At 40.1% G+C, this 72,089-nt stretch overlaps 1 protein-coding gene and 2 pseudogenes across 9 annotated transcripts in view; all 3 read left to right on the forward strand.

Annotated features, from left to right (window-relative positions):
• Window positions 1-8,227: 8,227 nt before the first annotated feature.
• LOC121321969 lies at window positions 8,228-12,842 on the forward strand (annotated as a pseudogene).
• Window positions 12,843-13,102: 260 nt separating this feature from the next.
• Window positions 13,103-38,807, forward strand: LOC121321970 (annotated as a pseudogene).
• Window positions 38,808-44,901: 6,094 nt separating this feature from the next.
• Window positions 44,902-72,089, forward strand: part of LOC121322444 (homeobox protein GBX-2-like) — a 32,530-nt gene continuing 5,342 nt past the window's right edge. For 3 of the 9 annotated variants that reach the window (XM_041262430.1, XM_041262432.1, XM_041262431.1), the window contains exons 1-7: window positions 44,902-44,990; window positions 45,752-45,982; window positions 53,643-53,826; window positions 59,086-59,353; window positions 61,386-61,890; window positions 62,412-62,525; window positions 63,664-63,715. In XM_041262430.1, the coding sequence (XP_041118364.1) occupies window positions 45,848-45,982; window positions 53,643-53,826; window positions 59,086-59,353; window positions 61,386-61,890; window positions 62,412-62,525; window positions 63,664-63,675 (1,218 nt within the window). In that variant the 5' untranslated portion in view covers window positions 44,902-44,990; window positions 45,752-45,847 and the 3' untranslated portion in view covers window positions 63,676-63,715. Of the gene's footprint in view, window positions 44,991-45,751; window positions 45,983-53,446; window positions 53,827-56,059; window positions 56,463-59,085; window positions 59,354-61,385; window positions 61,891-62,411; window positions 62,526-63,103; window positions 64,483-72,089 lie in introns of those variants that run through there. The other 6 variants (XM_041262426.1, XM_041262429.1, XM_041262427.1 and 3 more) reach the window with 6 other exon arrangements.

A 72,089-nucleotide genomic window follows, 5' to 3' on the forward strand; every position in this document is an offset into this window, starting at 1 on the left:
CTCCGACAAAACGCGATATATAGATATATATAATATATATATATATATGATATATCTATATATATATACATATATATATATACATATATATATATATATATATATATATATATATATATATATATAATATAATATATATTATATATATATATATATACACGCACGTGAGAATAAAAGCAATTATAAACTGTTCTTTTCTAAGATTTGGAGTTCTTGATTTTTAGTTCTTCATGGTTTTAAAGTTTCTGTTTTGGTTGTTTTTGTTTTTTTTTTCTACACCATGGACATTTTTCTTTCAGCCTTATAAACTAACCACAAACTGCTTATTCCAAAATCTAAAATAAAATGGCATTAAAACACAGCTTAATCAAATGACAACACAGTCAGAGATAGCAGATTATAATGAGTCTGACACTAGCTCCTGTGGGGCAGTTTTACTCACGGGCACAAGCTCTGTGATCAAATGTCTAATGGCAAAGATATTGACGCTTAAGAGATGCTGTGCAAACTACTTTACTTGTATCTACTGATATGTTAGATATACAAAATCAATTTCCTAGGGACAAAATAATGCATTGGCATTTTTAGTAGATTCATGATGCTTTCTCAAATGCACAATTGGGACATTTTTTTCCTGCTTTTTTCACTACAGTGGTGCTCAGTAAAAAAGATAAAGAATTGTTTCTAGCTGAAGCTGGCTGTAGTCTAGATTCATACCGTCCCAAACAAAAAGCGGTTAAGAAAATGTCAACATAATTCCAGGTAAGTGACGGTAATAGAGCTGACTGTCAATCTGTTCTGCACTGACCAGCTCAAATGTAACAATACCGTATGCAAAAGCCGACATTTACAAAAAAAAAACTATCATGAAAACTGTAGGGTATTTATTGATGCCTATTTGGATTGGAATGAATGAGGCTTCTCTAAATTATAGCTTTTTCAGGGACATTTTCTCTCCCTGCAATTTTAGTCACTTTCAGTAAGAAGACTGGATTACTTAATGTGGGAAAAAATCTCTACAGACAAGACATGTTATTAAAAATACCAATGCACCCTTTTTTCACAAGAAATGTTATATCAGATTGCACATTCTGGCACACAGCCAGACAGCACCAGTACTGTGAAATCATGCATGGGTGTGTATCGATATATGCTTGAAAACTAATAAGCAAAGAAAGTCTGGTGACATAGTCTGACAGGCATGAGAAAGAACATGCCTGCTGAACCTGTAGAGAGGCTATGACTGGCAAGAATTGATACATATCAGACAATTGATATATAGTCTATATCACAGCAGTGTTGCTGTCAGTGAGTATATTTGATATATAGTCTATACCACAGCAGTGTTGCTGTCAGTGAGTATATTTGATATAAAGACTATACCACAGCAGTGTTGCTGTCAGTGAGTATATTTGATATAAAGACTATACCACAGCAGTGTTGCTGTCAGTGAGTATATTTGATATATAGTCTATACCACAGCAGTGTTGCTGTCAGTGAGTATATTTGATATAAAGACTATACCACAGCAGTGTTGCTGTCAGTGAGTATATTTGATATAAAGACTATACCACAGCAGTGTTGCTGTCAGTGAGTATTTTTGATATACAGTCTATACCACAGCAGTGTTGCTGTCAGTGAGTATATTTGATATATAGTCTATACCACAGCAGTGTTGCTGTCAGTGAGTATATTTGATATAAAGACTATATCACAGCAGTGTTGCTGTCAGTGAGTATAAGGAAAACCTCTAAAATAAATTTGGGGGAAATGAAAAGTTCATGCTAATAAAGAGACAGTGAATACATATTTATTAACTTTTTCCTAACTTTGCAGAGAGATTGCCTGTGGATAAGTAATTACACTGTCTCAGTGTCCTATCCTGCAAATACATTAACATTGGCATAGATAAACATATAAGTTTTATATTTGTGTTATATTGTTGGTCTGCATTTTTGAGTGGAGTTAACGTCATGAAACTTCACTAGACTGGTGTTGGTCTCTTTAATACTAGTATAAATTAGTTACATACTGTAGTTAAGAAAAAAAGTCAGCATCAGTTTCTGCATCAAAACATCAAGAGAAAGGACGCCAACATTCCTCCTTGTCAGTGGATTGCTAGTGCCACTGTCTGCCACCAGGGGTCTCCCGTATTAACAATGACTTGTTTAGGGTTGATGCCTTTAATAAGTCTTAAAATTGCCCTGTTATTTGTTCATTTGAAGATATTGATGTAGGACAGATCCCCTGGTATTCAGCGTCTCGTTTACAGGGACTGGGGAATTGAAGCCTTGCTTTTGAGAATTAGCTAACCATTAATTTACAAAAGCCTCCATACTGTCCCACAAACACTACTTATTACACAATCTGATTTTCTATGTAGGTCTTGCATCCAAGTATTGAGCAGAATCAACATTGCTTAACTTCTTGATCAAGGATGCATGGGGGCAGATTGCTAATGGCCAGGGTCAAGAATATATGCATACATTTTTTCTCACTAATAACGTGTTCATTTAATTCATATACATATCACTACCTTATTGTTTTCCACCAGTTAAATACATTGCTATTAGGAATGCAAAATTGATGAATTTGATTAAAAAAACAAAATAAATGTTTCTGATTACACCAAAATGCAATCGAAAGGGTGTACAGGAATGTTGGAGTCTAGGATAAAAGATCTATGACAATGCAAGGCAGTTTGACAGAGAAACAGATAGATGGATGCAGAACGAGAGCCCACATTTTGAATAAGGACCTTAATAACAGAGGGGGGGTGGCCTGGGGGACGGCTGGGTGTGAATTAACAATGGTTTATCATTATGATTTGCACATGTGCTCCATGTTTATTGAGAGGAAATGAATAGTTCAGCATTACACCAGCTGGTAGACTGGCCCTGCAGATGATCAACACTTCTAATGAAGCTGAGAAGACACCTTGCAAATTATTGTATCATTGAAGTCAAGACTGCTCTACAAGCATGTGCTGTAGCCCTCTCTATTGCTTGTAACTGTTTGCCATTTCAAACCAATTCTGTGTGATTAGCCATCCTTCATGTATTGATTTCTAGACTCATGGTGGTTTTCAGATATTGTCTAGAGGCAAAGACAAACACACGCTGTCCTCCGAAGTGTGTGCCATCAGCCGACCACTTCTTTTCACAGTGCAGACTCACCATGTAGCCAGCTAGTGCACACTGAGTCGAGGACACAATGACACCCTGGCTGACCTAATGCCCCCCACCCCACCCCCCCGGCTTATTTTTTTTGTAGGCTTCATCTATGTGCTCCGAACAGGTCAAATTGATTGCATATCGATATACATTGCTGCCACCTTCTTTGTATCCTGCTTGCTGGTATTGCAATGCAATATGTTGGTAGAGGTTCATGTTGTTCAGGGCAGGATTCAGGTGCACTACCCTTATGAAAGTTTACAACAGCGTTTATACAGTTTTACCATGCTTTTACCATGGTTATATTATGCATTTCATATAGATTACCCTGGTTTTGCCATGTTTAATAATATGCTTTACCATGCCTTGTTATTCTTTACAATGCTTGCCTGTTCTTTACCATGCTTTCATTGTGCTTCATTACACTTTGCTGTGCTTTTACTATGGGAAATGTTTAAAGGTACTGGGGGTTTGTGGGAAAGATTTGGAACATCTGCACACACCAGGCTGCTTCTAATTATGATCCAAATATTGTGCTGCTTAGAAAAACAAAAGTTGGCATGCTCTAGGATCCCTCTGTTTTTATTTGCCCATATGGATGCATCCTGTAAGAATAAACACAAATATTTCAAACGACACGCAGGCATTGTCCTAATGATGGTGTTCACCTGCCTCCAAGTTTCTCAGCTGTGCTTCTATATTTAAGAGAATAGTAAAGCATCTTGCTGATTTTGGACCGAGTCCAATGCTGCATTGTTATTTAAGTTTATCAGAGGCTGTGTCGGTAGAATGAGCTGATGAGAGCACCTGTTATTATACTACAGTGCTTCCCCTTTCTAATGCTTTAGTGAGGAGCCATAGTTACAAGACTGTGCTATTTGTGTTCTGCCTTAACGAATATAGAAGTGCTACTTTACTGGTATTATGGGGCAAATGGGAGCCAAGAGAATGCTGCCTTATAATCGATATAAAAAGACCCTTATAAAGTGGTAGCGCTGTACTGACTATACCCCCATAGCCACAAATTTAACCCCTTAACAGCTTACAATGTTTGGAACATTTGTATGCCCAGAATCAAATTATAACACCTCCTGCATTGACACAATATGTACCATTTTTAATATAGATTAATGTTAGAATGCATTCATTCTGGTTGTTTATAAAAGGACCTTTATGCAATATCAGGCCCAGATATTTTTCCTGATGCAAGCATATATTTCGTAGAAGAAAAGGTGATTAAGAACTATACAAACTAATCTGCCACTTTGATTTTAAACAATGTATTATTTGTTTTAGAGGCATTGTTTTTCCAATGATAAGATTCTTGACAGACCAGAATTTTGCCGATAAAAACCAAAGCTTTCACGGCCCATGAGGCCAAACACTTGATTGAAACCTTTTTCTCTTTACCCACAGTTTTGTTGATATGCACCCTTTTGGGCTGTGTGGGCAGAAATGGCCTCCCACGGCTCCAGTGGTAGTTAAAGTTGAGCGAGCACAGACTCCATCTCTGTGGAACTATCAGCCAGAGACAAGGACCGGCACAGAGAGGCCTTGCACATTGACAGAACAGTGTTCTCATCTGACATAGGCATGTTGCAGTAACGGAAGTAAGGGCTGCTTTTAAAGTCATTTAAAATTAAAACACTCAGTCATTGTGCATTTGTAAAACGAAGCGAAGCAAACAAGGAGAAACACTGAGCGGTGTTTTGCAGATCTGTCTTCTCCAGTGTTGTTATAAATACACATTGCTTGACAAATGTTTAGTATAAAATGCTAGCAAACCCTGAAAACATTTTTGCAAAAGCAACAGTAATAAGCCACAGTAATAAATTCAGTTCTTTTGGTGACTGGTTAATCCAGGTCTAATCTATGTCTGTTTGAGAATCCAAATATAGATTGAGCCTTCACGACCATGGGAATCTCTAGCATCCTGACCTAGCAAAATTCTCACCAAATAAAATAATAATACATTATTGTTACACAGAGAGAAGAGGTTTCTATTGTCCTTTACATATCAGGAACCTGCAAATGGATTTCACATAAAACACACTTGTTTCTTACAGCTATTGCCAATTATTTTTATTATTTTTTGTGTGCTTTAATTGGGAAAGCTCTATCATGCCAAAAGCCTTGAAATGCACACCATCGCTGTGAAACAGGGAGCAGCAGGTGCTGGAACAATAAAACTGCATCTCCTGCACATCTGGGGAAAACAACAGGTCAAAACCATACAGGGGGAGGAAATCCACAAAACATCCTGCGTCAACATCTGATAACCAGCATTTCCTTCATAAACTTTCCCACATTATAGTGGGGGGTGGGGGGTGGTACAATCACACGCACATTAGATTTCATATTGCATCCTCTGGTACAGTGACTTCTCAGAATCACACCTCAGTTTACTGTTATTTTCTGAATAAAGTGATCTAGACTGTTTAATATAAATACATGCATAATATAATAAAAAAGTATATATATATATATATATATATATATATATATATATATATATATATATATATATATATTACAGTGCCTATAGGAAGTATTCACCCCCCTTGGACGTTTTCACAGTTTGTTGTGTTACAATCTCATTGTTGCCCATTCTTCTTGGCAAAATTGTTCAAGCTCTGTTGGATGGGGATTGTTGGTGGACAGCAATTTTCAATTCTTACCACAGACTCTCAATCAGATTCAAGTCCAAGCTTTGACTGGGCCACTCTAGGACATTCACTTTCTTGTTTTTAAGCCACTCCAGCGTCGCTTTGGCTGTGTGCTTGGGGTCATTGTCCTGCTGAAAGGTGAATCTCCGTCCCAGTCTTAGGTCTTTTTCAGACTGAAGCAGGTTTTCCTCAAGTATTTGCCTGTATTTAGCTCCATTAATTTTGCCCTCTATCTTGACAAGCTTCCCAGTCCCTGCTGATGAAAAGCATCCCCATAGCATGATGCTGCCACCACCATGCTTTACAGTAGGGATGGTGTTACCTGGGTGATGTGCTGTGTTGGGTTTGTGCCAGACATAACGCTTTGCATTTAGGCCAAATAGTTCAATTTTTGTTTCATCGGCCACAGAATCTTTTGCCACATCTTTTCAGAGTCTCCCACATGCCTTTTGCAAATTCCAAGTAGGATTTTACATGGGCTTTTTTCAGAAATGACTTCCTTCTTGCCACTCTTCCATACAGGCCAGATTTGTGGAGTAGCTCAGCTATTGTTGACACATGGACAGTTTCTCCCATCTCAGCCATGGAACGCTGGAGCTCTTTCAGAGTTGTTATTGGCCTCTTGGTGGCTTCTCAGACCAATGCCCTTCTTACCCGGCTGCTCAGTTTGGGAGGACGGCCTGCTCTAAGCAGATTCTGGGTGGTGCCGTATACCTTCCACTTCTTAATGATCATCTTGACTGTGCTCCAAGGGATATTCAATGCCTTTGAAATCTTTTTCTACCTCTCCCCTGATCTGTGCCTTTCCACAACTTTATCCCTGAGTTATTTCGAAAGCTCCTTGGTCTTCATTGCAGTATCTTTGCTTTGAATGCACTACCCAACTGTGGGACCTTACAGAGACAGGTGTATTTAATCTGAAATCATGTGACCAACTTACACTGCACACAGATGGACTCCATTTAACTTATTGTGTGGATTCTGAAGGCAACTGGTTGCACCTGAGCTTATTTAGGAGTGTCACAGCAAAGGGGGTGAACACTTATCTAATAACGTGAAAGTGTGGAGTAGGTTGTGAAAATCAAAAGGAAAAATCCAATTTAAATGCATCAAGATTTCAGGTTGTAACACAACAAACTGTGAAAATGTCCAAGGGGGGTGAAAACTTCCTATAGGCAAGTTGATTTGAACCCACTCAAGGTTAGGGTCCAGTAAGTACACTGGTGTCAAAGCTTCAGCCTGTATATGATGTTAAAGATAGATAGATAGATAGATAGATAGATAGATAGATAGATAGATAGATAGATAGATAGATAGATAGATAGAAACAAATAGCAATCATGTGTGTAAACTATGAGCTGTGTGGGTTGGGAGAAATAGTTGCAGAAGTATTTAACCTTGTGGAAGCTGCTGCCTTTTGTTTATGTCTGCAACTCATTTCTGTAGTTGCTTCTTTTTGTAAAACAAAGATCTTTAAAGTGAACCTGCAAACACACAGTGTTGTAATACAATACTGCTTTGGAATCAAATGTCAGAATGCCTTCTGGTCCCACATCATAACACTGAACAAGATGGCCTTCACTTTACATTCAGTTACTTTGTATTTCATAAGGGCAGGTCATAAAACAATGTAAGCAATGTCAAGTGACCTTCAGAGTGACTCTCCATCAAGTCAGTCTACACCTCCTTGTTCAGTAACACAAACAGTTTCATCTACAGTAAGCTAGATTTTAGCATTGTGTTGCTGTATTGTCCAGCAGTAATCACTGATTCAGCAATAAGTGTAACATACAATGTGTATATATATATGTGTGTGTGTGTGTGTGTGTGTGTGTGTGTGTGTGTATATATATATGTGTGTGTGTGTGTGTATATATATATATATATATATGTGTGTGTGTGTGTGTGTGTGTGTGTGTGTGTGTGTGTGTGTGTGTGTGTATATATATATATATATGTGTGTGTGTGTATATATATATATATATATATATATATATATATATATATATGTGTGTGTATATATATATATATATATATATATATATATATATATATATATATATATATATGTGTGTGTGTGTGTGTGTGTATATATATATATATATATATATATATATATATATATATATATATATATATATATATAATATATATATCTATATACCAATCTACTACAGGCTGCTGTGGTTAGATAGGTAAGGTAAGAGAGCTAAGAGTAGTAATGTATTTGCAGATTGTACCAGTTAACACATGCTTCTGGATCAAATGATATGATGATATGGTACTAATGTTTCACAGAGTGTTTTGTGGGGGTGGAATATCAGCTGAATACACTTTATATATCAAAAAACATGAAATTCATTTAAGAGTGAAAAAACAGCAAACGGCATGAGCCTGGATTGTAAAAATCCACTTTACCAGAAAGATTATAAAGAAAACCTGGAAGAGAAAAGGTAATCATTAAGTGTAGACTCATCAAACAGTAATTATGAGTGGATTAGCGAGAGAAAGGGAAAAAAGAAAAGGCGGTTTGTAAAATGAAGCGCAGAAAATGGTCGCATTGATCTGGGTTCGCTTTGATGATGAAAGACGTTTGTACCGAGCCAACACAGACTAGCATGAAACAAAAGACGCCGTTCAACAAGGCATGAAGCAGAGCTTAATATGTCAGGTAGACCATCACACATATGAATGGAGACGAGTTACCTTATTAACACGAGAGCACACACACACACACACACACACACACACACACACACACACACACACACACACACACACACACACACACACACAGACAGACAGACAGACACACACACAGACACAGACACAGACACAGACACAGACACAGACACACACACACACACACACACACACACACACACACACACACACACACACACACACACACACACACACACACACACACACACATTCGCGGCCAAAGAAAATATATCTCCATAGCCGCGATACGCAGTCGGTATCTCCAGGGGAACAAGCGTCGGCAGAAGGAGGCGGACACAGTACACGGACGAACGACCTTGGCCCTATAGCGCGAAGATATATGCGGTCCAATGGTTAAAGAAACGGGGTTGTAACCAGGAGGTCCCCGGTTCAAACAGGCGTGGCGTCCGGTTGCTATACGCTGAGCGAGATTGCAAACACTGGAGTCTCAATAAGGTAAAACAAAAACATGCAGTTTTCTATTATCTGTAATTATATTGCAGATGTAAGCTGTTTAAGAACAGGAGCGCTAGAAAGCGTTTCACCTTGGAGTTAAACCCCATTTTCAGGTGCGGAGTTTATAGCAGAAACTTTTATTTGTAAAGTAAAACTTTATTTAGACATGCTTGTCAATTCTGATGTTCCTTTTTGATTATTTTATTTGTTGTGTAGTCGCATTGTAGATCAAATCAAATACATATGATATTTTATGATATATCGACGATATATCGACGTTTACTGCTAGCGAGGGGGTTAAATAGAACTTTGAATTAGAACGCCGATGGATACGTGCAGAACATTGGAAAACCCGTGTAATACAATCGAATCAGATACACTGTAACCATGGGCATTGTGGGCAGCACAGAATTAATGAATCGCGAGAGAATGAGTGCTGACTGTTTTACATTGTGAAAATAAAATAATTGTTTTCCTGGCTTTACAAGTGTACTCAACATTGTGTCTGATGTGACCAAGTGGTCTGTGTCCATATGTAAAAATAATAGATTGTACTGGAAAAACATCTGACAAAAAAACAGAAAAAAAACACTGTGACGATCTGGAAAGCCCAGACAAGGAAAAAACAAATTCCTCCAGATATTTTCCAAGTCTGTTTGTAGTTTGGGCTTGTTTTCTTTGTAAGTGCAGTGCAGTGTTTTTATACCATTCTAATGAATGCCATATTCTTACATACTTCAATGTGAAGTGAACTATGATCCAAATGCAGCTGCCGAAGTAAGATTCCTCCAGAATATTACATGTCTAAAATCTATTTTGTGTATACATTTAATGGCTGAACTACAAAGATCAATTGATTTATATCAGAGTATACAGAGTATACATAGAGTTCTCCCATGACAGACCACTGAGAGCTAATGTCTTCTCATTAGCACAGCCAGTCATTGTAAAAGTGTTATTGTTGTTTTTACTTGTATAACATTGACCTTGGAAATAATTACCCATAGTCTAAACATAATAACACTTAATTAGTTGTAGGATTTATGAAATGGCTAAATTAGCACTACACTAACCCAGTACTGTAGTTTGTCAAGGAGACTGTCTGGTGGCCAAATATTATAGCCTTGGGGTCTTCCTGTAAAAGTATCTGGACATCTATTCGTTATCCTGGTAAAACAAACTTTAAGTAAATGAACCCAGAATATAGTGGAGCATAGAATAGCACATATTGTCTATTTTTGTTTGTGTTTTGTTTAGGATCCCCAATTTTGAGTTATGCAGACTATCTTTGCAAGTTAATGCTGGCATTGCAGAAGAAGAAACCACACCTGATAACAGCACTGAAACCATGTCACACAGGTAATAGCATTATTACCAATGTCTGGTTTCCTTATTTAGGTAATGGAAAAGCAGTCAGAAGAAAAAAATAACCTTCTGTAGACTGTTGAGATTAGGGACACTATTCAGATCAAAGAGAAACGGTCTGTAGCCTAAGGCAATAGTAAGGTATCTTGGTATTTTTAATCATCAAGCAGAGGGCAATGAGATTCTAGGACAGCAATCTTAATACTGATCAGAATTGCAAGTGTTACTTGTTGGTTTGTGGAAAAGAAAACCTCTGAGGATTATTAAAGAGTTATCTAGTGAAAGAGAAAAAAACAGATACATCAAAGTAAAGATATTTCAAAAAGTAAAGCTATTTTTGACTAAATGCATATTCAAGATTTTCAAAATAAAGTATACGTGGATTTCACAATGTTCAGTTTTTTTCTTAGTTAGGTTATGATGTGTTAAATTACATTTACACTCAAATATTTTCCAGATTTACTCAAGAAGACTGAATGTATGTCTGACCCTTGACACAGCAGGCACCTGTTAAAGCCTATAGCCTTCTATCCCAGTTGCACAGAAGGCTATCCACTGCACTGTGATAATACACTCTCTGTGTAAAGCAAACAGCTGCATTTACATGAGGGAGAGCGAGCCCTGGGAAAACAGTAGTCTATTTTGCTTAGGCTGAAATGCTTCTCTTTTTTAAATTGCTTTTTGTTAGCTCTCCTGGAGAGGGAGAGGGTATGTATACTCCTTTAACTGGGTTTAAACAGAGCCCTGTGAGGGATCAAGTACTCGTTGCATAGTGGAGTGGTTTCTGTAGCAACAACTAAGCAAAGTATACCAAGGCTGAGTCACTACCACGACCGCCATGCAAACACTGAACAGCAACACATTGCAGGCTGTTTGAACCCAGTGATCACCGGGGAGAAAAACAAACAGGGCTTTCTGTGTTGAGTTCTCTGAGTTCCACTACTACAATGATATCCTGCAGGACCTCAAAGTGACCCCAATGAGTGTGCCCACTGAACTAACTTTAAAGAAACAGTGCTCTGCTTTGAGGCAAATTTTCTGAAAAGACCCAAGCAAGGACCCTACACCTCAGCTTTAATTACCAAGTTGTTTTTACAGTTCTATTTTGTTCCTTTCATAAAATCTGCTTTTGCATTTACTTCAAAATTGGACCCTTGATGTCTTCAATTCACGTTTTTGTACCTCTCCTCCTTTATATTTGTATTCCTATTATTAATATAAATTGAAAACAGTTTAAATCTTTGAGCTCATTACCAGAACTGCAGATGGGACTTCTGTTCATTACCTAGCATTCTCCTGCCACTACAGCATCTGTAATGATCAGTGACCTCTGCTCACTGGAGCCCCAGGCATCACCTTCAAGTCTTATAATAATCACAGACATCCTGTTAATTCCTTTTCTCCCTGTGCTGTGTCTATATCCCAGGAGGACGTAGAGATCCCAATTCCCAGGTATTTTGTGAGCTAGAAGATCCGGGTGGTGAAGGACAGGGAGAGGGTTCTTGCCCAGATCCTGGCCCAAGCAGGACCACAGAAGCTGGAGACGGTCAGTGCTGCTCCTCTACACCCCTGCCAAGGAATGTTGCCCTTATAAAGTAAAACCAAGTGTAATCTAGCATAGTGAATATATTGTAAAGCATAGGTAAACATTGCAAAGCCCAGAGAAATGTAGTAAAGCATAACCCTTGTTTTGTGTTGAAGATCCTTGTTTTTTATATTTAATGTGTGATATGCTGAATCAACATTACAGTTCAATTACAGTCCACCCCCACTGGCTTAGGGAGAAATCTAGGGCTAGTTCACCTCGATATGCTTCAGCGACAAGGTTTCCAGGAGTAGACTATACAGGCTGGGCCTCGCCTTCAGGGTTCAGAAGCTCAGAGGCCTTGTGTGAAGTGATTACCTTGTCAGTGGGAACAGAGGTCGTCTGTTGACCTTCCATTCCCTGGGTTATAGCGTTTAGGTGAAATTAAAATAGGGGTTTTTTAATTGTGAAGGCGCTCTCTAACATGTTTTTTAAAGTTGGTTAGTATCTCTGCTGGGTTTCTCTGTTTGACGCTGACGACTTGTTCCTTCAGAAGGTGAATGTGAAGCTGTTGTCCCTGGATGAAGCGGTGCGACTCATCCAGATTTCGAAGCGGGCTTGGCAGGGCTGCCTCAGAGCCAAGTTCCTGAAGGAGATCCTGCAGGAGGAGGAGAAGGAGCAGCAGGCCAAGATAAGAGGGGTCACCACCCTGGATCCAGACGAGGCAGCCACTCGCATCCAGAAGGTAATAAATACGAAGGAACACTGTGGGCTGGTGGTAACAGCCAAAGAATCAGCTCTTAACTCAACCACAGCTCTAGCTGAAAACGTGATTGGAAGATACTTACTAGTGCTGCACAAACCAATTATTTGATTGTTTGGATCGAGCTCTCCATGTGAGGGTCATTGGTGTTGATTTGGCTAATTTATTAATCCATGTAAAAAAGTAAAAAAAAAAAAAAAAAAAACAAAAAAAAAAACAGCTGTTTGGATTTGTGTGGACTGCTGTTCTCCACAGTCTAAGAATCTTGTTTTCAGCTCTTAAACAGTTGCAGATTTCAAGTTAGCTGTAACATTTTTATAAGTAACTTGAACTGTAACTGTTTAAGAACTGAAAACAATTAAAAATGTCTAATTAAGCAAAACATCATCTCAATTAATGGTATAGTTAAGTAATTGAGAGCTCAGTTGGAATGAAACCAGAAGACACAGGGGTCAGGGTTTGAGAGCCCCTGAGCTAGAACCTACATGTTCTGAGATGTGATTAGCTTGTATGAATATTCAGCCCCTATCACAATGAGATTTATTCAGGATACCTTCATTCCATGCAATCCACGGAATAGGCAGGACCTCAGTTTAGAGCCTTAAATTAAGGTCTTCATCAATAGCAATAGGCCTCTACTGAATTATCAAGATACTCCAGTACTGTCTAGGCCAAACTAACCATTCTTACTTCTAACTACTTGCAAAGGCCAACATTTTTGGTGATCTGTGTTTTGAGATAGACCCATCACCACAAAAATATTGGTCTTGCCATTAGTCTGCTATCAGTGATTTGTCAGTGTAATAATCCTACCATTTTCACGGAATTACTTTTGTATACAAGCGTTTGGTAAACACACTATTGATTTTATAGTCTCTTTTTTTGTTTGCTGATCACGTATGGAGAGGCGACAGCCAGAGGAAGAAGACTAAGAAAGAGCATCTGGAGGAGATGATATTCCTAGGGATGGTGAGTTTGAGATTTTAAAAAAAATTATAAGGTAGCCCTTACAAAAAACGAAATCATGCAGACAAGCATGTCATAGTACACTGATGACGGCACTAGCCAAAAAAATTGTCTACTTTTAAGTTTTACCTGATGTTTTTATTAAATATTTTTGTATTATTATTTAGAGCTTAATTTCCATTATGTGTTCCAGAAAGACAAGTCCTTTCCAGCCTTCGAAGATTTGATTTTTGTCAATAATACATCCTTGTTATCTATTCATAGAGGAGACAGACTGTATGTTGTGTTTGCTGTAATGATATGAAATAGACCTTGGAACAATAAAAAAAGATATAATTTGGCACACCACCTCTTCTTCATGCAATAAAATCATAAATACAAGTTACAGTGAAAGAGACACTACACGTACACAGAACAGCTGTAACCATGTGGGGAATGATTTGACAATCATTGCTCTACAAGGATAGTATCCCTTCCCTGTCTGTGCGGTTTTCAGGGTTGTGTATACCAATTATAATTATAAACAGTTCATTATAACTGTTTCCTGGTGACTTTAGGTGTTAGTGTTCCTTGTAATTAATGACTAATAAACAAAATGGCCATTTATAGTGCTTGAGTGAAGAATTTCCATTTTTGGTTAATTATACTTATTACTCATGTATCAGCATCTTGGCAAAATACGTCATAAATGTAGAGCGATTGTAGACAATTGTTTTCTTCTGCGTGAAGCAAAGAGATACACTGGTATGCTGCAACAATACCACTATTTAAAAATCTTTACATTCTTGAAAGAGAATGAAAATAGTATTTGAATTGCATTGGCATAAAAAGATCAGGTTTATAATTCAGAAAGCCGTAAATAGTACCTTTTTCTCCCTCTTCACTCTCTTGGTCTTATTCACTCCATTTTACAGATATTGCAGTACAGTGAAAACAAGAACTAAATTATATTGAATAGGGCCTTTTAATAACATAATAGCAATTAGTACAATGTTACAATAAGAATAAAATGATTAGAGGTGAGCATGACATATATCTGAACTTATTTGTAGAATACTAGTAGAGTAATGAAATAACCTGCCAGGCGGTACAGTCTGGTTATAGTTGATAGGAGAACTAGAGATGTGATCCAAGCAGTGGTATTTTGTAAAACTGGTACACAAACACTGCAGCTTTTAAAGCAAGCCTGAACATTCAGCCTGAATGCACAAGCGCTTAGCCTTGGAACCCTGTTTCTGAGTTGCCAGGGCAACTGAAGTGTAAAGTTCTGAAAAAGACCACATGCCTTCACGTTTAATAGAGAGGGGACTCGGCACCAGATAAACATTTACTTCCAGAGATAAACGAAATGTGGACATTGTTTATTCTTTAATTATCAAAATATTTATAAAAGAATCTCCATGGAGTGCTTAGGGATGTCTTGTTGGCAGGTGCTGTAATAGTGGCAAAACAGTTAAAAAGAAAACCAAAGACAAATTGCACTATTCTGTGAAATTGAGTGGAAGGTTTTTCTTAATAGCTGGGTAATCCAGATGCCAGAAATATAATTGACAGTATAACACAGTTTAACTTTATAAAAAGAAAAACAACAACAACTATGGAGCATACTCCATATTGCAATCAAGCATCCCATTCTAAAAGCAAATATGCCTTATTGGGCAGAATTTGATCATTGAGGTTGCTAGTGCAAAGGACTTCAGGGTAGTTGGGTAGTTTATTTGCATTCAGCAAGTTTTCCAAGGACAAAAGAAGACATATTTGTCACCTTGAATTTTCTGAGTAGATAACCATTTTGATTTATATATGCCAGTTTGTTTTTTTTGTTAGTTTTTTTTGTTTTTTATCAGATTTGAATGTAATTCAGGTCTTATTATATCTTTATTTTATAATTTTTTAATAATCAATGGAAACCCCTGTCAGCTGTCCAAGTTTCCTGTGTTTTCCAGCTGCCCGCTCTGCAGCAGCAGCAGAGGAGCACAGCCTGGCTCCACGCCCAGCAGGTTGAGAGCACTCGACACGTGGTGCAGGAGGAGTATGAGGTGGAGTTCAGGTGTGCCCTGGTCAGCATCAAAGAGACGACCCACAGCCTGGAGGGGCCCAACATCAAGGAGAGCCTGCAGGAGCAGATCCGCCAGTGGTTCATCGAGTGCCAGTAAGTCTGGGTTATGGGTCGATTGTATTGATTTTTTTTTTTTTATTACAATCCAAGAATGTTACTGCCGCAGTAAGTTGGCCCATTGGTCTGCCCCGGATACAGAAAATTCTACTGAGTTCTGAACAATAAGAATAATATGTTGGTTTAGATAATTCTGCTGTTTCATATCCATACTAAGTTTATTATACCTTTTAGAATTTAAGAAAACTTCAGTAATATTTTGAAATAAAAAGCTTAGCCATATGTATACAAAGCACTTCAAACACTGGAAGGGTGTAATTTAGTCTTATAATTATAGTCCAAATTGTTACTGTTGGTGACAACCAATATACTTACACCCTGCTGCATGGAAATGAGCTCTGAATCTGTGCCTGGAAATCTGTGCTCTGGAGACAAGGCCTGGAAAGAATGGCCTAGATTGCAATCTGCCTGTAAGACAAAGCAGAGGAAAGCATTGGCATGGAAACGGGCTGGTAGGAATTACTTATCAACACCTTCCTGGCTGCACCATGTATTTGTTGCCACTATGTGCTATTGGTGGCTAAATGGATAGAGAACGAGCACCGGTCATGGCAGTTTGGTGTTGCTGGAGTGACGACGTCAGGGGTTCAGCTAAGGCACAGGTAAGGCTGGCCGTCTCCCATTCATTTCCTCCAGAGGCTTACTCAGTAAACTTATGAACCTACTGACGATAGCACAGTAGCAGGCTTGATGGATTTGAGGTCAGGTTGGTGAGAGTCTCTCAATTCACATATTTCCCAGGGCTGGTGACAGACAGGGAATTTGAGTCCGGAATGTTGAAATTGTGAGGCTTGCCTGGTCCAAAGCAGCTTCTGTGTTGCTCTCCCTTGGGAGATATTCGTTATTTGGCAGCCTCCTGCCTGCCAGGTTAGATTTTCTTATTGTTACCTGGCGGAACTGTGAACTGGCAAAACATAACAGGCCTGCTTTTTATTATAAATGATATGGATTTAAAGCTAAGAGGAGAAAGTCAAATAATGAGTGAAATACAGCAATTGCTTAAATCCTCAGGCATTCTGGGGGGAAAGGTCAGACTTTCCTGACCCCTCCCTGACAAGTGGAATTTATATACAGAACTAGTGGATACCTTGTAACCTTCATAATACAGGTATATTAATGATGTTGCAGCACCACTGCCCCCACGTTTTTGTTACATTATTTCATACATGTCTTACAATAGAATAATATGATCAGAAACTGTGTTGCAGCATCTTGATTCACTGAGCGGTGTCCAACGTTCTATTAGCTTTATAATTTGTGTGAATGTGCAGAGTTCCTTTCTAAGAATGACAGAATTGTGTACCAAGTGCATATAGTAAAAATCAGTAAATGGTAAGTGCAATCTAACAGCATGTAGTTAATGATATATATATATAGAGAGAGAGAGAGAGATATATATATATATATATATATATATATATATATATATATATATATATATATATATATATATATATATATATATATAAATGGGGTGCACCGAGGTAGCCTGTCAGCATGGCACCGATATAAAGAAAAAAACACAATCGGTTAGCGGCAGTTTTTGTTATTTTAGCCAATAACGTACACAGATATTCATGCTTGAATTTCTCCCAGCACAGAAATGTAATTTTGGTCAGGCACGCTTGCTAATGACGCAAGAACATGAGACAGTCATTTGCCTTGCAGTGCTGTGTAACGTGCAATCAATCTGCAGTAAATATGTCTCAAAAATACGGAAGCGTCCTAGTGCCAATTAAAAAAATATATAAGATATAAAGTCAATCACTCAATCGGTCAATCAATCTTTATTTTATGTAGCGCCTTTCATAGTGGACCACCATCAGAAATCACTTTACAAGATGCAGTAACAACAAGAAAATCCATAATACTTTAAATACAGAGAAATGCATAATACATGATATACAGAAAAAAAAATCCGCCCAGAAAACGGTGCATCCCTAATATGGGGTTTATATATTTTAAACGATTATTATTTTACCCTTAAATCTGAACTCTGTACAAGGCTTTTAAAGATAAATTACATTTTAATTTCAGAAATCAGAATCAATCACTGCATATTGAAGTACCAATAATGAAACGATAATACTAAACAAATATCATTATAGAGAATCCTGAAGGGAGGAGCATTTGAGACTGTGTCCCGTTCAAAGGGACGAGGCGAGTTTGTCCATGCAAATGTGGGTCTAACAAACAGGTGGAGTCTTGAGAGGCCAGCCAGTTTTACCAAGCAATTCCAAATAACCAATGGATCTCCAGAGCAGGAAATTGGTATATTACTATCTTTATTATAAAGCTTCAACCAGCAAGTTTCTAGACTACCCTGATGAAGAGGATGGGGGATCTGCTGTCATATTTTCTGAGAAGATACCTGAGCAGGTAACTATATTATTATTTTAACAGATTTCAAAGCTATAAATACTTCCAGTAACAGAGACTCCATTTGCACAAGTAAGGCTAACCTGCATGCCAATTGTACCAGGATGTGGAAAGTAACTAATGCTGTCATTTTAATGGTTATTAATATAAAAAGGTAATACAATCGAATGAAGTATTGAATAGTTTTTGTTTTGGTCTTTTAATCTTTTTGGCCACAGCTGTACTACTCATTGCTCCTGGTTAGTAAGTGTGAGGGGGGGAATACAGTGGGAGGGCTGGAGAGAACAATAAACCCCCGGAAAACGGCTTTCGGCCTGCAGCTGCTGTCTGGAAGTGTCCGTTGGGAATTCAGGGTTATTTCTTAAAAGAATGAAGAGGTTGTTTAAGGTAACCCTTCAACGCAGTATAATAACTAAAGCCATTTCCCAGAATGTGCATTCTTGTTAAAAGAGCCTGGCTTTTACATATGTGTTGAAGTGAGTGTGGACACAGTATTGCTCTACAGGGCATCTGCAGTTCTGACAAGATCAGTCAGTGCTGCAAGTGTAAGAGAAAAGTTGAGTCTCCGTGTGTAGTATATAAGACAAAGAGCAGCTATTCTGGTAGGTGCCCAAACAGGTCAGAGCACGTGTTTCCCAGACTGCAGCTGCAACCTGGAAATGGAGGACCACTGTGTCAGGTATCTTTAAGGAATAACATTACTACTGGTCCGTCTAATATTCTCAACAGAAGAATGGAACAAATCCGCCTGACACGGGGTGTTTTCATTGTGAGCCACTAACACCTCTTCATGCACAGCTTCATCAGAGGTACTGAACTTGAAGTCTTCCATCCAAGCACTGGCAATGCCCGACCCTAGGTCTGGCTGCAGCACGTTGCCAGAGTAAACATGCAGGTTATTTTGTTTGGTTTCTGTAATGTTTTGGTTTTATCTTTCAGGTAGTGGCAGAGCTGGCAGCCAAAGAGGAGGAGGAGGAGGAGGAGAAGAAGAAAAGCAAAGGGAAGAAGGACAAGAAGTCTGGAAAGAAAGAGAAAAAGAAAGACAAGAAGGGCAAAGGGAAAGGGAAAAAGGGCAAAGGTGACAAGGAGGTATGCTGCTCTACATTCTCTCCAGTGACTGATATCACATTTAGAGTTCTTTTTGTTTTATTTCATAGCTACTGTAGGAAAGCCCTTCGAGACCTGTTATAGCAAGTAGGCTTCCAACACAGCAACATTCATTCCAGTTTCAATGGCTTTGTGCAAGACACTTTTTTCCATTGCATTTCTCATCATGCTTAGTTTTAATCAACTGAATTGGGATGTATTATGACAAAAAAATGCCTCTGTTATGTCTTCTTTACTAAGAAAAGCCACTATCTTTTATATTGCCATGATGCAGGTTTGTACTGTATTGTGTGTCTTGTGAGCCAGGCTTTGGAAGAAGGTGGGGGGGGCCCTTTATAAAAACAGTTATTTTTATGAATGGCCCAGTCCTCATTTCCTGCCAAAGCTGTGTACTGTTTACTCTTTCGATGACTCTGAATATGATTTAGTTCTGGATAAATTCAGGACAGAACAGAAAGACCTTAACATCTTACCCAACACAGCCTCCTCCAGCAATATATACATTGGGACCAAACAGTGTTCTCACAACTCATCATTTCTAACATAAACTGCATCTGTGTGGGTCTGGGCTTCAACCACACAGACTTTTCATTCTACAGCTGTGTGAATTCAGCATTTTTGTTCATTTGTTGACAACATGTAGACATTTACTGTACCTATTAACGTGATTACAACAATCAACTCAAAATTGTGAGGTGGCTCCATTCAACCACGCAACCCTTCTTTCAGTTAATAACAGCCAGGTGCCATTTGCTTTGGAAGCTTTTGTTAACTCAGCTTGAAAAAGACTCACACAGGACTTCTCCAAGGAGGCACAAAAACACACACTCCATTAAAACACTGTCACTGTTACTGTAAGTTGGTTTTGATCACTCACGTTCTCCTTAATGGTATAAATTACTTAAGTGTAGTAACATTCTATGGGACCCAATTGGGCATAAAAGAATGGAACCATTATTCCTATTAACCCTGGTCCTGGGTAGCTAATCGCTTCCTTTTTAATAAATTGAGTTACAGGAGACTTGCTGCCAGTGGCCCTGTACTTCCTTGTAGCGTTTCCTCAACCTAATTTGTACATTTTTCTCATTCATCAGTTCTCCTTGTCATATGTTTTTAGTTTTTTTTCTTACTAAAAGTTTGGAACCATTTTCATTCAGTATGGGGAGCAGAAACAGTTTCCATTATACACCACCCACTAGACCCCCACAACTCCCACAGAAGAAAGAAAATGGTTTGCATTATGCTAACAGAACCACATTTTACTTTATCTTCATAATTCAATCTACTCTATTAAAAGAAAAATTTAATAATAATTTAAACAGACAAGACCTAAAGGGAGGCCTCTATATAGCGTTGCATTACTGACATTATTGGAAAATAGAACATAATAATATGAAAGCCAGATAAATTCTCCTTAAATTGCCAATTTAAAATCTCACTTCATATCATTCTCCTCAGGCCAGCCTGCTTCTGTCTGCACCTACTGTATATGGCAGGTGTGGGAATGTGGTCTATCTATGCTGCTAAATATGTTTACAGAGTTTACGGTAAGCTCAGCCTTGGGAAACAAAAAACATGAAGGAACATGGGAGGCTAATTTTAAAGTGGGGAACACACAGGATTGCAGATGCATGGATTTACTGGAAGAGGGACCAGTGGCACATCCTCTGTAAGTGAATTACCTACGCAGCTCGGATCATCGTTGGAAAACCCCTTCTGCCTTCATCGTCATTAGTTTCCTCCTAGGAAATCAAAATAACAGTGTTTCATAAAGGATGCCTGTGATGAAGATGTGTTGTGAAACTGGTGTGATGTGTCAGGATGGAGCAGTGAATCAGGATAGGGTCAGGCTGTTTTCTTCTTGTAGGTTTAAATTTTGGTGAAATCATTTTTCCAGAATTTTGTTCGTAAAATTTAACAGCCATGGAAAATGGAGGTGTCTTCATTTTGGGAGGGATAATCACAACCGCAGTCAGGTGTAACACCTTTGAGCAGTAAAATAATTTTCCTTGAGTGGGAACAGTATTAGAAATCAAGAGTGTTGCACGGTAGCCATTGTGATTTAATGATCAGACTAGTAATACTTTTGAGACTGAGGGTGTTTTGTGCGTGCGTGCGTGAGTGCGTGTGCGTGTGTTACTATCAATGTGCAGGCACAATTTGAGAAAATGCCTCCACAAAAACAGCAACTACTGAAAAAATGACATTGTACGGACGTCCCCACTTTGGAAAACACGTTTTTAAGAACTAAATATGCCTTGCAATAAAAAAAGAAGTGCCAAAATATTTAGTTTTTTGTCGATTTTCACCCTGTGTGGAGTTTTGTCTGACTGGAGTTAGAAATAGTAAATAAAAATATAGTGAGAGTCAATGAGAAGTCCCCAAAAATATAGGAATGCAAACCTCCGTGTGTGTGTGTGTGTGTGTGTGTGTGTGTGTGTGGATATTCTGCCCCATACCTGCCCTACTGAATGGGTTTAGCCAATCAGATTAGCCATTATCCATTTACTAACAGGTTTTACCAATACACAGCACTGACAAAACTTCACCAATTAATGGTTACATATTGGGATAAGATTTAGAGTGTGTTCTTCAATCTGAAATTTGAGTTTGAATTATAGTGTTTTGTAACACTTACCTAACAACAACTGAGTGTGTCCAGTAAATGGTTAAAAAGCCTCTATTGTTGCGTATTTCCTCAAATAAAGCCTTTAGATTAGACTGCGAGGAAAGAGTAGCAATAAACTGGTGTCTTATCTTTTATAGCTGTTTTACTACTGGAAAAACAGATCTTTAAAAAAGAATAAAGATACCTTGTCAGCTAAGAGAAATTCAAGGGAGAAGGGAAATTCAAACAATCTGGTACACTGGAACTTATGTTGACATTTATATATTTCACTGCCGCCTTCAGGGCAGAATATAATTGTTTCCTGAATGATGCCAGTATTACTTTATAATATGTGTTTCATCTGTTCTTTTTGGTAGAGAAAAGTGGAATGGCTTTAAAAATGGCTCTGAATTAATGGCTTTAACCTATTTTTTAATAGCAAATGCCAACTGATATGCATCATTTGTAATATCTACAGCTTGTGTAATCTGTCTACTGAAAGATAAATAAAAACAAATTGCTTAAATAAAACCTTAACTTCCCATGTATATGGAAAATCAGCATTTAGCAAAGCAAGCAAAAAAAAAAACAATAGACAAATAAGTAAAGAAAAATGTAAATAAACAGTAATTCAGGCTTGTTGCTACTCATCATTAATGTCTGGATTTATTGCTGCATTTCTGACACCTCAAACAGAATCTGCTATAATACACAAGGTTCAATTCTCTCTTTGCTGGAGATTCTGCCACTGTCAACTTTGATAAAAGCATTGCCGTTCAATCAGACAGCTGTGTCTGAAACAGCACCTCTAAAGAGTTAAATGTCTGAATGAATATGCCTCGAACTTTGTCTTGCAGGAGGAAGAGCAAGGATGGAAAATGGCCCCCAGCAACTTCCTCCCTACAGTGGTAGAATGAAGCAAGTCATCCAAAGGTCAGCATTAAAAGACAAGTCAATAGACAACGGAGTTCATTATTTACAGCAGCACATGTTTCTGGAGCAACCTCCATATGTGTGCTAATTCATACACCTAAGAGGTGACAGGGAGTGAGAGAGCCAAAGAGTTAAACATTATTTAGGCCAGAATAAATAAGCAGGGAATGGAACCTGCACCTGCTCATGTGATTTATGATGCTCACAGCCTAGGCTCTCCTCTGGGGTGTGCAGGGTCAGGCTTCATAGAAATGATTAAGGACCTGCAAGTTTCTGACCCGAGGTGGCGGGACTCGCCTGTTTATTAATGTTTGTTAATGTTTCCATGAAATGGGATGACGGTAATTTAGTTGAATTTCTTATGTGTGTGTGATTGCCTGAAAAAACAAACCAAAATGCTTTAACAGATTTTTTCTTCTTCAAAGGATTTTTTCCCTGTTATCTTTGGTAATTTTTTTTTTTTTTTGTATTTACTTTGGCCCTTTTTCACAAACATCCCTGCTGAGGCTATATCACAGCACTTTAAGTGCAGTAAAGAAACCAGGACCAGAGCACACAGTTGGAAATTAAGTGAAGACAGACATAGGACAGAGGGACTGTGGTGTGGGTATTGAATGGGCTACCTAATCATGTTTCTGAGATCAATCAGCTACTAAGAACTGGATGAGCTTAGATGGGCCGAATGGTCTCTCTTTATGTTCTTCTGTTCTTATTGGATCACCATAAATTTCCCTCGAGCCTCCTCAAACACAATAACGTGTGCTACTTGGTTCCACTTTTAGTTTTGTTCCGTGTGTAAGAATCCTGCATTGTTCTTCTGTAGCAGTGGGGAAGCAATTGATTGGTGCACTGTACCTGTGAAGCTTCCTGGCTGATTATAGAGAGATCTAGCCATGTAGATGATCTGAACTTGGTTAAAGTACATGAGGAATAAAAATATCAGAGGAGCTATCTGGCTTAATATCTCAATACACACATTGCAACCACTGGTGGTGAACAGTATTTTACAGGTAAGCAGAAAAGGTAATTGGTCAGTGACGTAGATCAGAGGTTCAGTTCCTGTACCACAAACGCATAGCCATTCTTTTTTGGTTTTCTTTCTATTTATAAACACCAGATCTCTGTCCATAATGTACTTTCACAGAGTGAACTGCACCCACACCCTAAAGGGATTAGGTGGGGTTCATGTGACGGGATCCTGACGCAACACTAAGATTGGGTTGACGCCATTAGCACCGCTAGCTTTGAATCTCGAACCTTAAACTTTTATTTCATGTTTTATTTTTTATTGTATTTGCCAATCCCAAGGACCATCATCAAACGCAGCAGGACCAGCTCCTATTATGCGGGAATAGGAAACACATGCAACTTAGAACCAGCCTTCCTTTCATTGATCCCATGTAAAATAGCCTTCCTCCCAGGATGACAAGTGTGAGAGAAGGCAACAGGGACAATGGGGCTTGCTAATCAGCAACCGCTGTAAACACTAAATAAAGCAGAATCAAAGGGTTTCATGCAGTGAACATCAGAGTTTACTGTAGTCTGTGCCATCTGCAACCCTGCCAGCACACACAGAGGTGTTCTTCCTCTCGGGTCTTGTTTAATTTGATTCATTCAGTCAATATTTTTGCATTCATTCATTCATGGTCAGTCTTCCATCTTATGCATGGGTAGTCAAAGTTGGCCCTTCTAAATTATTTAATTGAACCCTTTAAACATCTATCCAGACTCTGAAGTAGTTAATAATTAAATTTTACCTGTTACATTTGGAAAAAGGAATGGCCATCTAGGATTGTGATTGGCCGCCCTGGTGGATGTTCCGACTCTATTGACGAGAGTCCTGTCACATGACAGGTATCTAGGGACACGACTTTAAAGAGGTTTATAGTGGGAAATCACAACCACCTTTGTTTTGTAACTTAAAAAATAAAAAATCTTCTTGATTCTGTTTGGCTTGGTGGGACTCCTGAAGTGCAAATAGTTTTCCGGTGTCATATCAGCACTAACTGTCTTTGCGCTAAGTAAACCTCTTGCTTTCTTCCAGTTTTCTGGCAGTAGCCTACGCAACAGGAAACTATATTAATTAAGAATCATCTTTCCTGCCATTGACAGTATAAACAGCCTTTTCCCATAAAGAAGGACACAAGTGAAAAAGTAAACCCACTGGAGCAGTAGCTCTCGTATACAAGAAATTGGCTGATGTGTTCACTGAGGAATAAAGCTGCAACAAAAATACTTCGACGGTGACAATCCCCAGTGTTCGCTGCATATTTTAAGAACTTGTCAATTTTACCAGATAAATGGTTTTTCAAGGGTGATCCAACGCAGACCTCCAAGTCCTGCTTTACCACTTGGTTCTGTGGTTCCTCATTGGATGACTTCCCCTTTAAGATGAATTCTTGTTCATGTGAAACTTGTTTAAATTGATGTCAGTTACATTGGGGTTTAGCATCTTTGGGAAGGAAAACACCATATATATATATATATATATATATATATATATATATATATATATATATATATATATATATATATATATATATATATATATATATATATATATATATATATATATATATATATATATATATAGATATATATATATATATATATATATATATATATATATATATATCTATATATATATATATATATAGATTTCCGTTGAATAGTCACTCAAGCAGCCATTGATGGCAACTTAAAAACATGAAGAGCCTTATAGCCAACACACATTTCCAAAGATTTTTCAGTCTTGTGCAATAAAAATGTATACTTTCATATTTCTTGGCAAGTGCAATCGCCCCCCCCCCCCCAAACACTGGCAATTTATAATCCAGCTTCGGGAAAGCCTTCGGGACAAAAGGGTCAGGGTGTATTTACGAGAGGACTTCCTTTTCCTTGTTTTGTGTATAATCACTCACAGTAACCTCGCTGCTCCATCAGCTTGATGAAAGACGTTTACTGTGTGTGTAAAAAAAAAAAAGCAACCCCACCTCCACAGTTTTGTGCCATCTTGATTTATGTTTACTAATAAGGTAGTAGTTACCATTGTACGATGTGGCTTAACATCACCTGATATCCTTCAAAAACCTCTTTGAAGCTGCATTGTACAGTTAATATACACGATCTGACTAGTCTGGTGAGCGCAGGGTTTAATGTTCTCCCTGGACAGTCTTGAAATGGGTATGTTTCACTGCAAGGGGAAATGTGGAGTACACTTTTAAAACAAACCTCCCCGTATCTCCATTTTTTTCCTGAATTATCAAGCTTTGGAAGGTGGCTTTACTAAATAATAATGTATAATTGGCCTTTTACTCAAGAGTTATTTTAAGAATGTTTTTTGTTTGTTTGTTTTGGTTTCTAATTTCTTTAACATCAGTCTAGAACAGTTTCATTTATACTGTGCATAGCTTTATTTAATCTACCAAAACAATATTAAAGAATATATTTTAAAAAGTTAAAACTATGGTCCACTGTTTGATAATGAGGCTCAAAACTCCCATGCTTCTACCATGTTATTTACCTGCTTTAGCATGCTAGCCTAAGCTCTGGTATATTTTGCTATGCTTTTCCCCATGGCATGCTGCAGTAAATTTTTAAGGGAGGTAGTCAGGCTCTATCTGGGGTTTGCACTGGAAAATGAAGCAAAATAACTAACTACCCCCCACCTCATGGTGTGTGGATTTCAGATGTGTGGCAGGGCAGAGATGAGAGACACAACTTTTCCCATCTGGACCTTGCAGGTGGATGAGCTGATGAGACAAGAGCTGAAGAACCTGAAGCAAACTGTGGACAGGGAGAAAGGGAAGAAGAAAAAAGGAAGGAAAGGTGGCAAGAAGGTAAACTTCAAGCATTGTGTAATATGGGTCAGATATGCATGTAAAGTATCTGGTTAATGCAGTACAATGCAGCTACACCATGGCTGCATGGCTAGCCCCCAGTCCTCTAAGGGATTCATGGACTTAGAGAATGAAATACATGTATAAAATTAAAAACCAAATTGCATGCTTGTGTATATATAAATATAATAAAACACTATTGTACTGTGTACTAATATTTTGCACAAACCCTTAAGTACTCTTTGTAAGTGTAGTGCATTTTAAACAAACGTGACATGGCATATTTCAAATGCTAGAAAGAAAAACTTCTTAGACTGAGAGAAGAAATAAAGCCACAAAATAAAAATAAAAAAAAAACAGGAATAACCTCAAAAAGAAAACATTTTTTTAAAAAGCGCATCTATTTGGAAAGGGAACCCTTCTGTGGTTTGCAGTCAGATTAGGGTTGAAAGGCAGAGAGACTGGTTCTGTTTCCAGCCACTCAGAAACTTGAAGCCCTCAATGTCAACTCCATCAACCTCCTTCAGTTTCCTCAGAGACCTCCCTAGCTGGGCATTCAAAACATTTACAGTTAGTACCCGTCTCCTGTGTCAGGGGAACTGGTGAACCAAGAGGTAACTGTGTCTCCAGCTCAATATCAAGATAGGGTTTTGATGGTGCTTCCTAAACGTATGGATGGTTACATTATACACTTCTATAAATAAAAATGCTCCAGTTAAAATGAATGGATTATATGTCTGCAGCAAATATAATCAAAAGGCCATGAAATGCATACAAACTGAATATAAACTGTGTGAGTGGCTGTCACAGAGACGGCCGAAGTGGGCGGCGTCAGAACCAGGAAAGGTAATGCAATACACACAACACAGGACGGATGAAATGAAATGATGAAGACGCCTGTTGGCGCCGGTTTAATACAAAATAAAAGGTTTACACAAACACGAAAAACACAGGACACGGCACTCTACGCCAAAATAAAGACAAACGAAAACAGACTAAACTTAACAAACACGGTGAGCAGATACTTCGTTATTATTATTACTTTACTTATTTCCTCCGTCTCCAATCCCGTTCTCCGCTCACCGAACACCCAACCGCAGTATGTGACAACGTGCATCTATATATACTATTGTGCTGGGATTCAATTACCAATTAATTATTCACTTGAATCCCAGCACGTGAATTAATAAAGTGCAATTCCCCGTGCTCACATATTACTACATTTTACTTGCACGTGAAGTGCTGTGCAATCCTCGTGCCTAAATACACATATACATTTTTAAACACTCGTGTTACACAGACCCGTTTATATCCCGTGTACCAATGTCTATACACCAACATTTAAACACACCACACGCAACACATAACAGATAATATACACAGGGGCGGGCACTTTGTTACATATACCCCCTCCTGTGCAAAGCACACATGGCCTCAATGGCCACCTCCCCCCTTAAAAGCCCAAAAGTCCCGCCCAAAGTCCTTGGCCAGGACCAGAGGCTTCCAGGGGCCCACAGGTCGTAATGCTGTCAGCAGGGTAGCATTCTCCTGCCAGGGTAGTCCTAGCAGCGGAAAGGCTGCTTGGGGTGTGGTCTCCTGACCTTCCCCCTCCTTCGGCGCCGGCAGCTCCCCTTGGTGGGGCTTCAACCACCGTTCTTCCTGCAGGGAAGAAACTGCAGAGGGAGCAGGTCTCCGGACCTCCCCCACGATCTCCGGCGGAGAAACTGCTGCTGGGGTTGGCGGTCTCCAGACCTCCTCCCCCTCCTCCGGCAGCGAAACTGCTGCTGGGGTTGGCGGTCTCCAGACCTCCTCCCCCTCCTCCGGCAGCGAAACTGCTGCTGGGGTTGGCGGTCTCCAGACCTCCTCCCCCTTCTTCGTGGCCGGCAGCTCCCCTTCGTGGGGTTCCGGCCACAGTACTTCCGGCTGTGATGCGGAGCGGCGGGCAACCCCAGGCGATGCAGAGCGGCGGGCAACCCCAGGCGATGCAGAGCGGCGGGCAACCCCAGGCGATGCAGAGCGGCGGGCAACCCCAGGCGATGCAGAGCGGCGGGCAACCCCAGGCGATGCAGAGCGGCGGGCAACCCCAGGCGATGCAGAGGCATCCCTTGGGCGAAGCGAGGCTGGCATCCCTGGGCGAAGCGAGGCTGGCATCCCTGGGCGAAGCGAGGCTGGCATCCCTGGGCGAAGCGAGGCTGGCATCCCTGGGCGAAGCGAGGCTGGCAGTCAGGACAAGCTGGGGTGCGGGTGTTGGCCCTCTTTTCGGCCACTGCAGCCGGGAGGTTCTTCCCCGTGCTTCCCTCAGCAGCCTATGCAAGGGCTGCTGAGGACCGCCAGCATCTAGTCCTGGCCCTTGTGGTGCAGGGAGAGGCAGCTCCTGCTCCTCTCCCCCTGATGGAGGTGGAGGCAGAGGAAGCTCCAGCTCCTCTCCTCGTGATGGTGGGGGAAGTGATACCAGCAGGCATTCACCCTCTGCTGGTGGGGGAAGTGATACCAGCAGGCATTCACCCTCTGCTGGTGGGGGAAGTGATACCAGCAGGCATTCACCCTCTGCTGGTGGGGGAAGTGATACCAGCAGGCATTCACCCTCTGCTGGTGGGGGAAGTGATACCAGCAGGCATTCACCCTCTGCTGGTGGACAGGGACCCAGCAGGCATTCACCCTCTGCTGGTGGACAGGGACCCAGCAGGCATTCACCCTCTGCTGGTGGGGGAAGTGATACCAGCAGGCATTCACCCTCTGCTGGTGGGGGAAGTGCTCCTCTCCCCCCTGCCGGTGGAGGTGGCGGAGGCAGAGGCAGCTCCTGCTGCTCTCCCCCTGCCGGTGGAGGTGGCGGAGGCAGAGGCAGCTCCTGCTGCTCTCCCCCTGCCGGTGGAGGTGGCGGAGGCAGAGGCAGCTCCTGCTGCTCTCCCCCTGCCGGTGGAGGTGGCGGAGGCAGAGGCAGCTCCTGCTGCTCTGCTCCTGCCCATGGAGGTAGGAGCGGCGTGTAGTCTCCTGGTGGTGGAGGTGGGAGCGGTGTGTAGTCTCCCCTTGATACAGGGGACTGGTGCGGCTCTCCCTCACTTGCAGGGGACTGGTGCGGCTCTCCCTCACTTGCAGGGGACTGGTGCGGCTCTTCCTCCCTTGCAGGGGACTGGTGCGGCTGTGGAGACAGCGGTGGGACCTCTGCCTTCCTCTTCCCCTTTCCCCTTCTCTGCCACCTCCTCACCTTCCTCTCCTGCGGCAGTTCCTCCTCTCCCTCCTGGTAGGGGCAGCGGAAGGGACAATTGGCAAAGAGATGGTCCTGGTTGCAGAGGAGGCACCCCGGCAAGGACTGGTTACATCGCCGGGGATGTCTGGCCCTTAGGCGGCACTCCTCCTCCCTGTCCCTCACCTCTTTATCGTCTTTCCTGCTTCTCCCCATTTCTTTCTTTTTTTTTTTTTTTTTTGTAATCCAAAGACGCCCCCCCTTTTTTTTTTTTTTTTTTCTCCCACACAAAAAAAAAACCTCTCCTGGTCTGACGCTTGGAGGCGCTGTTAAATCCCACGCAGGACACCACGTGTCACAGAGACGGCCGAAGTGGGCGGCGTCAGAACCAGGAAAGGTAATGCAATACACAAAACACAGGACGGATGAAATGAAGTGATGAAGACGCCTGTTGGCGCCGGTTTAATACAAAATAAAAGGTTTACACAAACACGAAAAACACAGGACACGGCACTCTACGCCAAAATAAAGACAAACGAAAACAGACTAAACTTAACAAACACGGTGAGCAGATACTTCGTTATTATTATTACTTTACTTATTTCCTCCGTCTCCAATCCCGTTCTCCGCTCACCGAACACCCAACCGCCAGTATGTGACAACGTGCATCTATATATACTATTGTGCTGGGATTCAATTACCAATTAATTATTCACTTGAATCCCAGCACGTGAATTAATAAAGTGCAATTCCCCGTGCTCACATATTACTACATTTTACTTGCACGTGAAGTGCTGTGCAATCCTCGTGCCTAAATACACATATACATTTTTAAACACTCGTGTTACACAGACCCGTTTATATCCCGTGTACCAATGTCTATACACCAACATTTAAACACACCACACGCAACACATAACAGATAATATACACAGGGGCGGGCACTTTGTTACAGTGGCACACAATCACAATTTCCAAAATTTAATTTAATTTATTTTAATTTCAACCAGTAAGCATCACAACTCGAGGCTGACAGTTTGGTATAGTGGACAGAACAATTATATTAGAGAATACAGGCAGTTGGCTCCTTGGCAGGATTGGACAGGGTTAATCATGCACTTTGTATGCAAGCTTTAAGAGCACATACTGTTTTAATACATTTTCTTATGTGGATTTTTGGAACAAAAGGTTCACCCAACATCCCCATAACCCACCTGTCTGTAAGCAAAGTGCTCTGTAAACACAGTGGTTTGCAGTGTTAGACAGACACCCTTCTAATTTAAATGGAATTTTAATCTATTGGTTATGTACTGCAACCACATAAGTTTTTTATTTTTTGTTTCGTTTTGTTTTGTTTTAAACTGGCCCTGTAAAAGCAACACGTCCAATTGCCTAAGACTAATTCCAAGAATTCCTATTTGTTTGCTTGCAATTCTTATAAATGCTGGAAGGGTATATTGGGTATTAGTTAGTGGTAGCATGTAACAGCCCACAGCTACCCAAGATTCACATTTTCCTTTCCTTTTTTTTTTTTGGTTTTGTGAAAAGGTTGCTTTGGAAAATAGGATTTCTATAGTTTGTGAAGCAATAATATTACGTCTTCCTGACTGAGATCAGTAATGTACATAGTGTGATGTTTCCCAGTTTTAATGGGAGAAGAAAATAGGATTCTGAATTTGGTAGGGTATCATTTACACTTGAGTTACACTGAGTCCCAAACTCATAGAGTGACAAAATCTTACCTTCCTCTGCCCCTGTATCTATTACAATATGTATCTTTATCGAAAAAACAAATGCAAATCAAGTTGTTTTTATTGTACTATTTAATGGGAGGCTTCATGCCTAAGCCAGTTGGCTACATTGCCTTTCAATAACTAACACTACACTAAAATAAACACAACACTAGGGTATGTAGGGTTAACAAAAACAATAAAAAAGATACATATTCAATAATATATTACAAATTCAGTCCACAAACAGACTGAAGATTTCCAGAGTTAAAGATTGCAAACCACAGATTCAGCTGCCTGACTGGCGTCTTGCCATGGCTCCTAACCAGAGGTTGTAACCAATGTACTTTCAATCTTTCGCATCAGCTAAAATTAACCAGAAGTGTCAACTTCTGAACTTTTAACCAAGACCTTGAGCGAGTGTTTTATTCAAGGTCTACTAGCCAGAGAAATGGAATATGATCAGAAGATCCTTGGTTCAGATACCAGCTCGAATTACTGTGTCGCTGTGTAGTTTTTGGGGCAACACCTTTCCCACCTTTGGGGTCTAATTTAATGGTCTTAGTGCCACTTCCCTTTACTCTTTGTTATTCCATTGATGCCCCTTCTAGTTCATATGGTGGCCTGCTCATGGTGAAGCTCCTTCTATTGCTATGATGGTGGGTGGCTAGACCTGCTTTGTGCATTGCTTTTGTGTTGTGTGCCAGACTTGTTCATTATCCATAACATCAAAGCATTTAATCAGAATTCTATGGTAGAACGATTAGAAACTTAAGTCAAGTAGACAAATGTTTCAGCTCAGTGTACTGTGCTGAAGGCACTAGATGATTACTTCATTAAGTTTCTTTATAAGTTGTACCTTAGAATTTTCAATTGAGTGTTTTTGAATTTATGGAGGAGGAACCCTGTAGCCCACTGAAGAAGGCACTAGCTGAAATGTTTATTTCTGGGAATTGCTCTCCACGGTTGTCGTTTCAGAAGAAAGAAAAAGGCAAGGAGGGTGGTAAAAAGAAGGTTTTGAAACTACAGATTTGAGACCTTTATAGTAACTATAGAAGTGCTCAAGAGGTACGAGAATTAGAACATAAGAAAATTTACAAACGAGAGGAGGCCATTCGGCCCATCTTGCTCATTTGGTTTTTAATAGCTTATTGATCCCAGAATCTCATCAAACAGCTTCTTGAAGGATCCCAGGGTGTCAGCTTCAACAACATTACTGGGGAGTTGGTTCCAGACCCTCATGATTCTCTGTGTAAAAAAGTGCCTCCTATTTTCTGTTCTATATACCCCTTTGTCTAATCTCCATTTGTGACCCCTGGTCCTTGTTTCTTTTTTCAGGTCGAAAAAGTCCCTTGGGTCGACATTGTCAATACCTTTTAGAATTTTGAATGCTTGAATTAGGTCGCCACATAGTCTTCTTTGTTCAAGACTGATAGATAGATAGATTCAATTATTTTAGCCTGTCTGCATATGACATGCCTTTTAAACCCAGAATAATTCTGGTCACTCTTCTTTGCACTCTTTCTAGAGCAGCAATATCCTTTTTGTAGCGAGGCGACCAGAACTGAACACAATATTCAAGATGAGGTCTTACTAATGCATCGTACAGTTTTAACATTACTTCCCTTGATTTAAATTCAACACTTTTCACAATATATCCGAGCATCTTGTTGGCCTTTTTTATAGCTTCCCCACATTGTCTAGATGAAGACATTTCTGTGTCAATAAAAACTCCTAGGTCTTTTTCATGGATTCCTTCTTCAATTTCAGTATCTCCCATATGATATTTATAATGCACATTTTTATTTCCTGCGTGCAGTACCTTACACTTTTCTCTATTAAATGTCATTTGCCATGTGTCTGCCCAGTTCTGAATCTTGTCTAGATCATTTTGAATGACCTTTGCTGCTGCAACAGTGTTTGCCACTCCACCTATTTTTGTGTCGTCTGCAAATTTAACAAGTTTGCTTACTATACCAGAATCTAAATCATTAATGTAGATTAGGAATAGCAGAGGACCTAATACTGATCCCTGTGGTACTCCACTGGTTACCTAACTCCATTCTGAGGTTTCTCCTCTAATCAGTACTTTCTGTTTTCTACATGTTAACCACTCCCTAATCCATGTACATGTGTTTCCTTGAATCCCAACTGCATTCAGTTTGAGAATTAATCTTTTATGCGGGACTGTCAAAATCTTTCTGGAAATCTAAATAAACCATGTCATGTGCTTTGCAATTATCCATTATCGATGTTGCATCCTCAAAAAAATCAAGCAAGTTAGTTAGACACGATCTCCCTTTCCTAAAACCATGTTGACTGTCTCCCAGGATACTGTTACCATATAGGTAATTTTCCATTTTGGATCTTATTATAGATCCAGAATAGATCTGCAGAATTGAACGTGTTTATTTTAAAATCAACCCCTATAGGAAAATAATGTACATTTTTGAGGAATGGAGTACACATCTGGTTAGCAACCACAGGGTCACTGGTTCGATCCCCATTTTCCTCACTAATCATTAACTTCGGGGTGACTTCTTTACAAACTCCAAGTCATTGACCTGAAACGTTCCTGAAGATGACTGTAGGAAACTCCCAGAGGCAGGTTGTTCCAGCTGCTCTGAGTCTCAAAACTAATGGGAGACTTTTTCTACTCACATTTGGATACTTTTCCATGGATCTGAGATTCAACAATGCATGTTTAAATTGTTATTTTTTTTGGCATGTATACAGTTTTAGAGAACATCCCTTTTTCATGTCACTGGCCAACATTGCATGTGTTATGAGCAAAATCCAGCAGCTGTAAAAATTATTAAAATGTAAAGGGAAAACATCACCGCTTCTGGAAAGTGAGGTGGTTTTAGAAAGCTGCTGTCATTTCTGCCTCCTCTACAACTGTGAGTGAGTAAATAAAGAATCTCAGAACGACGCGGAACCACAGGCTCAGAAGAAATACAAATTACAGATGCACACCCCTAGCGGTAATTTTTCCAGCTTTGGGTCTTTTCAGAAGCAGACCCACTGGATGAAAAATTACATTTAATAAGTCTGTTCTAGAATTATCTAAGCAGATACAGCAACAGAGAATACTATTTCAAATGATAGGATATTTTACACAGGTTAGAAATGAAATATTATAAACGTGGATGTTTATAATGTGATCTCGCTCCAGGACCGGTGAGTCCCTGTATGAGGAACTGGTCCAGGAAGGTTTGCTTGTCAGACCCTCCAAGACAAAGCTGATGGATTTCATTAATAATTCTTTCTTTCTTTCTTTCTTTCTTTCTTTCTTTCTTTCTTTCTTTCTTTCTTTCTTTCACCCAATGAAGTCTGCTAATTTGTGTTAGTGTTCCAGAACTGCATCTTACTTTATTTTGTTTGTTTTTTTAAAAGATAAACTGACTTATTTCTGCGGGTGTGCTATTTAATTTCCCCATTGCGAATCATATCTCTGGCAATGGATATCCAGTGGAGGTGTGGAGATCATCTTTTTCATGATACTAATAGCTCTTGTTGTGTATTTACAGCAGTGGCTGAGGACATGCAGTATGTTAGTACCAGATCAGGTACTGGTCATATCCAGAAATGCATTCCAATATCAAATACAGACTGACCGAGAGCATTCTGGTTTATTGATGTCACCAGTGCATGCAGTGAACTCCAGTATACCACAGTATAACAGGGAATGTTGTAAAGGAAGCTGCAGGGCCACAGGGGTGTGAGTCAGACCTTCTGTCTCGAGTCAGCTCAAGAGAAGTTTATGCAATCTGACTCGTTCCACGTGGGCAACACTGAGTTACAGAGCTGGCAGCCTCTGACTTTTAATTAGGCTGGCTTGGTCAGGCTGCATGTGTTCCGAGTTATAATTTAATTTACATGGTGCTTAGCCAGCATACATTACGTGCAAAATATATATTTTTTGTATTCATTAGAAAAAGGGTTAGGGTTAGGGTTTACCACATGCTTGGTTGTGTATGCATGTGCACTGCTGAAAACCTCACAGATAGCTGCGGTGCACTCTCATGTTCAGTGTGCTGATAGTGTAGTTCTCCTTCCTCCCACAGGCGAGTACAGTTACCTGGGCACCACGCTCCGCCAGGCTGATATAGAACCCATGCCATCCCTATCAGACGTCAAGCAGTTGATGGCTTTGTATGGACTTCTACCACTGGGTAAATGCCGGAAAGAAAACAAAAAATAATGACATGAAACAGAGACAGCATGCATCAGTATTTTACAACATCATTCTTTTAAAGAACTTTCAAAGGGCACCATGCTTGAACTGAAGGTTTTCAAACAGGGGGACCAGCTTTCATTTCACTTTCATTAAAAACAAAAAAACATCAGGGTCACATGCAGAATAAAAGGCGATGTTGGGTGCCCGTATCCCAATATCATTTTGTGTTTTGAATTTCATCCCCTGTTCAAAGAGATTATCACTGGGATCGAACCAGTATTAAAATTTGATTAGTTATTAAAACCATGTAATCACATTGTTAGTATTGGATCTTAAGACTACAGTTGGAAACAATTCATTTTATTAGCCTGAGGTTCCACATCAGGGGTAATGCAATCCGACAGCAGGTCAAGTGTCCCTTACTGCACCTGTTGGGAAGGTTGTGTTTTTGTGATTAAAGTGACAGATCCAGGTTCACAGCCTCTATGTTGCAGTCCAGTCTATGACCCTTCCAGTCCCTTAACTTCTCATTTCCTTTTCATGTATTTAAAAGCAGATTCCAGTCCGTTCTGAACCACATGTTGTAATATTTCTGCCCGGCTCTTCTGGCCTGTGTAGATCACATTGCCTCCTGTATGTGCTGTTGTGCAGTCTGTAAGAGACCTCTTTCTATACATAGGGGTCACCTTGTAGGAAATTATAATTATATATGTGCTGTTGTGCAGTCTGTAAGAGACCTCTTTCTATACATGGGGGGCACCTTGTAGGAAATTATAATTCTGTATGTGCTGTTGTGCAGTCTGTAAGAGACCTTGTTCTATATGTGGGGGGCACTGACCTCTGAGTTAATATCTGTTAATATCTCTGAGCATATCAAATTTACAGACAGAATGTGTTTATTTTACAGATGCAATACAAGATCCACATTAACATTGTGCCTATCTTGTTTTTGGGGATACCGCGGTTGTTTTCATAAGATTTTAAAGGAATTGCAGATTTCTAAGAGAACTGACAGTTGGTTAGTGCAGGGTTTAGATTAGCCAGGCTGGAATTATGGTAAGCAATTCCTGGACAGAACCTCCAGCAGCAGAGTGCAACCCAGCACCATTCTGTGAGTCCCCAGAGAGTTCTCGATATTGAGCCACTAACACCCCTTCAAACAGTTTATGATGTGTTCCAAAGACGTCTCTATAAGTTTTCTTAGATGTGTTAAAACCTACATCCAAGTTTGTAGGGCTGCAGGCACAAGTTGCTAGAGAGCAGTCCTTAATACTGCTTTTGACTGCCTTTTGAATGAACCCTGAATCAGTGTTTTTGTATGTGCTGTTTAACATAGCTGCCATGCTGATGCTCCTGTGAAGTCAAGAAGGTGTATCGGTAGGATGTGTTCCAGTGCACACTGTACAGAAACTGAAGCCAACCTCTTCAACATGTCCTCGGCCAACATCGCTGGGAAATTCCCTGGCAAGAGTGGCCTGCAGATGATGCTTCAAATGGTGTTTAAGGTCATTATTCAGGGTCGGTGTTCTTGAAGCAGCTTCCTCTGCTTCTACACCTGTGGAGGACAAAAATGGAACCCGTCTGGGACAGAACCAATATTTATATACATATAAGGAGGCATGATGGTGGTCCCGTGGCTAAAGAAAGGGACTTGTTATCAGGAGATCCCTGGTTCTAATCCTGCTTAGCCACTGACTAGTCTATGTTTCTCATTTCAATGAGTAATAACCCTTTGAATAGAAAATAGACACCGCTGTAAATGTTTTACATAAATATCATAAAACAATGATATTGAAGTTTGGTTTATGGTTTATTTCATTTTGATAGTGTGGGTCTGTAAATGAACATTGGTTGATTTTATTAACACAGCACCGGTTCTACTGGTCTCTGCTGCTTCCTAACATTAAGAACTTACAATATTGCCGTAGCACCTGCATGACCAAATACGTTTCATCTATGTCTGTATATACATTTTACTCACAATTTAAAATAATCAAGCATTACCTTGACAAATAATCTTTATCATCCCATTAGGCATTTAAACTATAGAAACATGTGAGCGGGGAATCCACAACATTTCCCCAGAACAGTCCCACAACTGGTAATGAGCTGTGCCGCATATTCAAGAGGTTATGATTTTCCAAGTATCAATGAAAATAACAGACACATTTTTATGGAGAAGCAAGAAACCATTGCAGTAGGAGTGAGGGAAGGTTTAAAAACACTGAGGCTAACTTCGACTGTCATCGCATGATATTAGATCCTGACGTTAGGATCCCTGAGTTCCCAAATGGCTGCACAATAGCAATTTGTAAGATGAATTCCCTGCATGTCTTGTTGTTTCAGGTAGGGAGGGTAAGGGAGATTAGGATTTAGCTGTCCACATAAATCCTCACCAGTGGAAGTCTCGCATTTCATCCATCAACAGGGCATTCATCACTGCCATGCCTGATCCAAGGGAAGGGAGAACACAGGAGAGGGGAGAGAGCAGCGCTGTATTGTAGCAGCACCCACCTTTGAAACTGACCTGAAAAATAAACAGCATTTATAATTAATTGTTGCTAGCAAATCCAACCTTCTCTTTCATCTACTCCCAATGTATTACAATGAGGACTGCCTATTAAGGAATGTGCTACACATTCCTGCACGGATCAAAGGGAGTGAAATAATGCAAGCTCTGCAACATCTTGAGATTATACAGCAGCCGTCCACAATCTGTTATGGTCAGTTTGTTAATATTTATATAAAGGAGTACAGTTGTTCCAGACCTTCTCATCTCTGCCTAAATGGCTACTCTCCCAAACACAGCAATAACATTTTGTAATAAAGTCAGCTAGTTAACCAAACCCAGATAAGTACTAATGTTGAACTCTCTAAGGTAACAAGATTAGTGCTTATTACTGTTGTGATTTCGGAGTGATGTTAAATGGGTTTGCCTGTACTGTACATTGTTGCATAGTGGTCTGTTTTTCACAGGGTTCAGTAAGTGTGTTGCTGGTAATGGTTGATTTTTATTTTTCTTAATGGGTTTAGCTCTTTATTGCATAAGCTTCTCCACCGTTGTGATTTCAGGTGGCTCGCCAGTTACAGCCCTCGGTAGTGTGGATCGGAGAAGCTGAGAAAACCTTCTACAAGAAAGAACCAAAAGCTGAGAAGGAGGTAGGGGCAGTTATTAATTAATCAACTTAACTGGACATTTCAGAGGTATTGCAGATGCCTCGATTACTGTTAGTGTTCCAGAAATGCCTGTAAGAAAGCCAGCTAATCTGGCTGTACTTGTTAGTTTATCAGCCCGCACATCATGCTGGCCCTGCTTATGAGCTCTGATAAACTGCACAAGCCTTCTTACAATCTTCTATCTTGTTATAAATCAAGGCTTCATGACAAACAGCATGGCTTCAGTTCTAAAGGCTTTATAATTAATTTGTTGTTTACCAGTTTTGCAAATGTTTTTAGTTTTCCATTTGCATTTTTTCCATTGGTGAGCAAGATGATATCATCAGCTAAGTGGGATTGGGGGGGGTGTAGGGGTGCGTTCTCAGGTAGTGTTTATATTCCAGAAAAATAGAAAAGATTGCAGGCTCTCGCATGCACACAAGCATATGTGCACTGTCTGGTTCAGCAGTCTTCAAATCAGCCCAGTAAACAGACTGAATAGAGAAGGGAGGGTTGTTGCCTACTGGAATTCAAGGTAAATAATAATTCTTTATAGGAGAGATTACTTTAGCAACATATATGCCTGTTTCCTTATTATTTATTACAGATTAAACATTCTTGTTTTTGGGCATGCTTGCTAGTGTTTGATTGCAATATAAGCAAAATAGACAGAAGTAACATCCATCACTTCAACTTTGGTGGTTATCCCCGATAAAAGTTTACCAGAGTAGATTTGCAGGGTCATTCTGCAGTTTTCCTATGTTTTTCTTGCATCGTTAGTCTGTGCATTTACCATAGTTCTAATGTACTATACCACGCATCTTGGGCTTTACAATGCTTACCTATGCTTTTCATAGCAATCACTTCCCTCCTTCGTGGTTTTTGTCTTACCCCCCATCACCTCTGTTCAATGGTACTGACCGATGTGGCACAGAGGCTACACTTGAAGCCGTCACGTTTCTCTCAGGCCGACTACAGCGAAAGTGGTTTAGCATAGAGCTGCACAAATTGGTTTCCAATCTGTTTTGGCTCCATTTTCCAAGGACTCATTTGAACTGAAAGTAACAGTGGGAACTCGAGCAGTGTAAATAACCACACTCTTCCTACATGGTACCCATACAGGAAATTTGTTCGGTCTGTTTTGTTTTGGGGGGGGTTCTTTAATGATTCAGTTATTAAGAACAAACCACAACAATACCCCAAAATATGTATACAGTGAGAGTTGTGTGCAGTGCATCGAATTGATGCATTACCAAGAGGCAGTCTTCATTTTTGTTCTTTTATGTTCAGATTTTTTTTCAGCATTTATAGATCCAGATGGAGCAGCCCCCCTACCTCTCCCCCTCCCTTAATTCTCCTGCACACTGTCAGCTGACACCCACTTCACAGCTAAATAAAGTCTGCTTGTTGAAGAATCAGTCATTAAACACTCATGTTTGTTTTTTTACAAGAAAAATGTATGCCATGATCCTAAGTAGGGAAGATTAGGCTGGTAAGTGAGCAAGTTACCCATCAGACTGTGTTAAGCTAAATAATAGGATAAGTATGATCCCTTTATACTGATCAAACTGCATCATCGAGTAAATATTGTATTTCACTTTTCACTCATTTTGAATTGTTTCATTAAAATGTGTTGTAGACTTATGGCAGAGGGAAAGAGATGCTTCTTCACACAGAGAGTGGTGAGGGGATGGAGTGGGTTACCTAGTCATGCTGCTGAAGGAGACTCTTCTTCATTCAGAGAGTGGTGATGGGATGGAGTGGGTTACCTAGTCATGCTGCTGAAGGAGACTCTTCTTCATTCAGAGAGTGGTGAGGGGATGGAGTGGGTTACCTAGTCATGCTGCTGAAGGAGACTCTTCTTCACACAGAGAGTGGTGAGGGGATGGAATGGGTTACCTAGTCATGTTGTTGAAGGAGACTCTTCTTCACACAGAGAGTGGTGAGGGGATGGAATGGGTTACCTAGTCATGCTGCTGAAGGAGACTCTTCTTCACACAGAGAGTGGTGAGGGGATGGAATGGGTTACCTAGTCATGCTGCTGAAGGAGACTCTTCTTCACACAGAGAGTGGTGAGGGGATGGAATGGGTTACCTAGTCATGTTGCTGAAGGAGACTCTTCTTCACACAGAGAGTGGTGAGGGGATGGAGTGGGTTACCTAGTCATGTTGCTGAAGGAGACTCTTCTTCACACAGAGAGTGGTGAGGGGATGGAATGGGTTACCTAGTCATGCTGCTGAAGGAGACTCTTCTTCACACAGAGAGTGGTGAGGGGATGGAATGGGTTACCTAGTCATGCTGCTGAAGGAGACTCTTCTTCACACAGAGAGTGGTGAGGGGATGGAATGGGTTACCTAGTCATATTCTGGCCAAAGTTCTGAGATCAGTCAACTACAAGCACAAACTTGGATGTGCCGAATGACCTCCCATTCATGCATTTTCTTATGTTACTATGTTTTTATGTTCTTATTTGACAAGTTAATATAATTATGGGATAAATAACTAGAATACTTCACATAATTCAACAGGTTCCTTAAAATGATGTACATTAGACAGACGTCAGGTCCGTCTCAGCAAGATTTATACCAGTCAGGGAGAATGAACTGAAAAGACTGCTTTACTACGGCAGGTCTACGATATGCAGAGCATTGTATATGATCGCCCTCTAGTGGTAATCAACTAGAACATGCCAATAAGAACATAAGAACATAAGAACATAAGAAAGTTTACAAACGAGAGGAGGCCATTCGGCCCATCTTGCTCGTTTGGTTGTTAGTAGCTTATTGATCCCAAAATCTCATCAAGCAGCTTCTTGAAGGATCCCAGGGTGTCAGCTTCAACAACATTACTGGGGAGTTGATTCCAGACCCTCACAATTCTCTGTGTAAAAAAGTGTCTCCTATTTTCTGTTCTGAATGCCCCTTTTTCTAAACTCCATTTGTGACCCCTGGTCCTTGTTTCTTTTTTCAGGTCGAAAAAGTCCCTTGGGTCGACACTGTCAATACTTTTTAGAATTTTGAATGCTTGAATTAGGTTGCCACGTAGTCTTCTTTGTTCAAGACTGAACAGATTCAATTCTTTTAGCCTGTCTGCATATGACATGCCTTTTAAGCCCGGAATAATTCTGGTCGCTCTTCTTTGCACTCTTTCTAGAGCAGCAATATCTTTTTTATAGCGAGGTGACCAGAACTGAACACAATATTCAAGATGAGGTCTTACTAGTGCATTGTACAGTTTTAACATTACTTCCCTTGATTTAAATTCAACACTTTTCACAATGTATCCGAGCATCTTGTTAGCCTTTTTTATAGCTTCCCCACATTGTCTAGATGAAGACATTTCTGAGTCAACAAAAACTCCTAGGTCTTTTTCATAGATTCCTTCTCCAATTTCAATATCTCCCATATGATATTTATAATGTACATTTTTATTTCCTGCGTGCAGTACCTTACACTTTTCTCTATTAAATGTCATTTGCCATGTGTCTGCCCAGTTCTGAATCTTGTCTAGATCATTTTGAATGACCTTTGCTGCTGCAACAGTGTTTGCCACTCCTCCTACTTTTTGTGTCGTCTGCAAATTTAACAAGTTTGCTTACTATACCAGAATCTAAATCATTAATGTAGATTAGGAATAGCAGAGGACCTAATACTGATCCCTGTGGTACACCGCTGGTTACCACACTCCATTCTGAGGTTTTTCCTCTAATCAGTACTTTCTGTTTTCTACATGTTAACCACTCCCTAATCCATGTACATGTGTTTCCTTGAATCCCAACTGCGTTCAGTTTGAGAATTAATCTTTTGTGCGGGACTTTGTCAAAAGCTTTCTGGAAATCTAAATAAACCATGTCATATGCTTTGCAATTATCCATTATCGATGTTGCATCCTCAAAAAAATCAAGCAAGTTAGTTAGGCACGATCTCCCTTTCCTAAAACCATGTTGACTGTCTCCCAGTACCCTGTTACCATATAGGTAATTTTCCATTTTGGATCTTATTATAGTTTCCATAAGTTTGCATATAATAGAAGTCAGGCTTACTGGTCTGTAGTTACCTGGTTCAGTTTTGTTTCCCTTTTTGTGGATCGGTATTACATTTGCAATTTTCCAGTCTGTCGGTACCACCCCTGTGTCAAGAGACTGCTGCATGATCTTGGTTAGCGGTTTGTAAATTACTTCTTTCATTTCTTTGAGTACTACTGGGAGGATCTCATCCGGCCCAGGGGATTTGTTTATTTTAAGAGCTCCTAGTCCCTTTAACACTTCTGCCTCAGTTATGCTAAAGTTATTTAAAACTGGATAGGAACTGGATGACATGTGGGGCATGTTGTCAGTATCTTCCTTTGTAAAAACTTGTGAAAAGTAATCATTTAACATATTTGCTATTTTTTTTTCTTCCTCTACGATTTTGCCATTTGTATCTCTTAAACATTTAATCTCCTCTTTGAATGTTCTCTTGCTGTTGTAATATTGGAAAAACATTTTGGAATTGGTTTTAGCTCCCTTAGCAATGTTCATTTCTATTTCTCTCTTGGCCTTTCTAACTTCCTTTTTGACTTGCGTTTGCAGTTCTGTGTACTCTTTCTGCGTACTTTCTTTTTGGTCCTTTTTTAATGCTCTGTAAAGTGCCTTTTTTCGCTGAATATTTTTTTTTAATTGATCTATTAAACCATTTTGGCAATTTAGTTTTACATTTAGATTTGTCTACTTTAGGGATATAATTGTTTTGCGCCTCTAGTACTACATTTTTGAAGAACAACCATCCTTCTTCTGTGGGTGTTTTCTCTATTTTACTCCAATCTACTTCTGTTAGTCTCTGTTTCATACCTTCATAGTTTGCTTTTCTAAAATTGTAAACCTTAGCTTTAGTCTTTACTTTTGGGGATTTAAAAAACACTTCAAATGAGACCATGTTGTGGTCTGAGTTTGCCAGTGGTTCTCTGACCTCTGTTTTAGTTATTCTATCTTCGTTATTTGAAAAGACTAAATCAAGGCATGCCTCCCCTCTAGTGGGTGCCTTCACAAATTGTGTTAGGAAGCAGTCATTTGTCATTTCCACCATTTCTATTTCATCCTTCGCGCTAACCACCGGGTTTTCCCATTTTATTTGGGGGAAGTTGAAATCCCCCATTAGTATGGCTTCTCCTTTGCTACACACATTTCTAATGTCATTGTATAACAGATTATTGTGCTCACCGTCTGAATCTGGCGGTCTATAGCATGCTCCTATTATTATGCCTTTTGAATTTTTGTCTGTTATTCTGACCCATATTGATTCGGTTTTATTTTCTTTGTCCAGGTTTAACACCTGGGCTTCAAGACTGTTTCTTATGTATAGCGCTACCCCTCCTCCTCTTCTGTCCTGCCTGTCTTTCCTATACAGTGTATACCCACAAATATTATATTCGTCCCCATCACTCTCAGATAACCACGTTTCTGTAACACCTATCACATCATAGTTACCTGTTAGTGCAGTAGCTTCAAGTTCTAGAATTTTGTTTCTGATACTTCTAGCATTTAGATAAATACATTTAATGGTTGTCTTACCTGAGTTGTTGTTCTTGTTTTGCATGCCATGAATTCATCCCATGAATGTAGCTAAAGCAAGGAGAAATAACAAATAAATAAAATAAAAAGGTTGCTTTTTTCAATAGTGGAGTTCAATTTTGCCCAGAAAGGTTTTGGTATTTTTCCCATTTACGTTATAGAATGTTTTCTCTATATCACAGGGGCTTGAAGTAATGGGAATAATAATTTTACAAACCATCCATTTTGTTTTCTTCCTGATTTTTGGATTGAAGTATTACAGTACAATCAGTTTTAAGAGTAAAGGCGTCTCTCTGTGCCTGTTGCCTTATCATCTTTGTCTCCGTGCATTTATATAGATCCAAAGCATTTAAAGAAGGATCTTCCAAAACTCTTGAAGTCCATCAAAGCTGAAGATTGCATTCTCATTGTGGGCACCACGCGATGGCCATTCGACACAGACCTGAAACCTTTCTGCAAAGTTTACAAGAAAATCCTCCTGATCCCCAGACCTGACTACTCCTCCAGGCTGGGTGAGTAGAGACGGGCTCCCACTGCGGCACGCACTCTCTCGCTGCTTCCAAGATCACATATTGCACACCTTCAGATATTCCTACGGCTTCTGGATACTGTACATTCCTGCTTGACTGGCTTATTCACTCAAGAACGAGAAATGAAAAAACAAACAACAACAACAACAAAAACAATACTGTCTTCCCCTTCCCCTGATAAACTTTTAATAACGGCAACTGTATACACTTAAAATTGAAGCTGCAAATCTATCTAATAGATATCAATTATTCTTCCGAAGAGAAAGTATTCTCACACAGGACCGCTGCGTGCCTGTCCTCCAAACTGCAGTGAGACAGACAGTGCTTATTTAGTGATGCACATTCAAGTAGAACTGGTGTAAATGTTGGTGTCACTTTATGCTATTATTGAGTAAGGAGAGTATCGGTGGGCCAGATGATTACAGAGAAAAAACTGATCCAGAAATGATCCTGATTTGTTTTAAGAGGCAAATATGTCCCTCTGCTGGTCATTTGTGAGATAGCTTAATGTTAGCGTTCATTCATTTACCAGTATCTGTATGGAAATTCTCCACTGATCCTTGTTTTCCAGGAGTGCAGGTCCTTGTGTGTCTGGGACATTTCCCTATTGCACATATTTAGTTAGTTGTTAATTGTGAAAATAAAGTGTCACCTCAAAGGGCAGTAAAACAAGACACCCAGGCCCCATGCAGTATGTCAGTGTGTTGGTAATGGTGAGACCTGTTTGTTTTGTGTGTGCGCAGTGCTGTGGAGACATGTGATCCTGCAGAGGCCTGGTCACCAACGCGCTGGACCTCAGCTCCCTGACTAAGATCACGGACAGCTACACACAGGGACACATGATGCGGGCCGTGCTGACCGACGGGCACGTCCAGCTGCAGGGCAAGAAGCCACTGAGCACCATGGAGTTCATCAGCCCCCTAGCCATACAAGACCCCATCTACAAGGAGGAGGAGGAGGAGGAAGCCTTCAAGGTGCGTCCCGTCACCCCCGCCCCCCCGACAGAAGCACTGCGTCGTGCTAGAGCTCGTGCGTGCCAGGGAGTCTGTTTGAAAATGTATTCCCACAAGGACAAATAACGGAGAGCATAGCTGTGTTATTAACAGCAGCTAGTTTTGCCAACTAGAACCGAACACATTGTATAATTTCTTAAGCAACCTCAAGTTGTCGTTACATTAATGTTATTTTTAATTACAGACTGGGGTTCAAACATATAGATTGCACCAGAGTAAACATGGCCCAGTTCGATTCATTATTGAAAAGCGTTGTCTGTTTATCCAGTTTGTGTGCATGTGTTCATTTTGAACACAAACTATTCAAAGAAGAACATCGACCCTCTTCTTTACTAAGGGGGTCCTGGAAAGCATTAGAGCCAGGAAGAGCAGACTTGTCACACTGCACTCCAAACAATAACCACTCTTCTCATGGGTACAGGTTAATGGAGGTCTACCTGGGTCATGTTATGGTAGTACAAACCAACTGACAGTTTTAAAGTTGGTTCACAAATATTATATTTAATAACCAGCCTCTCTCTGGTTTCGTGGATCAGTTTTTCTTGTAATTAGTGTTGATCTTCAAGTACACCACTAGATGGTGCACTACAATACCGAATGTTAAACTCAACACCCCAACAGCTGTTCTTGCTTGAGAAGACAAACAGTGCGACTCAGAGAAATAGGCAGCTCCCTTGCGCCTCTGAGACCTTGTGATAATTAATGAAACCGTGAGAATTAATTCTATTTATGCCAGTTATAAAGGGGGTCAGTAATTTGCTAGGTAGGAGCTGCAGGTTTCAAAACAACAGGCAGGTGCCGGGCAGAGCAAGGTGTGGTTTAACAAGGCTCTGGTTCCAGCGAGCGTTAGCCGCGGAAACATCCGTAACTATTAAACACGCGATACACACAGTAATTGAAGTATACAATTAGTCATGCAGAAAAATGCCTTTTCAAGAAGCACCCCAGGCTAGGGGATGTCTTCCGGGGCTATCGTCATTGTTGGTATCCCAAACCTCTCCTGCTTTCATCCCTTAAAGAATGGTAGAAGTCTGTGCTTGGTAATAAGAACATCAGGAAAGCATTAAATAAGAAAAAAAAAATGTTCTAAGAATGCATAAACAGAAGAATACAATCATGGCTTGCTTCAGTCTCCCAGCAAAGATTCCATTCACTTCTGTGCCAGAAAGCTTCTAATTAGCCTGTGTAATTGTCATTGTTACTTCTAATTATAGCCCCGGGCTACTCTAATCCACCTTGGCTCAGTATCGGAATTTTTTTCCAGTTTGTGTTTACAGGGCAGGGTTGCTCTGCCAAGCGGCTGACCCACTTCCCACTTTTCCTAGAAGTCTGCAGTAAAGCAAAAATACCCTGCAATCTGCACGTTCCCAATCTCTCTCTCTCTCTCTCTCTCTCTCTCTCTCTCTCTCTCTCTCTCTCTCTCGTCTACTGCCTCTTTCCAAACCCCAGTTCAAAAGCCCTATAGACCCCTGTCTTGGCTGCTAACCACTGCATGTTTTTTCACAAGTCACATACACAATTGAATTGTACTGCATTGATGCTTAGCCTAAGTCTGAAATCTCAATGAAGGTGAATGGCAGCATGGTATTAAGAATCCAATAGTCATGTAAAGTAGAATTAGCTATATTTTCTCCACAAATAATTGTTCGGTTTTGTTACGTTGGTCCTTGGGTCCCTGTCAGAATAACTGGAATTTTGTTCTTTTTCTCAGAGGCTCCTATTGTATTGTATCTGAATATTCATGGCACCAGTCCCATGTAACCACAGTTCTACGCACAAATTGCCACTGTACTGCTCTGCTCGCGCTACAATAAGAACAAGAAAAGTGAAAAAAAAAAACTTCAGCCCTTGGAACCTGTAATAAAAATTCAAGAGAGATGCTTTAGGACAATGAAACACAGAAGTGACTCAGATCAGCTTAACATCCCCTGAAATGATCACTGTGTTATTTTAGACATTATGGCTGTAAACCACAGTTTCTACCAGAAATCCAAATTAACGTTTGAATTATCTACTGAAACTGAACAGCGCTTGAATTACTGTTAAAAAACACATGACCATGTTGCTGTCATTTTGAGTGAGTGCTCTCGGACAGCCTGTTCTCTGTCGCTGCTTTCACCACAACAGGGAAAGTGTCTCTCAGTTTATCATGAGTGAGTATCATATGTCAGCAGTATCCCTCTCTGCTCATTGTCCTGCCCTGTAAAGGTTTCTCACATTAGCAGAGAGACTGATATGTGCCTGGAACAGAAGCCTGGGCCAAATCTGAACTTCACATCTCACAAGTGAGCTGTGCAAACAATAGATTTGAACCTTGCGTTGTGCTGTGTTCCCTCCTGTGAAGATTTGCTTTTAACATTGTGTGTACAGCTACATGCAAGCATACTCACACACACACACACTCATGTACATACTGTACGTGAGTCGCTTTTCATTCCAAACTGGGACGACTGGGATCCCATACCTGAATTGCAATGAAGAATCATTCTGGTCAAATACAAACGTACAATCGTAGTAGTTTTGAATGAGAAGCTGCAAGGTAAAAAAATATATATTTCAGATACATGTTGTAGATTTCAAATAAGTGTCTATTAAAAAAAAAAAATCTGCATATCATATTATTAAATAATAATTTTAAAAAGTATGTTAAGTGTGTTCTTCACATAAAACACACATATAGAGATGATCTGGGACACCATCAATGGAAGGCCAATGTTTTGCTTTGGATTTCATTGAGTTGCATTGATTTAGCATTGTGCCCAACAAAGTCAATGTCTATAGCAATGCAAAAAGCCCTGAAGAGATAAGAAAAGGGGCCATTACACTGAAGCCTATACACCATTACAATGTGACAAAGAAATGGGAATGTGGTTGCCTTAATTTCAAAATAATTATTGAAAAAAAAAGAACAATTAGCCAGCTGGGTATTATAAAACAAAGCAATTAATGCTATGCTAATAAGCTGGATTTTAAGCAATTCACCATAATTTGCTAATTGAGGTTAATTAGCCTGACTTGCTAATACATCAATTCAAATTACAGCTGTGATTAATCTGACAAATTTCAGTATTTAACAAACTCTTCACAGTCATCGACATCTGAATAGCAACCAAGTGGCTGCCTGTCTCGGAGGCAGCAGTGGTGAAGCACAGCTCTAATCATGTCGAGAGCTTCTTCCTTGTGAGTGTAATCCATGGGGGACTGGGTTCAAATCCTGGAGTCCCTTCCTTTATTTTCAAAGACTGACAACGTACCTTGTAGACAATGAAACAGCAGGCTCTTCCATGCAAATGAGATGGCACAGTGGGCTAATTCACTAGCATGTGGTGCTCTTCTCCTTGGAGGACTGGTTTTTGGGCTCATTTACCTTAAAGTCAATGTGAAACACTGGTTTCCTGCAGGAGCTGGTGGTGCAGTGGGCTAACCCTATGACCACCTCTCTCTGAAGATGGTGGCTTGAATCCTGCTCTTGGAGGTGAGTTCCTCAGGTGAGTAATGTTGGTTAGTTGTTTGTCCACAGATGGATGATGATGATGAGGAGGAGAAGACCCTCCCTGTAGATGTAGGGTGAGGAAGATGATGAGGTAGGAGAGGACAGAACAGGGTTGTCTGGTCCCCCCTGACAGGGAGGAGAGTGGAAGGTGGGCTTGTTGCTGAAGAAGACAAACTTTTTTTTTTTTTTATGTCCATACTTTTTCAGTCTTCATTCTATTATTGAATGCACACAATGTGAATCTTTAAAAAATATACTTGTGCATATACAGTTAAAATAGTGTTTGTCTTCTTCAGCAACAACCCCACCTTCCACTCCCCTCCCTGCCAGGGGAGCCAGACCCTCCCCTTTCTATTCTCTCCTACCTCCCCCTGCAGGGAAAGTCTTTTCCATCTGTGGAAACACAATTAACATTATTAGTTACCTCAGGAACTCACCTCCAAGAACAGGATTCAAACCACAGTCTTCAGGGGGAGAAGGCTGTGGGATTAGCCCACTGCACAATCAGCTCTTGCAAGAAAGCTGTGTTTCATACTGATTATAAGGTGAATTAACACTTTTATTGAAAATAAAGAAAGGGATCAGCTGGCTTCAAAACCAGCCCTCCAAGGTGAACAGCACTGCATACTAGTGAATTAGCCCACTGTGGCATCTCACTTTTCTGGAAGAGCTTGTCTTTCCATTGTCTATATAGGAAATAATCAAATTATTTGACAAAGGGAGGAATCAACTGGATTTGAACCCAGTCTTCCAAGGAGAACAATATTTCATGCTGGTGAATTAGCCCACTGTGCCCTCTCACTTTCATAGAAAAGTCAGATTTTTCATTACTATAAAGTGAATGAACAAAGTCTTTGAAAATAAAGTACATCTAGGAATCTAACCCAGTCTCATTAGGACCAGCTTGTATAGGATGCTTCTGTATTTATACCTGCGACTATAGCTTGGTTATTTAGAATAAATAGAGTAAGCATCTTTGTGTGTGTGTGTCTATATATACCCTTTAATTGTTATGGCTTGTTATTGTTATGTTATTGTTGCTTTAAAATATTATAAATAGTAAAACAAAAGTACACCTGTACTACATTTTTTATTAAATCATAAAATATGTTTTTAAATGGGCGCACATGCTGGACAGCCATTTGGTCTATGCAAATGAGGTATTGCATTTGTCAGTCTCTTTGGGGCTCAGGTGATATTTGGGGGAGCAATGGGGCTAGTGTTCACCGAGTTTTGAAATGTAATTTGAAGTGTGTTCAGATATTTTTGTATTGTTTTTTCCATGTTCTCTTTAGTCAAGGTATGTCAGTGTGGTCTTGTATGTAAGTTTACACACCCTCCTATCTTTTCAGTACAAAATGCTTTAATTCACACTGGTTTTCTACCTTTATACCTTGTCAGTTCTGCTTCTGCTGGCCTCTCATGTGCTTTACTGTAGAAACAGTGAAACAGTTGCAGTATATCTGTTATTAGTAAAGTGCCCTGTTGTATAACGCTATGAATATGTATACACTTCATCAGGGAGTGTTATATTGGCTGCTACCTCGAATATCATACAAACCTGGAGTTGGTCTGGATTCCCCTCGCTCCTGTGGCTGCTGCAGCTTGTGCTGCCTGTCTCCTTTCTGTGAGGAACAGAGGGCTCGAGTGGCAAACTCTGGTCTCTGTGACCATTTATTTCTAACATGGCTGTGAATATCTAGCCTCCAGATACACCTGCCTCAAGAAGACTCGTTATACTCTTGTGTCCAGGCGGAATTGAGCACTGTACACTGTTTCATACTGCCTCCGCATAATTCATTTCCATTAATGCAGGTCTAAATTGGGCATCAAAACCAGCTGAGCTGCTTCTCATTACAATTCTTGAATACAAGGGCTATTAAAAGAAAAGAAAGAGGAGATGGGGATTTAGAGGAGAGCAGAGAATTGGAACTTTTCACGTTGTCAGTACATGATTTTTGCGGCACAGCAAGGTAACTTGTTAGGCTCTCGTGGTTTTCATCTTTGGAGGACTGAGTTCCAATCAGCTCAAGTCACAAAATAACTTTCCTCTCTTTGCCCATAATTGGTAGTGGAACCCAGAAGTGGGATTTCCACAGTTTATTTGTTTGACCATACGATTTGGAGGCTGTGTTTACCACCTACAGTCTGCCAGGCTGTGGAACTCTGGGACGGCCCCCATTCCAAACACTCAGCACGGCTTTGCTCTGAAATGGCAGAAAGATGAATGAAAACAGGTGTGGAGTACAGCCCCTGGAATCAGACAAATTGGAGGGAGAGGTGGTGGGGGACTGTAAATTCAACAATGGCAGCATCTGCATGGTGTCAGTCATTTATATTAAGTTCTGTTTCAGATACTTTGAGAGCACAAAAACAGAAAGAAAAAAGGATTCTCCTCTCCATCCCAGTAGAGGGGTGTTGAGATGAACCAGGTGAGGGTCTCGTTAAAGAGCAGGTGTGCTCCTCCACAATCACAACTAGGTCGGCCCTGGCTAATTGATGGCTGACTGGTGAAGGTCAAATGCTCCAGCGGTGAACAAATAAATCAAAGGCTATTTCAAACCACTCCGGCAGGGCAGAGCTAGCATTAACTTGACAGTGTGTGTTTTTATTGTTCCACAAACCAGAAGCTGCAGCCATTACCCACATAGCTTCCTCTGAGCATTCCCTTTCTTCACACAACGGAGCAGGCAGCAGCTAGCATGAGCCGAGGATCTGAAGGCAGTGTTGTAAAATATAATTGAGCCACACCAGCGTTAGCTATTAATTACCAAACAAACGATAATATGCTCTTTACTGTCAACATTACAGTGTAGGAATTGGTTTATTATTTTCAGCACTTTTATTATTTGTTCTACTACAGTATTAGGAGTTTGAAAATGGTGCGCGTATGTTTGTGACAGAACCATTTTTGGTTCTTGTGTGGGCCTTAATAGATGGTGTGGTTCTCGACCACTGCAGATGAGCTTGTTTGGGAAGTGCTCTGCCTCTTGTGTACTTCATCAATAGGTCTGCCACTAACACCCAGACAAGTGCAGGATCTAAACACATATTTCTCATGGCTCACACTCCTATTTGAAGATGGGATCCACCAGCCTGGACTGCGAGCTCCTCCAGCTGTTTTGAGTACTATTGATATACGCCAACATAACACTGCAGGTTGTACTTCCATGTATGCCAGCTAAGCTTTAAAACACAAAACATGCCTCACCCTTGTTTGATGGATGTGTATGTGTAGTCATGGCAGAGAAGGGTTTGCAGTTACAGAGCTATCATTGCCCGGCCAGCTGTGCCAAAGCCTTGTACTTCTCATCTGTCCAGAGGCAGGCCTGCAAAACGAAGATGAGGGTTGAGGTTTAGGAGTTAAAAGAAGCAGTGGATATATACACATACACACACACACACATGCAGTCTTGCTTCTTGACTCTAAATGAAGTCACAGCTAGTGTTTCTTTTTTTTTCCTTTTTCAAAGCATTGTTAATTTCAAGCTACCTTTTTTCCAGGTGTGCATCTTTACACAACCAAAGAGGGCATGTGATGTTTGTGCAATATGACCTTGATATTGAACAAGCATTTCATGTGGCTACCAGTAAAAAGAAGAATGTTGAGGATAGCATTTATGGCATGTAACCAGGGAGCACGATCAACCCTCCATCCAGTAACCTCACTGGAAACAGCGGTGTTATGGCAACAGTTATTTTTGTGTAGGTCACCTCTTGTTTGGTCCTGATCCAAGATCACATTGTGGGTGATATCATAACAAATGCATCCAGACACTAAGCCAATGTCTGGCTTGTTTACAAATATTAGTAACCTGCAGGGCTGTTCCATGCCACTTATATTAAGAGATAAGAGAGCGGGTCAGAGGGATTGTAATGCAAAATCCAGATCCAATGGAATTCCTATCCAATTATAAATAGCAAAACAAGACTATTGAGTATAAATAAGCCCTGGCCATCCCACCTGAGTAAGGTTTGAGGTGGAAGGTCTCTGTGTGCTTCTCTTATTTCCAAGCAATGCTGTCCACAAGGGCGAGTGTGGGTTCCTCAGGTTCTCCTGCTATGTGGAGGTCCTCGAGTGACTCTCAGAATAATTTGGAGAGTAAGAGTTCATGCCTCCTGACACAGGTTGAAAAACAAGACATCCCCGCTGTGAGAAAGCACCTAATGACGTTTTCCTGCCCGGATGTTTTGAAGACTCTCCTCTCCCAGCACTGGAAGGACCTGCAGGAGGGATTTTCAGATTCTGAAGAGCTCAACAAAGAGATTGAATTCCAGAGCGATGAACTGAAATGGACAGCCACGAAAATGGGTATGTAGTAATTTATTTTACTTCAGTATAGTGTTTTGCAGGGGGTTTCTTCTTTTATTTACTCATTTATTGTTTTAAATATTATATTTGTATGTTTGTTTCAGTTTTTTAACCTACTAAAATATTTTTGCTGTGCATCTGATGAATGTTAATCTTCAACCTTAACTGGTGTGTGGTCTGTCATGAGGTTCAATACCTACCTCCTCTGATATTCCTAGGAACCGAAGTGCAAGCAGATCTCTTATTGTCTTTAAAGTTTTGTGCATGTACGTTTATTTGTATCCTCCCCTTGCTTAAAAAAATAATATTGAAACTTTACACGATAAAAGATCGGGTGCTTGAAAGAACTTCCTAGTTACTGTTATTTTCAGATTCTGTGGTCTGTAAGAGTTTGCTCTTTGAAAAGCTGTCTGAACACTTTCTGAATGTTACATGTGTCTAACTGTCAGCTCCCCGTTTCTAATAAGTACTGTGCAAGTCAGCTGCAGACCATTATCAAGTATTCTGATCTTCTAATGCCATTTAATCATGTCTGTTAGCTCAAAGCACTTCTAGACACCCCCTGTACTGTCTCTGACAGAGGCTGATCATATCAACAGGAGGGTTTTACACACTTTGGAAGTTCATTTGTGTTTAGCATCAAAGCAAGTGGCCAAAATGTAACACACAAAAAGCTTCACTACATGATCAGCTTGAATATTCTTTTAAACAATTTAAGGCTGCAAACCTAAAAAGGACCCATGATTGTCTACTGGGTGTTCCTATGAATGACAGCCAGATGGTATAAAGAACACCTTGTCACATCCTATCAAGCTTTGAGTAGAGTGTCCATTACCATGCAATAGTTTGGGGCTCTCTGTATCGACTTAACATACAGCCATCAAAAACACGTGTTAAAAAACATCTTCATACACAACAACATAATAGCATCAATAACTCCATCCTGAAATCTGTGTCGGCCGAGTCAGAGTACAGTACTGGTTTTGTATTATTATTATTATTATTATTATTATTATTATTATTTATTATTATTATTATTATCATTATCATTTATTTCTTAGCAGACGCTCTTACCCAGGGCAACTTACAGTTGTATACAAAAAATACATATCAAGAATTACAGCACAATTAAGAGCAAGATACCAAATACAATGACTTCAGTCCTAATAAGAGCAAATACACAACACAGTACGATTTGATATTGGGGCAGTTCAAGAGCAGATAACAGTGTTGACAGTTACATCAGGTTTAGATATGAGTGCAAGTGAAATACAGTATACTCCAGATTGGGTTCAGTGCAGGATTAAATACAGTAAAATAGGGAGCAGATAAGTGCAAGTTAAAGTGCGTTATAGGCAGAGTGCTATATTGTCCAGAAGGGAAGAGTTGAGTTGTACAGGTGTTGTCTGAAGAGGTGTGTCTTGAGGAGGCACCGGAAGGTGGTCAGGGACTGGGCAGCCCTGAGATCCATAGGCTCTGGAGGCAGGGGAGCATAGAGGAGATACAGCCAGTCTTCTAGTGCAGGTGGAGCAGAGAGGTCGGGTGGGGGTGCAGAGAGAGATGAGGATCTGGTGGTAGCTGGGTGCAGTCTGGTCAAGGCATCGGTAGGCGAGTACAAGAGTCTTGAACTGGATGTGAGCGATGATCGGGAGCCCAGAGGAGCAGTGTGGGAGAAGCGTGGCAGAGAGAACACCATCAAGCAGCGGAGTTCTGAATGAGCTGGAGCCAACGGGTGGCGGAGGCCTCTGTCACAGACAGTACAGGCGGTGTCTAGAAGTGCTTTGAGCTAACAGACAGGTACTGTATGACTTCTGTTTACATAGGGACCTTGTGCCGCCACTTATCGTACTTGGCAACCTTATAAACATCAAAGCCTTTCAGTGTACTATGCATGCTTCCCAGTTAGTTTTTAATTGGAGTTTAACATTGCATATTCAATTTAGGGGGACCTACATTATATAGAGTTTATTCATTTATGATTTAATGTGTCTGTCTTGTACATAAAGGTTTGGGAAAGGGGCTGTCGGATTGTATTCGTATGCTTTGATCAAATGGAATAGTTACGTTGAGATGTGATATCTGGCCCTCTTCCCCAGCACCCTCTTGATCCCCTGCCGAGATATTCAAGTGGTCACGTAGTGCCTCACATGCCACTGGCGAGCATAAAAAAGAAAGACTTGCAGCCCAGATAAATCAATTACATAAACAACAGGCATGTCAAGAATCCCCTGTCATTTTTCAGTCTACATTTAGAGCTACATTTGGATCACAATAAGGTATATATAGCTGGATAACGGCAAGCAGTCCTAGAATATATTTCCTTCTGCTGAGTTAGCAAGCACACGGCTGATAAATGTCTAGTACTTTGCCCGTGGAGAAGCTGTCTGGATCAGAGGGGGAGGAGGAGGAGGAGGAGGGGGAGAGGCAGGTATTGCAGGAGGCCTGGTTGAAGAAGGAGCCTCTAGAGGAAGCAAGAGGGAGCTTGGACAGGTTCTCCAGAGCCCTCTTCAGGGCAGACTTGAATGGGCTTGAGATCCTGGTGGAGAGGTACCACGTGGATGTAAACGTGGCTTTCGAGGTCTATAGGGATGAGTTTAAGTGGCAGTTGAAAGGCATGGCTGCTTTCGGGCTCTCAGGTAAAAATGCAAAAAAATATATAATGTGCTGCAATTTCTACATTATATATATATATACATACATACATACATACATACAGATACAGTATTCACCACTTACACTGTACAGGGTTATTTCAGGCAGTCGTTTATATCTGGCAAATAGCAAATGCCCATTGATTTCAATAACAAAGGCATTGTTTATACCGTTTTCAGCATGCCCTATGTTTCGGTCAAACTATGCTGTTTGGATTTGGATGTTAGAGATTGAGCGCTTGCCTAAGCATGATTGGAACTCTGTCAAACAGTGCAACGTTGCTTCAAAAAGCTGGGGTTTCTGTAGCTGAGGAGGCTGACGAAAATACAACAGAAACAAAAAACAGAGTTCTTCGCTGGAAACAATCTGCAGTAATGTAGCCTACTTTACTGCACTTGCATTACTTTGTATTACATTAATAGGTTTTAATACATATTTATATTAGCGTGTCTTAATAAAGATGTTAACCGCATACACGCGTGTTTGTTTTGATTACTGTACTGGTGATTATGGGACATTTTGAATGTCAGGCTATTGTGTGGGAGTTTATAGCCTCCCTCGCTTGCTGCGGGTGAATCACTTTAACACAAATGCGGCGGTTCTAAGCGATGGGGACTGTGTATCTTAAATAGGGCCTGAAAGGGAGGGTTATAGTGGAAAATGATTTCCCCAAGGGCTCACTTTGAGGTAACAACAGTCTTCCAGAGCGGCACTTAATTTTCCACTATGAGCTGAGTCTGCAGTACATGTTTAATACATGAATCCGTCAAGAAAGTAAGCGAGGCAAGGTTGGATAGTAAATATGACTAGATATTTGGTTTAACTATAGCTGATCAGCCTAAGTAAATAGATAAATAACAGAAACTGTTTTTGAAGTTCACACCGCATAATTATCAAAGTTTTGTTTGACGTTCATCCAGCGGTCCAGATCAGGTGTGTACCTGCCGCCGTTTTCACGCATTAAAAAATCAGAAATACGCACTAAATTGAAATTTAATGTGTAAAAATATGCATAGCAATTTTGCTGCACATCTTAACTGTCTGCCTCCCCTCCCACCTCCCCTAAAACTTCCACAAACAACTACATCTCCCAGAATACAATGTCTTCAGTTACTAGGAAACTGTACACAAAAAAAACCAACCCTTCAAACATTATCCAATCTCTGGCCAGCACTGTTGTCTTTGCAGCCAATCACAGTAAGAATAAGAACAATTTCGAAGCTATACAGGTTGACGCGTAAACTCCCCGGTCCAGCTACAAATCCAACTGGTACCATCGACAGAGGCAACCGCAAAAGAAAAGGTGCCTATAATATTAAACAAGTGGATTTATTAATAAACTTATTAATGCTTTTCCTTATTGTATTTATCTGTACGGCTTTATATTGAAGTTTAACATGTTTACTGAGTGTAACGAATGTTAAAATATAAGTAACGTAAGTAATTTCAGTGTGATACCCCGAATAAAATGCACTGAGCCGATGCAGAGTACCTTGTAGAACACACGCGTGGTTGCACAGTAGTTCAAAAGTAACACTGCAGTTCAAATGGAAGGCTCTTTTTTTAATACCTACCCCACTACCATTAAGGCATGTACAGTATTTATCGAGATTATTCATGACTTCAAAGTAATGTTGTAATGTTGCAACACTCTCCGTTAAATTAGAGGGTAAATTAACCCCGGACCAAAACCTTATCTGATGCGCTGCATACAGCTCTCAGTCTGGCTTGCTGACCGCTGTGTAATCCAGTTTATATCCTGCCCATCATATTTGTTTACATCATCGAATTAAATTTGTTTAAATTTCAGAGTCAGAAAGCAGTGACAGTGACGTTTTAATGATCATTTTAGTGTTTGGAGCATCTTTCTTTTGTAGCATGTTTTGTAATTCATTCTCTGTTAAGTCACAGAATTGCTATTCAGCAGTTTTTTCACATTCAGCCATTTTCTCTTGTTGTGAGGAGTGCAGGGGAGAAGGGCGTTCCTTAGAAAGGGGGTCGAACTGACAGTGATGTGAACCAATCACATCACAGATAGACTATTGCCCGGTGGTGTAAGGATATTAGGTTAATAGTTCAATATATTTTGCTCCTACGATGAGATTTTAAGAAACTTGATTTTCCGTTTAAGAGTAGCTTTGTTATTCACTTTATTATACACCAGGTATAAATCCTAAAAATAATAATGACTAACAATCAGCTGTTGTTAATTCATACAGAAAGATCAGGAACGTCATGGGTGAATTTAGTGAATTACACGGAGTTGTATATACTTACTGTTGGTGTATTTCTCTGAACTTTCACGTGGCTGTTTAGTTGAGAGGCTCAAGCAGGAGATTCTGGGATTTAAGCCAGGCTCTGGGTGTGAGAAGGCTGGTGCCCTCTCTGTGTGCAATAAAAACATCAACAAGACAGCATTTGAAATACGCAGAAATTGATGCAGTTTGTACCGTATGTAAAAACAAATATTTAACAGAATTGAGTTAAAAAGGAAATAAGACATGAGCGTACCACAGACGCAACACACAAACTATGTTATCACTGATTCTGTGTATCACAATCGTGCTGCCTGATTCATGAATATCTGCTTTGTGTCCTGGTCTGCAGGGCTGTGGTCACTGGAGTACAAGAGGGAGCTCACCAACCCACTGTGCATCACGGCAGCGCAGGGCTACACAGACTGCCTGCGCTACTTGCTGGAGCATGGTGCCCGGCCCAACCTCGCTCCCGGGGGCAAGACTGCGCTGCACGAGGCCTGCGAGAACAACAACCCCGAGTGTGCTATGCTGCTCCTGCAACATGGGGCCAACCCCAACCTGCTGAACGAGGACGGGCTTGCACCCCTGCATCTCTGCAAGACATCGCAGTCATTCAGGTCAGGGGAGCGCAGAACATTACAGTGCCCTACAACAAACTATAAGCACTCTCCGAAACGGCTTTGTAGTGACTTAGTTTCTTATAGTTTTCACTTAGAATTCTGATTGAGTGTTATAAAGTTATAGATGTTATAAGTGCGGAATCAGGCCTGCGAGAACAACACCACGGACTGCGGTGTGGAGATGCAGTATAATATTCACATTGCTAGCAACAGCTGATGTTCCCAAGAACATTTTCAATACATGCAATACATTGTGTTGGTATTAAAAGCACAAAATAGCATTTTTTTATTATTTTTTTTTTTACATTTACTTCATCCAGCGAAGCAACAACAGTGCATTTAATGGGTGGCCACCAGGTGGCACTATGCACTAAGATATTTATTTTTTAATTTGAATCAGATAACAGCCAAATGAATTTATCCACCTTTTTATATTTGTACTCCTTCCTGGGAGCTATACACGTGTAAAGCTTATGCTAATTAAATCATTTGCAGGCCAATTTAGGCTCCTTCCTATATTATTTACGTTGAATCTTTCCTTTCGTCATTTTTTTCTTGTTTGAAGGCCGCCATGCTTCATTCGGAGGCCGGATTCACACTAATTATGTTCTGAAGGATGGCAGGGATGTCAACTCATTAGCGTGCTGCTGTGTTGAACATGTTGGCTCCATCAAACCTAATGATGTTTGATTCACTGTGGTAGATGGGCCAGAAAGCTGTATCAAAATCCATCCTTTTTATTAGTGGTTGGCAACATTGTTGACTTTTTTTTTATTTTGACTTTACGCACTGTGCAGCTTTGGAACCAAAGCCAGGGACGGCACTAAAACTCTGCTATTTTCATGGTACATCCACTGTTTATTTAATCCTTTACCTAATCCTAATAAACTTTTTTATTGTTTGCCTTGGTTGCTTAGGGCTACATATTAGAATTGCAATATTAAGGTAGTTGCTAATCATTACAGATGCCTTTGACGTGAATTATTTGAGTTATAATGTGGTATACAGCTCACGGGTCCTGTCTTCTGTGCATCCCTTTTGGGATGAGATCCAGCATGCTGGGGAGCACTGGGAAAGACAGACTCACATCCGCAGACCCCCTCGTTCTCATTCTTACACAATGACAACCCTGTTTTTCCATGTGCTGGAACAATGGGCACGTTTGGTAGAAAACTGGCTTGAATTAAATGAGCATCAACAACTAATTACTTTCTTATGGCAGCAATGCACTGTATAAACCCTCAGGGTCCAAGATGTTTTTAATTTTGTCAGTGCTGGGATGTTGACCACTCCTCTAACCCACTGCAGAGTGTCTCCCTGCGTTAGCGAGCTCCCCAGACTCTCACAGTGTTCTTCTCACAGGGTATAGGATTGATTTAAGGTCTAAAGGTTTGAAGTCCAAGCTCTGACCCCTTCACTTGTGCTGAAGACCCTTTGTTTGCTTTTTGCACAGCATATAACTATTTTAAATATGATTCAATGCTTTACAAGTTAAACAGCTCCTAGTACTGAATAACTTCCTTAGCTGCATACAGTACATTCTACTAACTGATTTCTAAATGCACTGTTTGTGAAGTGAGGACAGTGGTCTGGCCACAGGGTGTCACTGAAGCTTCATACCAGTGTTGGCTGAAGAAAAATGCCTCTACAGCAGGCAGAAACGTCACAGGGAAAATTCAACTTTGCTGTCACCGAGATTGAAAATAGTAAAAAAATAAAAGAGAGAACGCTTTAAAATAAAGACCTGTAACTCCTGTGAATTCCAATACATTAGCTGCTATTCTGGAGAGGTTCGACGAGAAACATTGTTGCAAAATAACAACGCATTGGTTATTTAGATGTTGCTCATGTGCAATCATTTGAAACACTACTGAAATTCATATGAATTTGTGGCATAAAGTGCAACCAAAAATACATTACACACTACTGACAATAGAGGTTTTTTTTTTCATTTTCCAGTGCAAACTGCTCTGAAGTGTGTCCATTATTGTCTGGGATTAAAACAATGTGTTTCGTGTTTTGCCTTCAGATGTGCCAAAGTCTTACTGAAGTACGGCGCTGTGGTCAGTCAGCCCAGTGAGGAGGAATGCCAGACTCCCCTGCATGTGGTGGCCAAGCATGGCCTGAGCAACCACCTGCACCTGTACCTGCGCAACGGGGCGGCGGTGGACTGCGCTGACAGCTCTGGAGAGACCCCGCTGGGGGCCGCCTGCGCTGGGGCCCAGAGCCCCGAGGAGCTGGAGGACTACCTGCAGGTTTGCCGCTTGCTGCTCCTTTACGGGGCCGACGCCAACGCGGTGGACAAGGAGAACAGGAGCCCCCTGCACAAGGCTTGCAGGAACGCCCAACACAGCCTGGTCATGCTGCTCCTGGAGAACAAGGCTGACATCAATGCCATTGACTACAACGGGGGGTCGCCGCTTTCCAACGTGCTGCAGAACAGCAACCTCAAGCAGGACCTGCAGCCGCACCTCACCGTGCAGAGCCTGCTCAACCACGGGGCTCACAAAGTCTGGCCGATGGCTTTTCTCAAGGTAACACTAGAATTGTTTTTGTGCTGTACAGTTAATGTACTCCCAGGGGTGTCCAATCATTCCTGGAGGGCTGCTCTGCTCCAGGTTTAACAGGTAAAATTATATAATTGACTATTTCAGGGTCTCAGTGGAGGTTTAATTAAACAATTTAAAGCAGGGTTTGTACAAAGACCAGGAGTGGAAGGGCTCATTCTGGACTATATTGGAGCTAAGAGGAACTATACATTCAAAATTGAAACTACTTGTCGTTCTACCATCCAGGGCCTGAAGTTTATATATTGCAGTATAATAAAAATGGTTGTATATTTAACATTGCTCTATACTAGTTGTGAAAGATATTGGGTATACACATAATACTGCATAAGCTCTTCTCAGCCGTTACTATTTGATTAAAACAGAGAAGAGGTACATAAAGGACCGTGTGATAGGTAACAGCTGCTGTGTTTATGTTACGTTGCAATGGTGTCACGCAAAATAAATAATATATTCTTGTTTGTTTGGCTTTTTTCTTGGGGCACCAGGTGTTGACGTTGTGCGCTTCTGCACCTGAAACAATTGAAGTTTTGTTTAATTCCTATCACCAAATCCTGGTGACATACAAGTGGATGGAGGCTGTCCCAGAGGAAATCTATCAGGTGAGCAGATGGGAGAGAGTAGACAGGGAGCCCCCAAAGATAACTACCCTGGCATGGCTTCATCACTACATCCCACGATCCAACACACCACCAGTGATACCATACCAGACACACAGACACTTCAATTTCACAGTTTACCTAAAGTGTATTACCCTATTACAGCTAAGACTGAGCCAACTGAGTTACATTAAATAAAAGGAAGGAAGGAAGGAAGGAAGGAAGGAAGAAGGAAGGAAGGAAGGAAGGAAGGAAGGAAGGAAGGAAGGAAGGAAGGAAGGAAGGAAGGAAGGAAGGAAGGAAGGAAGGAAGGAAGGAAGGAAGGAAGGAAGGAAGGAGTTTACTTTTGGATCCCACAGCCTCTGGTTTCTGTTTCCGTGCAGGTTGAATTTAATAGACTAAGATTAAGATTAAATATTAAAGATTAAATAATTGCTTTTGTAAAAGGAGAATTAGATGGGCATGTGGTATAAAACTACACAATTCACTAATTTTAAAAAGTTTAAGGAGTTAACATGTAGGGCCTGGAGAAAAACAGAGAGGCAGTGCTTTCAGCTTGACCTGTTTTTAACCTTTTTCAGATTCACCAGAGTTTCTACGAGTCTCTGTTTTCGCTGGAGGGCAGGCCTCGTTGTCTCCAGCACATGTGTCGTTCCGCCATACGGAAACAATGCGGCCACAAGTGTCATGTCATCATTACACAACTGCCACTGCCAAAGTTCCTACAACGATACCTTTTACTAGAAACCCAGGGTGTGGTCTACTAGCCCCCCACACACCATCGGAAGGTTGTGAAATCGATGGGGCAATGGTATTGCTTCAGGGTGGGTTTACAAGGGACAAGGGCGTGGAAATCACAGCATGTCTTGCATGTTTTTTTTAAACAGCGCCTTTTCCTTAATTGTAAGGTGAATCAGGAGTTATAGCCCACTCTGGATAACAGATAAGTGAAGACACAGTTAAAAAACTAACTAGACAAACATACGCTCCATACAAATTGGACTGCCCTTCAATCAGATTACTGTGTCTTGGAATAATATACTGTGCTAATATTGCTTAACTGTGTACTGTCAAGCAGAATCAATCATGTCACCTCTTACTGCTCTTCTTAGTACACACTTACTTTTATCACATCCTGCAGGGGGCACTGTGAACTCAATTGACCACCTGCAAACAGCAACAATACTTAGATGGTAAGTACTTATAATGAAGCATTTTCATCACATCACAGGGTTTGGACAGTTCCAGTTCCAAACCCCTTTTTAAATACATTTTTGTTTAGGAAATACCTATGGTTGTTTTTTTATATTAGTTTTAAAGCACCTTTGCACTTAATTTGGAGTAGGAATTTCCAAACAACTCACTTCTTTAAAATAAAATTTACCACTTAAAACAAAGCTTAAGTGGGAGGCTAAGATCTCCTTTAATGATTGTTTTCTATTGTACTTTCTCTCTAAAAACTTAGAGAGTGAACATTATAATACCTGTGTCCAACTGATAATCCCAGCAACTACAGGCTGACCAGCAAGAATTACAAACTGGAGTCCCACATGTACTGGTATCTCACTGGTTTCTCAACTGGTAGTCAATAAGATTCATTTGACTACATGTAAACAGCATGCATTTGGCTTTTACAGTTACAATATGTTATTAAACATGACTGCTATAGGAAATAAGACCTCTGGGCTATTTCACTTGATATTATTAACACTTATACAGGAGGGAGTAATTGTAAGAGAATATTAGGAAAAAAAATACTTCAGTTTTATTAGCAAACTTTAAAAGCTCTACATGTGCATTCAGTGGGACTGGAGCTGCAGGCTCACCCAGCTTCTAACACATGCAGCGAGCTGTTCTGCTGCTTATACTGTATTTCATTACTGGTTGCACATTGCTATTGGTTTGGTGTTGTTGTTTTTTGTCACTCTACAGGTTAATATTAAAAGTCATGTTAGTTCAATGTTCTGTGGAAGCACTTATGTTTTTATGCATTTCTATTTTGATTGAAAAAATCAATTAAGATTTTAAGTCGCTGCCAGTAGATTCATGTACAGCAAGAGTATTAGAACTATTTGCTGTTCACTACAGGAGAAGAGTTCTATATGGAACCTAAACACAACAGAGGTTCTAAAGTTGTAGAGCAAGCTCAGCGGAACATGGTGGATCTGCTACCACAACCAGGCACCCTGAGCATAGTTCACTAGTGGGGTATGTTGACCCAGGATACAAATATCAGTACATTTGCAATTGTGTTAACAATGATTTCCAGGAACACATCAGACAGCACTGTAAAATGTTTTAAGTGTAGGCTTATTGTCATCTAAGGTCTAATTGCTCCATTGGATATTATCTTCACTACACCTTGTCCACAGTAAGAACATGTGTTGTAATCTGTGTGGGAGTGAAATGAAGCAGTGATATTAGTGAGTTGAGGCTTCCCATTAATTCAGATAAGGATAGCCCAGGGAGGTCTGAGATTATTTCAGATGCAATCCAATGTTCTTAACAAATAAGATGCAGTGGCCTGTGCCATATAATGTTTAGTATTCTTATGATAATGTTTCTGCAGTGTTGTGTGACCCTGTGAAAATGCTGCATTCTGCTGTTTTAAGTGTTGCCTCCACACTGCTACTGCCCATGTCAAGCAGTTAATGCAATACTATTAACACCGTGACCATGTAGGTGTCTGATCTGAGGGTCCCGTTGGCCATCAAACTGCCGAGAAGTGCTGCTAGAAAGGGCTCTTTTAATTCATTAATTGCTGTATAAGTTCTGTTTTTCATTGCCTTAGCCCAAAATCAGTTTTAAAGAGATGCTAAAAAAAAAGGTTAATTGTTATTACCTGTAAAGAAAATAATAATAACAATATTGCAACTAGTATCAATAACACTTTCAAGGGGAGGATAACATTTGGCCAATTAAGCACACGTATATATAAAGCAATATTCAGAACCTGAACAAGGAATATGACGCCAATATTAATCTACGACACACACACACACACACCCAACCCCACATTAGACTCCTCCATGTGTAATGATTTTTGTTAACATACAGTTGTAGTCAAAGGTATACATACCCCAATGGAAATTTATAATATCTAGAAATTTCTCAAAAAGCAAATAATTATAGGGGAACTTCAACTTCTTTTGCAAAACTCCAAAAATGCTAATCCAAAAGTATTCATACCCTGACAAGGAAAATAAAAAATGAATAGCTAGTTGAGGCACATTTAGCAATAATAACCTCTTTTAAACAATTAGGATATTTGTCAATGAGCTTTAGGCATGATTCTTTGATGATTTTTGACCATTTTTCAACTGAGTATTGTTCAAGTTCATTCAAATTCCGAGGATTTCTCTTGTGCACACCCACCTTCAACTCATACCAAAGATTCTCAATCGGATTTAGATCGGGACTTTGACTGGGCCATTCCAGAACCTTGATTGTATTCTTCTTTAACCATTCTGCAGTAGATTTTGAGGTGTGCTTTGGATCGTTGTTGTGTTGGAACGTCCAGTTGCACTTTAAACCAAGTTTGGTAGTGGAGGGTTTCAGATGATTGGTCAATATCTTTTGGTATGCTATGGAATCCATTTTACTGTGCATTGGATCTAAATTTTCTCTGCCATTAGAGTAAAAACAGCCCCATAGAAGGCTATTACTACCTCCATGCTTGACAGTAGGTATGATGTTCTTTTCTTTGTACGCCTCACCAGACTTTTTACAAATGTAACGGCTATCAACTTGGCCAAACAGCTTGAGTTTTGTTTGATCATTCCACAAAACCTTTGACCAGAACTCATATCTGTCATTCAAATGCCATTTTGCAAACTTTAAGTAATTGTCCTTGTGACGTTTTCCAAAGAGTGTCTTTTTCCTTGGCCTGTGACCATTGAGCCCTTCACCATGCAATACTGGACCTGTGGTTGAAATGGAAACCCCAGTGCCACTTACAGCCATTTCACTTTGAACTCTTTAGCAGTCAATCTTGGATTGTCATTAACCATCCTCACAATTCTTCTACTTGTTCTTGGTGAAAGAACTTTTTTTTTTTCAAGACCGAGTTAATGTTGTGACAGTACCATGAGTCTTGTACTTCTTGATAATAGAAACAATAGTTGAAATTGGGATACTCAAATGCTTGGAACTTTTCTTTTATCCTTCTCAGGCTTTATGACAATAAATTATTTTCTGCATAAGGTCTTCAGATACCTCTTTACTTTTTCCCATATTGACTTATTGGTAATGACAGCAATCATCCTATGCCTAACCCTTTTATACTCTCTAAGAATGTTCACCTACAATCCAGCATTTTCTAGAATTATCTTCTACATTATCATATTGACATTTTTAGCACCTTGTAGACAAGACTATCATAGCATCAAAGGGTATGAATACTTTTGAATTAGCATTTGTGGAGTTTAGCAAAAAAAAATTGCTGAAATAAATAACTGCAGACATCTATTTCTTGTAACATTTTTCCTCATCCACAAAAGCAAAACTTTAGCTACAAAAGATTTTTCCTAAAATTCTTTGCTTTCGAGACATTTCTAGAAATTATACATTTCCATTGGTGCATGTAAACTTTTGACTACAACTGTATGTAATGTGCTTTAACATGACAATAAAAAGGATGAAAATCAATGAACATTTCATTAAGCCTGCATTGTATTGGTTCATGACTCTGAGGCTTGGTGAAGGGGTTGGCGGTTTCATAATTCAACCTTGTTCCAACACAAGCCCCCACTTTCCCTGTTTTATTAACATGACAAATGTAATAACTCATCAGTGTATATACAAATTTAGACTGTATACCTTTAAAAAGTTACCCCAAAAATAGGATTCATTGCAAGAGTCTGTTTGAAACAACACTGGTTGCATTTAAAAGGATGGATGGCTACAGCACTCAAAGTGTCTAATATTGTCTATCTGCATATACACAAATAAAAAACAAAGCATTCATTCTGTAGCGTATTTTTTTGTTTTGTATCTATGCAAAGGTTGTGGATTTGCATGGTTAAGATTCTGCAGTACCCTGTGCTTTTTAGCATTTCCAAAACAATTACTGACCCACGTCCCATAAGAATGACGGCTCATATTAGCTCGCAGGAAAGATTTAGTTTAATCATATTCCATGTTGTTAATTAAACTGGATAATTTATAAGAACAAAAGGGGGTATTTATTAGCTGGAGTGGAAATACTGCAGTGCATTAGTGGAGAGACAACCACCCCCCTCCCTTCCTTCCTAGTATTGATGCCCCAGAATGATTGATAATGAGACAGTGCCTGCTATACTATTTGTCTAATAGCTGTGCAATTAAATTCTCTTGTAAATGACCCATGCCTCATTTCATCCTAATCTATGGAATTTTGATTGAATTCGTCAGCTCTAATTGAAAAATACTGCTATTTAATGTCTGCATTGCAATTTTGGATGAGGATGAGTTTAATGAGACAGTGTCCTCATGACCCTGGAGATGGGGGTTGTTAATGCCCTTGCTTTTGTAAAGGGGGGTATCTACAGTTTAAAGTAGGCTTTAATGTCTTTCACAACACAAAATAATGCAGAAAAAAATTCTCACATAACCCAGTTGAAACTAATTTGATTCCTTCATAAGAAACATCAAGTATTATTTTAAAATGTAAATTTCATTCAAAATATTGATCACTTTTTTTAAAATTGCAATATTTTGAAGTTTGATCCCACCAGTAGAACAATGTGTCCGATAAGCCTAGTAATAATATGACATTACAAACATGTTTATTATTTGTTTCCTGTTACAATTACTGTAGTATTTATGGCTTTACGCTATTATTTATACAACAAAACCAAATCCTGTATGAAAGAATTGTACCAGTGTATATAGGTCACATATTACATTTTTAAAGGGGAGCTGTACACATTATACTGTTCGGTTGACCTATACATTACAGAGGCATAATTTATTTAATGTCTGTAAATGTCAGTATGTTTTGGGATCAGTCATATTCATCAGAAAGAGTCCCATATGCCTACCTGCACAAACATTAAATGAATGCTTTTTGACAGGATAATCAAATCTCTGCCCTGGTCTGCTGTAACTCAAAAGGTTTAAGGCTCTTGCTTGGTGCAAATATACATTTGTGTTTATTTGCAACAAATTATAATAATTACTTTGTTAATTACAGGGCAAACAAAAAAAAGGTTTGACTTATTATAATTTAGAGAATATTCCAGTGGAGAATAGCAGCTGTGTGTTCTGGATACTACATGCTGTTTGAAGTCCAGTAGCCTACATGTGTATGGCAGCATTCTGAATAGGGTCCCTTTAAAGAAGCGATGCACTAGGATCAGACTCCAAACACTAGCTCCTTTGACCCCCGCAGCGCCCCGAAGCTCATGTTTACAGGTTAGTAAGACAATAAACCACAGAAAGCAGATAAAAAAACAAAAAGCCATGCAGTGTTTAAGAAGGCAGATAAGTAGCGTTTGAAGTGTGTGAATTTCAGGATAGTCCAGATAACAGCTGATAAACAAATGCAAACAGGTTTGCTGTAGGAATCTTATGATGTTGATAGCCCCGCTCACCTTGTAACCCCGCTGCTGGGGGTACAAAAGGGTTCCTGAATATCAAAGTCTATACTACAGGTAGGCGGAAGCTAGGTTTTTAATAATTGTTTTTTATTTATTAATTCAGATATGTATAACGATCTGATGTTTAAAACAGGCAATCCTCTGAATTTAAACAGTATATTTAAAACATCTTTAAAGCGTTCAATTCCATTGCAATTTGGAAAATTCACGACTGTATATATAAGCTGTAGGCTGTGCTTGTTTTGGACTGATAATTTAAGTGCGCTAATAAAAAAAAGAGCAAAATAGAAAAACGAGATTAAAAAAAACAGTTAAATATTTTGCACACGTTTGTATCGATATTATTATCATTCATTGCTTTACAACCCTCTCGATTCAGCCACAGCTTGCAAACCTAAACAGAAGTTTAATGCACAACTTTTAATTATTAGTGTCTTTAGATTACGCCATAAATGAGAAAAAAGTAATATACCGGTATATCTTTTAACAAATCGATTAGAAAGGAAGTTTTACATATTTTAGAACCAATATGAACTCGCTTTGATTTTAAGAAGTAGTTTTCATATACCCGCATGGGAGTATGCTGATTACAATAGGGTGCGTCCAAACACATTGTAAAACAAAGTTTTAAAATTTTTATTTTATTTGCCTTTTATTTGCCCATTATAAACTACAATAACCCCCCTCCCATAAAATGAAAAACAAAAATAATAGCAAATCGCATTCAGAGGTGGGCGATGATAATAAATCTTCTAGACTCATTAGAGTCGATTATTACTATAAGGGTCGAGCAATCAGCTGATTCATAGTATTACACTGACATCCACAATTCCTGAATCTACGAGTAACGCGGTAGCTCGTTAGGGTAGATAAGGCGCTTTTTCACGTCTTGGCTTGACCCCGTTCTTTCGCTATTCTGAATAATCACTCCCTAATTTGAATTGCTAAAAACTCCACCTATGTGATTAGGAAAATGCCTAGGTCCTCTTAAACATGCCTTGCTTTACATCTCCAAATGGCTCACCCCTCTTCCGACACATAGTTACACGCTTGGTGACAAGGATAAACTTTGAAAAAGGGTGTTTCTTAAAAATACCATTGATGCTGTGTACAGTGTGAGCAACGCAGGTTCGGTCTTACAGAAATCTATTGGAAGTCCACAGAACGTTTCATCTACGCCTCCCGAACCGAAGGGGGGAAACACCCTCTTCAAAACAGCTGCATTCCAATGTACATTAGGAATTAATATCTGGATTGGGGATGCATATAACAAATGTATGACATATACAAGAAAGTCATGTTTACTTCACGTATGTGTACTGTCTATGTATTTAAATCGCCAATATGTTTTAAAATGGTGTCGCACATTTTACGGGTGCGGCGTCGTATGTAGTCTGAAATCCCGGCGGTTCTATTGTTAGCTTGTTGGTGCTGCATAATAATAATAATAATAATAATAATAATAATAATAATACTTGCAAGTTAGGATTGGGTCAGTAATAAAAAAAAATAATCTAAATGAAATTTGTCTCACCTGTCAGTTAAAATTTAAATAGACTAGATATCTTGCAAATCTGTACAGACTAGCCACGGGTTGAAGTGTTTTAGAAGGCACTCAATCAAGGCTTGTTCTTTTCAAATGTGTGGAAAGCATTCGTTGAATGGACTTGGCTTGTCTACGTTTCACATTCAGTCCCCCCCGCCCCGTATTATTTACGGACTTTACATTGCTCAAGGTTCCCTTGACGCTCTATTTACACGTTTAGCGGGGCCGGTTTTGTTTCGCCTTTTGTCCCGAGATAAAGCACGGGGCTGCAAATGCTTTGAAAGTCCAAGAATACACGAAGAGGCAAGCAAGTACTGAAAGATAGCAGGGTGAAATCCCCCCAGCTCCTCCAGGATCGTCAATGGCCTCTTTTACATAATTGCGAGAGGGCTGTTTTCAAAAGTCAGAGGCTGACTTCACTTAGCCACATGGAGCCTATTTTGGTCTTTCAGATAAAAAAAATAAAGCGAGGGCCATGAATGAAGTAGCCTGCGTTTAGAAGGAGAAGCGTGAATGCAAGTCATCTTGCAAATTGGTGTGTCTGATGGGGCTTTTTAATTTTTTTTTTTTAACACAAGGATCTCTTTATGGTAACAGCATCTCCTAGTCAAAAACAGGGAAATATTCTGGATTTGCAGGGGTGAATGGCAAAAGTGATCTCCGTACCCTAAATAGCACCACCCCCTTTCATTTCCCAAACTCACTGTGCATACTGGGGATATGGTAATGGCACGACCCAATGAGCCGCGCTTTGCACGGCTATATAACTAATACGAATAAAAAGCGCTTACTTGAGTATCTATCTGCCTGCAGTGAATTTATTTTTGTTGCGCTAAAGTCATCGGGTGAACAGCTGTGTAACCGCCTGGCGTTTTTCATGAAGCTTTAGTTCAAGCGCAGCAGCATTCCCAGTGATGTACACGATAGTATATCATCTCTCCCTCTCAGAAGTGGTTTACAAAAGAAGAGCTACTGATCTGCATGACAACAGGAAGTAACATGAACGCATTTTGCTTTCTTTCTTTCTATCGGTAGGTAACACGGTATCAGCTTAACAAAATAGTTCAGAAACACTTATAATATAAATTCTAAATAATTGACAGACATGTATGTATTGTGTGTGTGTGTGTGTATACACTGAGACTGTTCGATGGATACAAGCCTAACTTCCCCTAAAAACATCATACAAATTGACAAGCTACCTCTGTGTTGAGGAATAGGGTCGAGAGATCCATCTATAATGTCTGAAAGACAACAAGTAACCAGGCTGATCAGGTATGAAATGGGAGTTTATGATGCGCCGCACCAGGATCGATTCCTTCATACAAGGTGTCCGTTGCTATAAAGTGTCGGAGATAGTAGATCATCTAGCCCGGGGTCAGGGGGTAATGGGCTGAGATAAACTCGTGTCCAAAAATCATCATTAAAGGGTACTAGAGAAAG

This window comes from Polyodon spathula, chromosome 10 (genome assembly GCF_017654505.1).
Source record: "Polyodon spathula isolate WHYD16114869_AA chromosome 10, ASM1765450v1, whole genome shotgun sequence".
NCBI lineage: Eukaryota > Metazoa > Chordata > Actinopteri > Acipenseriformes > Polyodontidae > Polyodon > Polyodon spathula.